This window comes from Amblyomma americanum, unplaced genomic scaffold (assembly GCF_052857255.1).
Source record: "Amblyomma americanum isolate KBUSLIRL-KWMA unplaced genomic scaffold, ASM5285725v1 scaffold_34, whole genome shotgun sequence".
In the NCBI taxonomy this organism is placed as follows: Eukaryota; Metazoa; Arthropoda; class Arachnida; order Ixodida; family Ixodidae; genus Amblyomma; species Amblyomma americanum.
Window position 1 is genome coordinate 326,925 of NW_027526506.1, and position 72,089 is coordinate 399,013.

The window sequence follows — 72,089 nt, forward strand, 5'->3', positions numbered from 1 at the left end:
TGCGGATCTGCGAAAGCTGTGTGCGGTCCACCACCTGCGCCATCTGATTTTCCAGTACCGTATAATGCTAGGGGGTTTTCAGTGAGTGCCGCATGATAGCTCTACGACTGCGCGCCAAGAATATAGGAAATTTACCGAAACGAATGAAATTTGGCACTAGCTTGATTGTGGCATCTGTAATTAATATGCTCATAATTAGTCATGTAGGCATCAGTACATATCTCAAATATACGTTTTTAAGAACTGTGCATTCAGTACGTTCCTTTATACAATTTCAAACGTAAAAGTGACGTGACGGAATGGCAGCTTCGCCGTCTCGCACGCCGGCGTCCCCGGTTCATTTCTCATCTAGACCCCAATTTTCTTTTCCTATTATTTTGATTACCATACAAGTTATGATCGACGGTTCGTTCCGACACTTTTGCGGACAGCCTTTGTCTACAATTTCTGCACACGCCAGTCATGAGCGAAGAAAGACTTTCGCCTTGAAGAATGTCGGTCGACTTGCCTATTTAGGCCATATGCGAATTTGGTGCGCTAAAACTTCGGTTTTCATTTCGGATCCAGTGTTCGGACCCATTGTTCGTGGATGGAAGTTATCCGGAAAATGAATATAAGTTAGTGCCCATAAATGAGAACTTGGTCATTCTCTACATTCATAAATCCCTGGGAGTCCTCATTCCACTCCTCGCGCAGCGGTCAAGTTACGCGCCACGGCTCTGCGATGACAGGTGCTGCCACCGGTGGGATCTTGTGACGCACAGGTTGCTGTCCCCCACTTGTCGCGAGCAACCATTAATTGAACTGCCACCTGCCATAGTTGGCAGTTTGCTCACAATCGGGTCGGCAAGTTGCCAAGTGTGTACGCCTCTCAACCAGGCCGGACCGAGGATCACACAAAAAGACCGACAACAGCTTTTCTGCGGAGTGGAAGCCTTGGTGATAGCGCGCTAGAAGTTCATTAATGAATTTTCGTTACTCAGGTTACGATGACAACTTTTCACACCGGGGCACGACACCACAGTGAACTTGGTCACGAAAATGCCCTTTCTGATGCAGGCTATCCTTTGGAGCATCGCTTTCGTCTGCCACGACAACGTCGGCTATTTCCTGCCGAACCACCACAACGGATCCGCCGGGAACCTACCGGCCAAGCATTATCTTGAAGAAGAAGCCATTGACCGGCCGCCGCTTCCAGCACTTTCCACATCGTTCGTCTGGCAACATCATTCAGCTATCTTCCTGGGAGGTGCTACCCGGTCACTACAAAAGCCACCGACGCCTTGGAACCAGTTGGGGCACGACACCACAGTGAACTTGGTCACGAAAATGCCCTTTCTGATGCAGGTCAGTTACTTACCGCACGCTACTTGCGTTTGCACTAGTGATCCGTTCGTTATAGCGGTGTCGTGCCCCCCCTGGCATACGCGACGCCTGTCGTAGGATGTTACGCTGCGCATGCATGTGTTCGCTCAACGCGTGTATTGTCTACTTACAGCTTATTATGTCAGGCGATGTCGAACTAAATCCCGGACCTGTCGACAGTCATGCAGATGTCCCACTTGAAACTATTGCCAACGCAATAGCACGATTAGAAGCCACCCAGAACTCCGTACTCGCAGAGCTTACACTCATCCGCACAGCTCAAACGAAATTTGACAAACTTGTAAACGACCTTTCTTTGCGCGTAGACGCACTGGAAAAAAGCGTTGAAAATCCCAAGTCAAGCAGGGCAGACTCAGATTCAATCGTGAAATTGACCACGCACATTAAACAGCTAAACGACAAATGTGATGACGCGGAAAATCGACTTCGCCGATCTAATCTAATATTCTTTGGGATTCCAGATGCCAGTGACGAAACATGGACACAGTCAGAACAGCATATAATATCAATCTGTTCACAGGAACTAGACATCAGTATCAGTGACACCGCGATTGAACGCGCTCACAGACTGGGCCGTTTCAAGCCTGGAAAGAACCGTCCAATTATTGCTAAGTTTTCTCATTTTAAAGATAAGACCAAAATTTTGTCAGCTATACCGCAGCTCAAAACATCAACCTATGCAATACGTGAAGACTACTCTGCCCGAGTCCGATTAGCCCGCCAGAAATTGTACGCTTTTGGCAAGGAATGTAACGGCAAGTTTAAGATGCGTTTCGACAAACTTATCATCGATGAAAAGCAATTTATCTACGATACCGAATCCGATTCTGTTTTAGAGGTCAAATCATAGCGCTCACTGCCGACGGCTACGCTTCCATTTTCCAGTCCCCCTCACCAACAGTCTAGCCGGAATAGAATACCTGCTCATAAGGTCATGTCAGTAATGTACACAAACATCTGCCGTTATTTATCCAAAAAAGAGGCCATTGAAACCCTCCTTCATGACAACGACACCGACATTGCCATTTTCACAGAATCGTGGCTGAATTCTGACGTTGATAACAGCGAGTTACTTGACGATGAAAACTTATTCACTATTCATAGGCTTGATAGGGTTGGGCGCAGAGGAGGCGGAGTGCTGGTTTTTGTAAAATCTAGTATACCTTCATTTCCAGTCAAGACTACTTGTAGCCACGAAATAACATGCGTCCGAATATCTCTACCTTCTAGCACTGTTATCCTCACAGCTTGCTACCGTGCGCCTGATTCCGATAGTACCTTTGTTGACGATCTTTGCAGTGTCCTTTCAAACTTGCATTTTCGCTTTCCAAATGCTGAACATGTGGTCTGTGGGGATTTCAACTTCCCAGACATTGACTGGAACAATCTGTATGCACCTTCTCGTCAGTCCAACGAATTTCTTGACATGGTACTCACATTTAACCTCATGCAAACAGTTAAAATAGCAACCCGGGGCACTAATATTCTTGACCTTATCCTGGTATCAAATCCAGATTTTATCCGGTCACTGTCATGTGTTGATTTCCTCAGTGATCATAAATTGCTGTTGTGTGATCTTTCTATTCCAATCCCCATGAAACAACCGTCAATAAAATACATCCGTAGTTACAAAAGAGCCGATTTCGCTAAGATTAATTCCGAGCTTAATAAGTATTTTCCGTACTTCCTAAATTCTTCTCCTGCTCGAACAATAGATCAAAACTGGCTACTCTATAAAAATAAAATTTTATCGCTTATTGATGCTTACGTTCCCCTCATACGTATTCGCGGTGATGCTAGGAAACCGTGGTATTCCAACACACTAAGAAGACTATCGAATAAAAAGAAACGCCTCTACCGTGAAGCGAAAAATTCTACTTTCGCTTCTAAATGGCAAAAATACCTGGCATGTCTTCACCAATATACACGGTTATTACGACACAGTAAAAAGAAATTCTTTCATCAGGACTTGAAGAACATTATTCGTAATAATCCAAAGAAATTTTGGTCCATACTGGCACCACACACTCACCGTTCACGAGACATCACCTTGTTTGACGAACGTGGTGCATCTGTTCCCACAGAACTCCGCTCAGATACAATGAATTCATATTTTTCATCGGTCTTCACCCATGAGCCCCCTCAAAATATACCACCAGTTCCCAATTCAAATTTTCCTCAAATGCCCCCCATTCACATTGCAGCGGAAGGCATTGTGAAAATAATTGATGGGCTTAAAACGTCGAAAGCACCAGGCCCTGACGGAATTCCTGCAAAATTTCTTAAGAGCACTAAGGAAAGTTCTAGCCTATTCCTTCAAGTTATTTTCGAGCAGTCATTGACTACGGGTTTGCTTCCGAAAGACTGGAAAATAAGCAAAGTTGTGCCGGTGTTTAAAGCAGGTAACAGATCAGATCCCTCAAATTATCGCCCAATATCTCTTACATGCATTGCCTGTAAGCTTCTAGAGCACGTCATATATTCACATGTTGCATCACACCTCGATCAGAACAATTTCTTTTTTACTAAGCAGCATGGTTTCCGTTCCGGTTTTTCGTGTGAAACTCAGCTATTTGAATTTACCACTGACCTCCACTTAAATATGGACTCTTCATTCCAAACTGACATTATCTTTTTAGATTTTTCTAAAGCCTTCGATCGCGTGCCCCATCTTCGCCTCATGTCTAAACTCTCCGGACTGTCCATTGATCCTCTCGTTTTATCATGGATACATTGCTTTTTAACAGGTCGCTCCCAATACACAGTAATCGACAATCATCCTTCAGGCACTACTAACGTTATCTCTGGCGTTCCCCAAGGTTCCGTTCTTGGCCCACTTCTTTTTCTAATCTTCATTAATGACCTTCCTTCCGGTGTTTCATCCACTATTCGGCTTTTTGCGGATGATTGCATCCTTTATCGTCGCATTGTCACTAACAGGGATCAACTATCGCTTCAGAACGACTTACACATAATAGAAAGGTGGTGTTCCGACTGGCTTATGCAGCTGAATGTCTCAAAGTGCCAATTCATGCAAGTATCGCGAAAACGTTTCAACATCAGATCTGCATATTCACTCCTGTCAAACACGGTAACCCAAGTCCAATCATATCGGTACCTTGGAATCACCATCTCCAGCAAATTAACCTGGTCGGAACACATCTTATATCTAGCATCTGGAGCATCAAAATCACTTGGCCTCATCCGAAGATCCCTGTACCTAGCCCCTCCTTCTGTTCGAAAATTAGCATACGAAACATTCACCCGTACCATACTTGATTATGCAGCGGCTATATGGAATCCTCACCAAGCATACTTAATTAACACCTTAGAAGCCGTTCAAAACAGAGCAGCCCGTTTTATATCCTCAAATTACAATAGACACAGCAGTATCACCAGTATTAAATCTTCACTTAACATCCCGCCACTAGAGCTCCGACGGAAAATCGCACGACTCTGCCGCTTTCATAAGTTATATTACAATTTTCCTGATCTTCGTGACACATTATTACTAGCTCCCATCAGAACATCGCGCCGCCTGTTTAACCTCCTCAGCATTCAACGTATACATGGATCGACCTTGGCATTTAATAAATCTTTTCTTCCAACTGCAATAGAAAATTGGAACCTGCTACCCGACTACATTGTTAACGAGCGCGACGCTACTAAATTTCGACAGGCATTAATTAATCACTGTACTTAATAAAAGACACTTCTCAAACTTCACCCAGTTAACTTATTATTTTTCTTGTTGTTGTTGTAGTTGTTACCGCCTAATTCAGCCTTGTGCCCTTCATTATTGACCAACGTTGTATTGTGATGTATCGTTTTTCATTTTATTGTATTGCATTATGTTTTGTTGTATTAACGTATTATTCTTAGTTGCATTTGCTTTGTCCCCCCCCCCCCTTATGTAATGCCTCAACAGAGGCCTTTAAGGGTATAATAAATGATGATAATAAATGATTATGATGGTAGTGTCCGCCTGGCCGTACAACCAATTTCGATCAGTAATTTTTGTATACTGCGCTTGTTATTTTAACGCAATAGCTTTACGGAGCTCGCGTCGCAGGAAATCCGGCGCTGTCGTCGGAAAATACGCGGAAAACACCCACAGGAGCAACCTAGGAGGCAGGTGGAACCCCTACGCCAAATAAGCTTGTGGCGTCATCACAACCTGATCACCCTATCGTGTGCAAACTGCGCGCCGTGGCAGGTGACAGTATATTTATGACTGGTCGCGAGAGGTTGCAGGCGTAGAAACCCTATAAGTGAGAACACGTGCCGATAAAGAGCCCGTACCACATCGCCGCTCCATTCATCCTACCCACGAGGAGGGTGATTCGTGTCTGCCAGAATGGTATGAATACCATGAAATGACGTCACCAAGTGACGAGCTCGCATGACCCATGTCACGCTCATGTGCACCGTGGGGGCGCGCGGCCTTGGTAGAAGGGTCAAGGAGCCTGGGATGCGAGTTGTCAGTGGACAAGCGGGAGGAGGCGTCCACAAAAGTTACCCTTCCCAATTAGCTTGCAGCCGCTTTCTTTCCTTTTGCAGATTTTTGTATTCTGATTAGTACGGCTTCCTAACCTGCTAAATTACCACTTTGGGACCGGAGTACCGTTAGAAAAACAGCTTTTTCTTTAAAAAAACTGTGCCCACGGAAAGTTCTGGCAACTTTTCGCCTGCAAAGAAGAATACGACTTCTGCTTGCGTCGCCAATAAAACAAGCGCTTACGTCAACCGCTCGCCTCCATATTTTCGCGTAGTGCGTTAGCGCAAGCAGGGCGTTAAATTTTGGTGGGCGTAGACTGCGCTGCACAAATTTTGCTTTCCTTGGCACTGTACACCACATCAAAGCACATATTCATTTCAGTTGCCCTCTTAGCCCACAGGGCATTATAGAGGCGAGTGATAGAGGACAAAAAAAAAAAAACAGTCGCTGGCTCTCAACTTCCTGGCTTCTGGAATGCAAAAGACTACGTTTGCATCGAGTGTTATCTATTAAAGTGCTGCTATGAATGATCCTCCTCTGTTATGCAATTCGTGATACAACTAGTAATATTATTACAACTATTTCTGTTGCAACAAAAAAAAAGGGCAGTACACCGGAAACAGGTTGGTTTAAAGGGACACTGAGGAGAACCCTATCAAAAAATTTTTCTTAGCAATATCTGATAGTTCGGCATTTCATGGCTTTGTTGACGCTTGTCCGGGAACTCTGACCGCATTGGCGGGGAGATTGGAGCATGTATCTATTTCGCGCCGAGTGCGCCAGCCGCCGCCGGCCCGGCCAGACTGATTTGGCTCCGCGGCGAGGTGCGCGTTATATTCAATAGCTGCGGCAGTTCGGCGGAGCTGTTCTTCTCGAGCTCGGCTATTTTAATCCATTCACAGTACATATCTGAAGGTACATGCAAACTGGCGAGAGAGCCAGATCCAGTGGACCCGTTGGATCTAGCGGAAGCCGTTGAAGCGTCGTGCGCCGGCTTTGGTTTCAAGCCGCCGACTTTAAACGCGACCGCCCTCGAGCACCCATTTGTTTTTTGCGGCAAAAAATAAATAAATAACTTCTCCCCTGCATCCGTGGGAGACCTCGACGCTGTCTGCTGCTCCTTGCAACCGCTCCGTTCAAGGAATCACAATCCGTTGGCCCCAAAGCCCCGGCCAGCCTCCGATGGGCGCAACGCACCCCTCGCGACTCCCCGCACTGAGGTTATGATATTTAGTTTGCAACGGCTGCTCTCTGAGGAAGGGGTAAACCACCCGCCGGCGCCTAACCTAACCGTGCTCCCTCAAAAGCATCGCACTCTCTGTGGGGCTGAGGTCGCTAAAAAGCAGGCCGGAGTTTTTGCGAGAACTACGTCGTAGGGCTCGGGAAAGGGATCCATCGTAACGCTGGCAAGACGCCGGTGCAAACGTAAACGAAGCGACGGTAGCGACCCCCGATAGATGCCTTCAACGTGCGGCGGCCGTAGCTTTCATCACGGAGTCACCGTTTACGTCACCTTTCACGTCACTCCGTTCTGTGGCGTCATAAGAGTTCTCCGTGTCGTCATAAGAGTTCTCGAGTTTGAATCGGAGCTGGGGGAAAAAAAAATTTTCAACTTCGAATCCAAATTTCTTTGAAATAAATGCATCTTTCGCTCCCGGAAAAGCGGCAACAAAGCCATGAAATGCCGAACTATCAGATATTGCTAGCAAAAAAATTTGATGGGGTTCTCCTCAGTGTCCCTTTAAATGACGCGGGGTTGAGTTCCCTACTTTAAGCTTTAAGTGTGCGCCCTCTGTCCCCTCGTCATAGTGGTCGATGTACAGTGAAAAACTCATCTATTTGCTGCTCTTTCTTTTTTTCCCTGTGTTCCCCTGCCCACGTGTAGGGTAGTCTACTGGGCAGCGCCTGGTTAGCCTCCCTGCCTTTCCGTTCTTCTGTTCCTCTCTCTCTCTGGAACATCACGTTTCCCTCAGTGCCCTGGAGGAACAAATTAGCGTCCCATACAAATAAAGCGTCATCGTCACCGTAGGCGCCACGAAAGCCATTAACGCTGAAGCCATCATCGAGGGGAACATGCAGTTGCTTCAAGACCGAGGAATCAGCATCGCAAGAAGAATCGCACGTTTTCGCAATGGCCAGGCGGAAGTACTGCTGACTAATTTCAGCGAAGAATACCGGCAGATTAACAGAGGAACGACGATGGCTTTCTTCGACGAAATATCCGACGTACGAGACTCCTTCACCCTCTCCGACCCCTCCAAAGAAAATTCCGCTCTCCAAGAGAACTCACCAACTTTCGACATCAACCAAGCCCTGCACCGGGACAGACAAGACCAGATCCGCAATCTGCTTCGAAGCTACAAAGAGTGTTTTTCGTCTTCGCCGAAGGGCCGACAAAGACCGATTCCCAAGCATCGCATTATAACCGCCCAGCACTCCTGACCTCTCCACTAGAGCCCTTGCCCGTGTGTCGCCGCGAAAACGACAAGCTATCAGGGACCATGTGGGAGAAATTCCTCGCGACGACGTCATCTAGCCTTCAAAGAGCCCATGGGCTGCCCCGGTTGTTCTAGTGAGGAAGAAAGACGGCGCACTTCAGATTCTGCGTTGATTACCGCCGCTTGAAAAACATAACAAAGAAGGACGTCTAGCCCGCACCAGCCCCTACTTCCACCCATGTTCAACGGTTCACCGGGCAAGGATCCTAAAGAATAACTTCGCAGCGAACAAAACAGCCTTCTTCTTTGTTGTACCTGCAAGTTTGCGCTGAAAAGTCCCACAGGCTTCACATGACGAGCCGGCAGCTGAACATCTCGTATTTACTCGCACCCTCCGCCGCATTCAGGACAAGTATTACTGGCCCTGACTGCCTCCCAATGTCGCACATTATGTTCATACCTGCCGAGATTGACGAAAAATCTCTCCCATATGACCAGCAGGATTTCTGAACCCTATTGAACCCTCCTCAAGGCCCGTTCAGTAGATTGGCTTAGACTTAATTGCTTCGTCCTTTCCCGATGTCAACGTCTGAAAATAAGCGGATTATTATAGCGACCGACAACCTGACCCGCTACGCCGAGGCAAGAGCCCTACCGAACGGAACAGCAGCAGAAGTCGCCAAATTTTTCGTGGAGTGCATTCTTCTGCGACACGCCACCCCCGATGTGCTCATCACTGACAGAACAGCATTCACGGCGGAATTAGCGCAAGCCATCCTGAGTTAAATCCAAACCAGCCGCCGGAGGACAACTACATACCATCCGCAGGCCAACGGACTTACTTAGTGCCTGAACAAAACGATCGCCATGTATGGCGATGCCAAACACATGACGTCATCCTACCTTACATCGTCTTCGCCTGCAACACCCCAGTACAGGACACCCCCCGATTACGACTTTTAGGCTCGCCCATGGCATGGAGGCCACGACCGCGCTAGACGTCATGCTGCCCATTACTTTCAACGCGCAGAAGCCCGAAGAGTTTACTATGGATCAGAGACCGGCAGCGCACCGACGCCAGACACTACTTCCTACGAAGATGCAGCGCGGAATACAAGCCAGGAGACCGAGTCTGGGTTTGGACGCCCAGTCGCCGCCGCGGGTTGAGTGAAAAACTTTTAGCCGCTATTTCGGCGCGTAGAAGGTTCTTCGTCGCTAGGTGAACTGGACCATGAAGTTGTACCTGACGAAATGACTACATCCCAGCGACGCCGTGGACGACCAGAAGTTGTTTAAATCGTCCTTCTAAAGCCCTATTATGCTCGCTAAAGGACGCTGTGTTTCCACTCGCGGTGTTTATTGTGCACATTCTGTTTTATTTACTTCTATTCATATATTTTCTATTTTAAAGCATCGGGTCGATGGCTCTTTGAGAGGGAAGTAATGCCACGAATCTTTATTTCTTCATTTCGCAAAGCTGGCGGCACAAGGTTTTATATAAACACTTTGTGGATGCAAGGCGCGGCCAGATTTACCTCGACTGATCCAATCCAGGCGAAGCCGATTGTACGTTAGTAACTGTGTGCGCTTTATCTCGAAAGTTCGCTATCAGCTTTAAATTGAGCACGGCCGACAGCGGCGGGCATTCTGTTCGACGTCCGCTGAGCACGCTTGTCGCTTCGCCGCCGCCGAGTCATTCAGTCCATTGTGGGCGCAAGTCATCCCAAGTAAAGGGTTTTGTTTAGACGCCATTTTCACTGGCATCTTGCTCTCCGGGCTGCAGTCACAACATGCACAACGTCTGGCAGCTCTATGACTTGCGGCCGACTGGGGAACGAGCAAAACGTACAGGGTATGTCAAAATTTTCAGTAAGAGATGGTCAGCTTTTGAGCAGTTTATGTCGGCACTTAGAGCGCCTACGAAGCTACCGATGTACACAGAAGTGAGAATGATTGCTCCCCCAACTCATAAAGAAATTTTAGGATCATCGGTGACGTGAATACTCCGCTGAACGGCTCAAAACCACACCCTGGAACCTGGGAAATTTCGACGCACACCTTACCGCTGTCTATGTTGTCGGATGAACCCGCAATCATGGATTAATGAGAGCTTGCAAAAGTGTTCGAGTTCCAGCTCGCGCAAGATGTCTGAAAATTTTTGGCTGCCCTGTTAATAATTTTTTTTTACAATGATCTGGACCCGGTATCTCCAGCGGTCCAAAAAGAAGCCGAAACCAGATGCACCATTGCTTAATGCACACTATATAAGCCAAAGCATGCGCAGTCATTTTTTTTTACATGTATCAGCTAAAAACTTCTGATGTTAAACAACTGTGGTGATGACCTCGGTTTTGAGGAAACATACAATAAGAGTTGCCGAAATATATTGCTATAGAAAATTATTCAGGGATGTGCGAACATATCGCGTATCGAATATGATTCTATTCGATTCGCTGCACGCATCAAATAATGCAGGTACAAAATTAGTCGAAACGAATCGGATCCATTTCCAAGTTCTCGAAAAGTTTTCAAAAAATTAGTACGAGGTGCGAGTAAGGCCCTTCGTAGTTTTTTTCCGCAACTATTTCAAAAACAGGGTCCCCTCCTGCGCAACACAGCACGCTGCCGTGGTTGGTAAGTACGCGGAGGAGGGTTCAGCGCCTCGACGCTGCATTCATACGAAGGTGTTCATGACGCTCATGCATAGCCTTCAAGATTGAGTGACGGGAGAGGGTTCAGCCAGTTTTAGCAAGCCTGTCTTCACTCCCTCCCTCAGAGGCCATGGCTTTAATATCGTCCCTCTCATCAACCGAGATTTGGCGCTACTTTGGCGCTGCTGTGTTCGCTGTCGTCAGTAGCATATGATAACTATTCCTACGCGTATGGCGACGGTCATAAAGTTAACATACTGACTACTTCTTGTAGCTGTCCCCTAGTAGAGATCTGAGTAGCGTCCTTCGACAGCTGCAACTTCTGTTGCATTACTTGTTACGTCGGTGCTATTGCTTCGTTGTTAAGAATCATCATTCCTTTTTCTCGAATATTGGCAGAAGTAGCGAATAATCACACCAATATACTCGATTTATTTGTATTCCATTTGCTTATTTCTCTATTCGAAGCATATCCTATTCATTTTAGAATTATTTCCTTATGGGGGTTTAATGTCTCAATGCGACTCACCTATGAGGGACGGCGTAGTGGAGGGCGCCCTCCAGAAACATTCGACCACCTGGGGTTCTTTAACGTGCACTGACTTCACACAGTAGACGGGCCTCTAGGAGTTCGCCTCCATCGAAAGTGGACCGCCGCGGCTGGGAATAACATAATAATATATGGTTTTGGGGGAAAGGAAATGGCGCAGTATCTGTCTCATGTATCGTTGGACACCTGAACCGCGCCGTAAGGGAAGGGATAAAGGAGGGATTGAAAGAAGAAAGGAAGAAGAGGTGCCGTAGTGGAGGACTCCGGAATAATTTCGACCACCTGGGGATCTTTAACGTGCACTGACATCGCACAGCACACGGGCGCCTTAGCGTTTTTGCGGCTGGGACCGAACCCGCGTATTTCGTGCCATTAGTTGAGCGCCCTAATCACTGCGGCTTGATGTATTCGGTTTAGAACAAGGCTATTCGTATTTCATTTGGGAACAAAGGTAGCTTATTCGTATCGATTCGGTTTCGAAAAAAGTGCTATCCATTCCCCTCTAAAATATACTCAGCTAGATATTTGATAGGATCCGTATATTTAGTATGCAATAATTTAAGTGTGTTTTTTAGTGCGCTAGTACCGAGTCTTCCACTCAGCCGACAGGCCGTTGTCTGTGAGTTTGTTGTGCGGACCCCGGTCTTGTGACAGGCTCCGCACCTGCCCACCGGGTCTTAAACATCCCCCCAGGTGTATAAATCCATATATACTGCCCACTATGGCAGTTCGAGTTCAATCAATGATTGATCGCGAGAGGTCACTCGGGAAGAGCAACCTGGACCTCACAAGCCTTCCTGATGGCAGCACCTGCACTCACAAGGCAGTGGCACATCGCTTAACCGCTGCACCATTGCGCCAGGAATGGTACGAGGACTCCCGGGGATTTGTCAATGTAGAGTAGAGAATGACCAATTTCGCACATCTGAGCCTTAACCTTTTATCGCTATCCGAACAACTTCCATCCGTAAACAATGGTTCGGCACACCGGAACCGAACTAAAAATCGAAGTGCTAGCATACCTAATTCGCATTTAGCCTTACTACGAAAATCAACCCTCGGTCTTTTTTTTAGGGAGGAGGAGGGGTGGGTGCGTTGCTGACGACAATTCAAATATCTGTAAACACATTGCACTGCACAAATGCTTCCCCAGTGATGTTCCGCATCGATCCCCCGTTGATCTACCCCTTATATATTCTATATTCTCCCTTTCCCCCCCTGAAGGCATCTACCCCATCGATCTCCAATTACGCCTACAATGCGTCGACCCCTGATGCCCTTTCTCTGAGAAATCGCTGTCGATCGAAAGCGCAGCGCGGTTGACCTTCAAACGTTGAATTAGACTCCCGGTTTCATTGAACTTTAGAGAGCACTAGAGTCTAATTTTAGCGCGGGCTGCTATCTGTAAGTGAAAAGCTGAATACTCTGAAAGCGCTTCTTCATGCAATCTTCAATCCATTGTCCGTCTCCGTACAAAGCTTAAAGGAGACCTCGAAAGTCTCTTACGGACGTCCATCTGGTCGGGTTTGTAACATAGAGGAGCCTTTGGCAAAGCTTCGGGACCAACTCAGCGCAGCTGCTCGCCAACGCGTACACGAATCAAACGAACGGTGAGGCCCTCTGTACTGCCCACCTTTGGTTGTGCAACGTGAAGTTAGTGGATAGAACGGAAACAAGCATAAATGATTATTTTTAGGTGTGTAGTCAATGACTAGATGTTTACGGCGAGATAAAAAGGGTAGAAGAAAAGAGAAATTCCCTCTTCCCGTCCCCGTAATTAATTGAATTTTTTCCCCTTTATTTGTTTCTTATAACAAGTCTAGGGGGGTGGGGGCGAATCTAAAGGCGTAACAACGCCTGACGGGGCCTCGGCCCCCCAATACAAATTCAGCGCAAGAATTTAATTACTCTAATTCGGGAAGCGGCATTGCACTTGTGAGCCAAACAAATATTGTCTCATCAGAAAAGGAAACTAAACAAACGAAATCACATGAAAAACACATGCAAATGCACTTCAGTTATTCGAGTATGTGGTACAAAATGAACATTTGCTTCTTGGTAGGAAACTACACGCACACGAAATCGCGCAATGTCTTCACAAAGCAAATAAGATACTGCCAGAGTTGCAATGCCGCCCCATCAGCCACCAGCAACACTGGGCGTTGAACGTCATGTGTTGACAACATCAGATAGCCTCCGTGACTACAACCCTTTGGTTTTGCATTGTGGTGTTAGCGGAAAGAATGCAAATGGACTTATAAAGCCTCGCTCTTTGCAGCTCGGTCGATAACGAGGTGGTTACTGTGAAATGAAAATCGATAAAGAAATAAATAGGCCTGACGAGTACTCGGGGCACCAGTCTTTTTGTTGAGTCAGGGAGCCGATCCGGCGAGCACGAGCACCCCTGCTGCTCGGCGCCGTCTACAGAGCGGGGACATGTCGCTGGGCGAATGAGAGAAACAGACGCGAGAAGAAAGTCTGCCGACCCCGTGTGACCTCCAAGGGCCCTACGCAGAGGCGACGCGGCAGCGCAGTTCCCTGAAGACGCAACGAAACTCCGCAATCGAAAACGCAGCCCTCCACCGGGCCGATCCCGGCCACCTCCTTTCCTGCCTGGTCTCCGGAGCGGCGGAGGAGAAGCGAATGGAGGCCGGCGGCCGAGGAGGAGGGAGGCCTTGCGTACGCAGCGACCGGCACGTCACGACCCCCCGAGTGACAGCCAGAGCCCGCTTAACGAGTGGCAAATTCATTTTCCCCTGCCGTTGCAGCATCCATTGCCACGACGGGCCGGGACTACAACCGACCCACGGAGCGGGCTCGACCTGTCCAGCACTTGCGAGTCCTACAGCCCTCCGCACGCACTGGTGTAAAGCGTTTGGTTGCGCATTGGCGACCTATGCCGCTGCCTCCTCGAGTTGACAGAGTATTGCCGAGTAGAAGGCCAGACGTTCCTCTTTCCGGCCGGCCTCTGGCTGTGCCCCTCCTTTCAGTAAACTCATTCATTCCTTCAAGTTTCATTGACCGAGTATCCACGATCCGCAAGAAATCTCACACGCGCCAGGTCATTGTTTCGAGCCGCAGGCCTCCCTTAAAGTAGTAGTAGTAAGTGTTCAATAAAAATTAATAATAAAAATGGAAGTTCAAAGATTTTTGCTAACCCCGGCATCTGCCATCACTGTGGCGGCGGCACCTGAGCTGAGGCAGCGGAAATAAAGGATAGAAGGCAGTTTGGAGAAGAGAAACGAAAGAGGGTGAGGAGACAGAAGAAAGGACACAGGGAGTGGTCATACATACACTATTTACAAAGGATAGTAATGCAATGGCCCAGGATGTGCGCGTGTGCAGTAAAGAAAGAAATATAAAAATAAAAAACACGCGCGCACAACACACTGCACACAACAGCTGGGGTGGGGCGCCCAGCTGTTATTCGTCCGAGGTAGTTCACGCGGCGCGTTCGGTCACTGCGCGTCACTACCTGGCGCAGAACATACGGGCCAGAGCAGAGCCCTCTTGTTCCGGCCTGAATAAGTGCATAGAGGAGGACTGCATCAGGAAAGACGTCTGCGTTTAACTGCCCCTGACGGCTGCACCGCGGTTGACAGTTAGGGTCTGGACCTCGCCTCGAATGTTCAGGAGCGATTGGTGCTTCACTGAACGAGTGGGCATGTAATATTTTTCCTGAAATATATTTGGTCTTTTCAGTCCATGTGATTTTTTTCTGCCGCACTACGTCTGTGTTACATTAGTTTTAAAATGTTGTTCTGTAACTTTTCATAACTACTCTCGTGCTGACATTACAACTAATAAAATCGGACAGTAATTCAGTGCATTTTCTGCAACTTATTTCTGTATTTCGCCGCATATTTTCTCTACATATGGTTTTAAAAGAGTTTCCCCGTTTACATTTACTTTGCGACCTTTTTGAGTTCCTTCAAGCAGTTCAGCATCAAACTTACATACCGATAAGCCTGAAAACAAAAACAGGCTGATACGCAAAAGATAAATGGCGTGGATTGCAGCATGCTTTAATGAGCGACGTACTACGTTAAACAAATCAGTGCACGTTCCCAGCGGTTCAAGACGCGCTTTTGATCTAGAAGCAACCTCACTGACATGAATAATTTGGGCGAATGAAAAAAAAAGGAAAGGAGAAGACATTTCCAGGCTCTTGGGAGGGGGGGGCACCTCATCACCCCTTTCTCCGCCATAAATTAACCCAGGAGCGACCTAAGTGATCATAGACTGCATATGATATTGAACGCTAACATCACAGTCCGCATGCTTTTATGGCTTAGGTCATTCCACGTAGGATTATTTTTAGGAAACAGGTCAATGGCAATGTTTTCATTAACACTACACTGGAGCTGTTCGCATAGGATAGATGTATCGTAGTAAAAAAAGATAGTCGCGCGTCCGGTCAAGTCACTAACTCTGGTTGCAGCAGAGGTTGCAGCAGATGCACATGCAGTGATGAAGCAGAGGTTGAGGAAAAGGTTACATTTTGTTTTTTCATCACTCACATTTTGCCTCCCCATCCTGGAGCACAAAATCGGCCGCGTGCGTAGGGGGTTGCGGGTGGCCGCGAAAAACGGGTTTATTTATTTCCAATAACGCTGACTCCGAAATTAGGAGCTCTAGCAGAGTGCGACTTATGGACTATCATCAGCAGAAGACCACAACCCAGACGACTGGTATGCTGCAGGCGGATGGAGAACATACGTCCCTTGCCGACCTGTGCCGAAAAAAAAATGTTCTTTTTTCCCACAGTCGTATTGCATAAATTGCTACTGCCGTCAGTACGTAGAAAAGAAGAAATCAAACTATAAAGAAATTAAGGGGGCGCCTAATTATCGTTGTGCGATAACTGTGGGTTAGCATAAGGTCTTTTCCTTGCTTTTGGCTGCATCTCTTCCACTTGTTATCGTCCCTTTATATTTTATTATGTACTTCGCCATGTATTTCTTTGCTCAGCAAATGTTAATTGCTCAACTTTGCTGTGCATTTTATTGAGCCATTCTTAGTTATTCAAGTTTTGCTAAGTCATTCGTAGTCGTTATTAGTCATTATCAATTATACAAAGTCATTTTAGGGGTTTTCCTCCCGTGACAGATACCTTCTGGCCTCTCTCTCTTTTCCCCGGCATGTAGAGAGGGGGATTTATTTTCCCCCTGTTTTCCACCTGCCAACCATGGCAGGTCGAAATTACACAACATTATGCCGCCGGACGCCGGACCATTGTTTTTCACGGTGTTTTTCACGGTGGGCTTCTAACGCTAACCTAATGAAAGTTAAAGCAAACTTTAATAGCTCAGACTTTAGCTTAGAAATGTGATTGAATTGGTCTACGTCACACCTAGAAAAACCATTGTACTGAGTGACTCACGAAACGAAGCTGTCTGCGTGAATAGAACAATATATCAGTGTGAAAGAGTGTAGGTATCGACAACGATGTTCACCTGCAGTTTACGCAACTTCAAAAGCAAAAGCATCTAGCTGTCGTTGTTCAAGTGGTGGACTTGCAAAGTCAATTTCAAAGTCAATTTCACTTTTTAAGCATGCAGACTCAAGAGGCAAAGTGAAGGGTCTCGGGTGCCTCGTGGGTTTGGTTCTTGAAGGATCCATACTGATGGAACAGCCTGCATTTTGTGTATAAGTTGCACAAAGCGTTATCTTAAACATTATGCAGGCCATGTTTATGTTTTGCAACAGTCAATCCCAATTACTAATTCAGTCACAGACAAAATGAGACGGTATGAGACTTAAAAATCTGTTTTACGGCATCGTTCACATTTGCGGATGAACTGCAGTGCTGAGTTTTCGGTGGGAGCGTCGATCGAACATGAATGCTGAGAAATTTGGATATCCGTCACTTCTGCACTAATTGTCAGCCCTTGCAAATCTTGTTCGAGGGCACTTCTCTGTTAAAATATAAACACACGCAAGAACATGTGACAAAAAGCTTTATCTATTGTTCCTTCCTGCATTTGTACTCAGTTCGGCGTTCTCGACTTTAATTTAGTATGCCTTTCACAAGAACAAAAGAGGAAACCGAAGTACTTTTCTGCATACTGCTTTGGAGGTCCATATCCCTTTAGCCGAAGCATGCGCACTCAGGTAGGGGTGGGCAATTATAGTTCAGTAAGCAGGTCCCCACAGACACAGTGTCTTCGTAAAAGGTCCGACACCCTTATTTCCTGGGCTAACATGTTACCGATCACCACGAAATGTGCCCCCGTGGATGTATCTCTTGGAAAAAAAAGAAATCTCTTTTTGACAAAGGCAAGAAAAGAAACTGCGCCCGCTGTCACCTTGGTCGCTGCACACGCATCGCGCAACTGCCGCTCCGCAAGCGCGTGTTGACTCTGCAACCGGCACTTGCGACCGGCTAGAGTAACCCCCGGGGCCGACGAGAGGAGGACAGGGCGCACCGCCGCTCCAATTGCAGGGCCGCTACCTCCTCCTCCAATTTCGCTGTTGCTCTTGCTTCCTTCCACCATCGCAAAAAACGTCATCCAGAAATGCAGACTCTGCGGCCGTTTATAAAAGCGCGGCGCATCAGGTGCTCTCGGCGCATTCGACACGCAGAGCTAGCGCAACCGGCCAACTTATCCGCGGAGTTGTTTCGCCCATCCTCCGCCGCACGTCACCACCGACGCATAATTTCTTTCCTTTCTTTTTCCTTCCGCACTTAACTTTTGTGATCCTTGCCGACCCCAGCACCTCCTGTTTCTTTTTCTTGGCCCTTCAGTATTTCCGCCACTGCTCGCCGCTGCTAGGAGAAGAGTCCCGGCGGCGCTTTATCGTGCAAGACGTCGTCGTCTTCTGCCGGTCGTCCGGTCCTTTTCCTTGCTTTAATCTTCCGTTCTGCGCGGCGTTGAGGAAGCAAAAAAGAAAGGCCAGGAAAGAAATCCCTCTGTAACGTGTCGTGTAACGAGCGGACCGTCGTCGTCGTCTGGGTCCCGGGGTGTCGCAGCGTGCTTTTCATCTTCGTGTTTCTTTCTGTTGTTCTTGCGTTTTCCCGCCGGCCGGCACCGGTGTCGTCTGCTATCCCGGCCGTCTGCTGCTACCGGTAGCGCTCAACAACAGCTGGTCTCCTCAGTGACCCTCGTGTCTACTTGTTGTTCCGCGGCTGTTGTCGTGCACAGTGCATCCGGATGTTTTCGCATCGCGCATTTAGTGACCGGACGCAGCGGTGCTCCTAAGTGTCTCCCAGGAAGAGTCGTCAAGCAGTCTTCTGTAATCTATAGAACTTCTTCCAGCTGTAGAAATAAGCTCGGACTCTGCGGTAAGAGAAAGATGCATCGCCACGAGAACCAACTCCCGTGCCACGGCACACTGTCTGAGTGCGTATTCTGCTGCGTGTTCCTCACGGCGTTCTCTTCGGCTGTGGTGCTGAATTCGCCGCCGGTTGCGTACAACGCGGTGGGAGGCAGTCGGCACCATCCGGCCACAGTGTACACGTCGTCTGCGTGTGACGACTGTGCCGCCCGCAAGCTCGCCGAACAGGGCAACAGCGAGGAGTATCGGTACGCACGGATCGAGCTTATCAAGCAGCAGATCCTGAAGAAGCTTCGGCTCAGGGAGCCGCCCAACGTGCGGATACCGAGGTCTGTGCTGCCTTCGGTTCTCGCCGACAAGGAGGTCCTTCTATCGCAGACCGGAGCTGACGACGGCGGCGAGAAAAACTCTCGGCGCCAGGACGACTTCTACGGGACCATGCAGACGGCGGTGATCTTTCCTCAGAACGGTGAGCGGTACTCTTTGTTTTAGCGCGTCTTGCGATAACGCTTCATTTACGGTCAATTAATTCCGCGGCAGCCATAACGCTCCTTGATTATTGCGAATAGACACCAGACGCCCAATTAAGGAACAATGAAATCACAAATCTATCACTAATGGATCAACGTCCGCCAGTCCGTGACAGCGAATAGGAGCGGGTCTTTCTGACTGTTTTGTGACTATTCTGAGATTGTGATCTTTCGGTAACTCGACCCCATCTAATTCGGCCAACACTATTGAAGCTACGAAACGCTTTCCAGCATTGTTGATTTGTGCCAGACAGTGTTTATCAATATTAGATTTAATATACCCAAAAAATCCAGATCTTTTGTTCATAGAAGTAGTTCCTCGGCACTTTTCTACCATGCTCAACGCTGGCTGTCAGCCATTATTTTATGGTGGCTCCCGAAATTTAGTGTAAGCGAATTACTCTAGATTTTTAGCACAGAACAAAAGGAGGAAAACTGAGCTCGCAGAAAAAAAATGAACTCTATTCCCAACACCTCGCTTTAGGAAGAGCTCAAATATTTATTTCTACCCGATGTTGCGGCTTCATGGCTATGGCGTTCGGCTGCTGAGCACAAGGTGGCGGGATGGAATCCCTGCCGCAGGAGCCGAATCTGAAGAGGTGTTGGTGCTGTACGATGTCGGGCGCTTTAAAAATTCTTAGAGATGAAAGTGATTTCTAGTCCTCCATTACGGTGTCTATCAAAGCCAACGTGCACCTTTGGGGCGTGAAATCCCACTTACCTACCAAAGATTCTTCCTTACATTGTAAACTATCGTCATCATCATCATCAGCCTGGCTACGCCCACTGCAGGGCAAAGGTCTCTCCAATTAACCCTGTCCTTCGGCAGCTGCATCCACCCTATATGCCTGCAAACTTGTTAGTCTCATCCGTTTACCTAACTTTCTGCCGTCCTTTGCTAAGCTTGACTTCTCTTGGAATCCACTCCGTTACCCTCAAGGACCAGCGGTCATCTTGCCTTCGCAATAGGAGTCCTACTATAACTATATTCAATTGCCTGCGTTGAATGCGCCTATACGGGAGTAGTAATAAGGGAGTAAGCCGTCCTCTAGCGCACTCTTTTTGTAAACGAGGCAGCGCGCCAGAGAGCATCTTACCCCCTGTTCACTCCTTCCGGTTTACGGTGTAATATCTCCCACGCACTAGTTGGCGGTAGTCTTGACAAGATTCGCTGTCATTTATTCGCCTGAGACTAGGCTAAAAATATGGGAATTTATGCTTTCTCTCCATCGATAAATTTCCCTCTGCTCTGTGACAACGGTGCCATAATGTACAAGGACAGCGACCGCCTGCGGCCACGAGAGTGCTACGCTAGCATGCACGTGAATAGATGGGGCATTCGCACTTGCTCCGTGACATGCGGTTACGTCATCATCGCGAAATATTACATCACCTGACGACAGCAAGCTGCCCACAAGCAGAAGGCGTGCACGCGGTGGAGTTTGCTGACGACTGAAACTTGATAAAAGCAAGTTCCGACTGAGAACAAGCGCATATTCTGGTGACAGTGCTTGGACAGCGTGTCGGCTTACAATCCGAAAGGAACTCAAGAGGATCAGGGAAAGAACTTTAATGACAGGAGATACGGTGAGGTCGGAAGGAAATGGAACTCGTGAGCTTGGGAAAACGGGAGGGAGAGGAAAGAAAGAGAGGAGGAAGGTGTTGACGTCAAAACAAAAGGAGTTGCATAGAGTATCCCAGACCATGAATCTAAAAAGAATAATAAAAAAAAAGCTGGGAACGCAAAAAAAAGAAAGATACGGCGCTATGGCGAAGCCCGAGGTCATGTTGGTATACGACCACTTTCCGCCGTCGCTGTGTGCACGTATTCGCGGAGCTGGAGCGAAGTACGAAGCCCGAGCTGGAGCGCTAAATGTGAAAACAAGCAGAAAGGAAAGACAACGTGCAAAGAACAAAACGACGCACTAGGCAGCTTCAGGTAGCTTTCAAAATGCATTGCTTCAGTCAACGTTGATGTGGCCTTTTTTGGGCAACAACCAAGGCGTTTTGGAGATGAGGGTACTCTGGTGTTAACACATGTACAGCGTGTGACCTCACCATGATGATGTGACTTGTTGGTCCGTCTGCTTGATACGTTGCTCCTTCCAGAGTTGTTGTTTACTCGTTTGTTTTCTCGCGCGGCACAACTTTAATCCACACGCCGGGCCTCCTTTTTTTTATTTTGTTCACGTCGAGCGAGAGCCGTCGTCCCTCTCTGCCTGATAAAAAGCAGTGGCGGCGATTAACAAAACGAAGGAAACAGCTTGCCGCTCAGACGACAGAGTTCAGCCGGAAACGTGCCGCATTTCGCCGCTTCTCCCCTGCAGCAGCAGCGTCGTCGTGCTTCTGCGAAAGACTCGCTATCGCGGTTGTTTGCGCTGCAGCGGCGCTGCGTGTTACCGAGCACGTATACTTATATAATCCTGTGGGCGACCAAGCAATCACCGTGGTCCTCTCGTCTTGCAGGTTCGGGAGAATTCTGGCAGGCTGCAGACCGCGGTATTTCCCTGATTACTGCAGTGTTTTTTTTTCTCCCCGAGTGCGTTGTTTGGGCTTCAAAGTCCACGTAGGCAGCGAGTTATTGGAAGTGCTGAGAGAATATATTTGTGGGCAAGTAATGGTCGCAGATTCAGAGAGAGAAATAATGCACTTCCCATAGAGCACTCCACCCAAGAGGAAAGTGTGCAACAGTTGTGCCTGGCCATTACTCGCCTGCTGGCGATTTTCACGAAATCGACGCGAATCTGCAGCGGCCTTGCGAAGCATGATCGGCGCGCGCTGAACCACGTTTTGCTCCGTGGCAATAAGCGGTTGGTCGGAACGTTCAAACATGGTTGTCTGAATTTTGCTGTAAAAATACATAATGCGAGAGATGTTACGTGACTGCTTCCGATACAACGAGACGGAAGAGTCGCTAAGTATTGTTGCTTGAGTTCTCTGGTGCTGGCAACGCACAGTGCAAACGGGAACAGCAACTTTCAAAGATGTCATGGAACATTTGCAGGGCCACACCGATGCAGTTTACGGCAAGCACCGAGCCTATATAAGTAAGAGGCTCTATTTCTTAACAAAAATCGCTCAACAGTCATGACTAATCTTTTCAGGAGGACACAGGGGCGCAACAAAAACACAAGGACATAGAAGTAGACAGGGACGAGCGCTCGTCCCTGTCTACTTCTATGTCCGTGTGTTTTTGTTGCGCCCCTGTGTCCTCCTGAAAAGATATGAACCAACACGCCCAAATACAAGTACTTCTGAGTCATGACTAAAGCGCATATTCCTAGGGCGAACAGATATGTTGGCGACTCTTCAGTTTTGCCCCATGCCCTCGCTACATCTTACTGGTAACAGACAGTCACACGAGCGGAAGGTAAGGATCGAATAGAATAACGCGAATAGAATTGTATTATGGCGTCGTTACACTTAATCCGCGCCTTTAATCCACCGAGTGCTCACCAACAAACTGAGAGCGCAAGGCGCGAAAATTTGCTACTTGATTAGAGCGCATCGGAAAAGGTGACCTCATTGGTCTCACTTTACACTTGTACACACTTTTGCAAACTTATATTAATATTTAATGTGGCACGCTTTGAATAAATTCGATGCTAAAAATGAAAGTCAGAAGAGCGCAGATTTATTCATTTTGTTACTTGTTTACTTATTGGACACAGCGCCATGTATGGTGTTGCGGTGAGGGGAGGAAGGGAGCAAGAAGTACAAGAGAATGCGTAGCCAACATACAATCCAAGCAAGAATGGCATCACAAATTTGCAACAAAGATTTCATTATCTGTAATATTAATTACACGCGAAGAGACATTTTTGCAGCCGTGCAGCTTTTAGAAATAATGAAGATTTGAGGACATGTCGAATTTACATTTGAAATCTCTCACTGTGTGTTCGTCGTCGGCATGCTCAGACATATAGAATGGCGGCAAAATAAAGTTTTCGCGTTGAATTCCATCTTGATTATGATGAATAATCTGAAACAGCTTCAGTCGACATTTATTTACGTCATGTCTCTGGAGACTTACATTTCATTACCTCTTTCACAGTCGTTAAAGCCACTTCTCACGTTCACTGAACAGATGGTATGCCGTAACTAAAAGCTCCAGCATTCGCCAGGGGACCCCACCAGGGACACATCAGCGCGGATTGTGGGGTATGTAGGCCGCTAAGAGAACATGTTCTAGAATGCTCCTGTCACGATGATGCCCAGCTGGACGGGGGATGGGGGATGGGGGGGGGGGGGGGTGATGCGCAGGGCCAGCCGGAAGACGTGGTGCGGCGCTGCAATCGGTGGCACTTTTTCGAAGCAGGGGAGGAGAATGGCTTCAGAGTTTCTAGAGTGTGAAAAAATTATGTACACCATTAACTTGATTGTCCACGCTCTTGAAGTCCCCGCCACGTATGAGTTCAAGAAATGGAGGAAGAGAGACTGTCAACCCTAATTTTTCCTGCTAACACACCAAGTGTGGCGCTGTAAATGGTACGCATAGCTATCTAGCTAAGTAAGTAAGCTGCTAGTGTGGACTACTTAAGCGGATGTGAAGAAAATCAGCGAGGTGCATGGACGCGAACCGTGTGTTTCTTGTGAAAGATCAGAGCGGCATACGGCATACACGCAAGGATACACAGAGAGGGAAGAAGATTACGCGCCGTTTGTGAAAAATCAAAGCCCTGTTCCCTGTTTAACATTGCAAACGGACAGCGCGGTGCCATCTGCGCCACCATCATCGGCTAGGATTGCGTAACACTTTAGCAACGACAGCTGTATAATCAGGTTCGCCGCAGCTGCACCACCGGCCGACCTCTCCGCCTTTCTTTCATTAAAATTCCCTCTCTACAATGCGCATGCAAATTTGCATGCCAGGCGTTAGACTGGTATGACCACAAGGCCTTGTGCCAGCCAGGATTGGACGGTTACGAGGAAATCTGTAAGGCCCATCTGATAAAGCCTGATACTGAATCCACTCCGGTCCATATCAGTAGCAGCAGTTATTTTGCCTGCCGTAGCCAAATACTGAACAGCATCGCCTCCCTGGGATCACATCAAGGCCACACCAACGCGAATGGACTATTGCCGTGTTGATGTGCTCGCCAATGTTGATGTGTCATGCCGCCGCTAGCGCGTGACCTAGTCGGTCCATCCCACTAGTCGAGTCGCGAAAGCCGACACAGTGGTCTAATGCCACTCGTTACATTGGTGGCGCTGTGCGGTAAAGCACATTTTCCGGAGACCGCTTTGTTCTAAGTCATACGTTGTTTAAATTGGAGCTGTAGTTGCTCCTTATGGATGCATAAATAACAAAACTCATTCTGCAAGCTAAATGCGGAAACATAAGTAGGGGCACAACAACTTTGGTTAATGCATGACATTACCTTGCACGAAACATTTGCAAAGAGCACATGCCTCGAGCCAACCGTACTCATTTCTTTCAACTTTATGCGCAGGATTTCTTTTAATAAGCATCGGCGGCAGAGGAGAAACTTTATTTGGTCAAACAGATGATGTCTTCGTCGACAGTAGCCCCCTCGGTACAGAACCGGCGATTGTGGGGTCGTCGTAGCAGCATCGGCGGTAGTACTGCCTTCCGCAACATGAACTCAGTAACAATACTACAAGGAGATAATATCATCCTCTCGCGCATGCTTACTTGGTTGCAAATGAGATGTGCGCTTTCTGTTGTGAGTAATCCTGCTGTTGTTAGTGAGGCTTGCGAATGGGTCCTTCAGGGTGTGAGGTCGGATTCATACAAAGATACGTAACTATGATATAAAGAGAGGCTTATTGGAGAAACCTCACTACACACACTGCAAGGATAGGGAAAAAATTTTGGGGGAACCTAAGCAACTCTTATGATGAGTAAATGCGAGAGCATTACTTGTCGCTGAGTGCACAGCGCACATCTCTCCGTCTGCACCGAAGCAGTCTCTGAGCTCTATACGGGTCCTAGTCCTCTCTTGGCGTATATGGCAATGCCGGCGACGACGTTGTCAACGCCAACGCCAATTAACCGTATGAACGCCGGCGGCGTATTGCTCCAGTGCCGCGTTTCTGCCACAACGTTTTAGATGTCAACGCCAATAGACAATTTTAGTTGGGCGTACGCAGTAAGTTTGCGTACGCATCGGTCATTGTGTTGCGTACGCTGTGAATAGTGTAAACACGACACTTTTAGTTGGCGGTGCCGTAGCGCCCCTCAGGGGCGCGCGTAAACAGTAGCGTCATCTAGCGACAAGATGCCAAAGCACGTCAACGCTCGGTTGAAGAAATTTTCACCCGTGATTACTAGTAACTAGGGTGAGTGCATTGCGAGCCTGTTTTGTTCCAAGAAGAAAAACTATGCAAACTGAAGAAAATGTAAGAGTTGACTAAAAGCTAGAAAACTGATTCGCCAGGTGTCGTTGCTACGAGGAAAACACACTGCATTTAGTTAGGCCTAAGAGCTTGAAAATCGCCAAATTATCTGAAAAATTGCAAGGGTTGTCAAACGGGCTAGTCGATAGTTCATATTTGGAAAGAAAAACAGCGCACGTTAAGACACGGACAGGGGAAGATATAACGACACAGCGCTGTGTGTTATACCTTCCTCTGTCCGTGTCTTAAAGTGCGTGGCCTTTTTCCAAAAATTGTCTGAAAAATAGGGGCTAGTTATCGCTTATACCGCTACGTGTGGGCGAAAGTGTGCCAAATAAAAGCGAACCGCTACCATTTGAGCGAGCTATTGCGTCGGGGAATCCAGCGGCGATATGTATTTCTTCCGAAGCGGGCGAGCAGGACGTCGCCTTCTTATCAACGCCTCCCATAACGTGCCCGTTGCGTGCGCACGGTACGTTTTGTAGCGTGCGCACGCCTGTAAGACGCTGCGAGATACGTAGTGTTCTGCGCATGCGCAGTCGTCGCCCGCAGAGACACTGCGGACGCCCAACTAAAAGTAATGAACGCAGTGAACGCCCGCGGCCTTTTGCTCCAGGAGAGTGATGACGTCATTCGCGTGCCGCGTTTCTGCCACGTGTGCCTGCCGCGGCCTTCCAATGGCGGCGAGATTTTCGCACAATGAGCCAAGTAATTCGAGCGACGCCCTCGCATTAAAAAGCAATGTACACTGAAAAGCATCGAAGCCAAGCCGCCCATGAGGCTATAAAACATCATGCGAAAACATTACACCCTCTGCATGATCTAAACATAGCACAGCATTACTGGTTCAACTTTCTAGAGAAAGGATATAGGACACAGCGCCAAATACTGGTTACTTGTTCGCCTCTACGGGTGACAGACTCTATGGACGACGTTCTTTTTCAGCGGTTTCAAAAGTACTGCATGACTTACGAATCCCGTTTTGAAGAGTTTTGCTAGTGCTTCAACGCAGTCTTTTCGGGACGAATACTGCGAGGTGTCAGAAAAAGCTTTGCATATTTTGAGAAAAGAGAAATGTGACAATAATAGCACGTCAGATCCCAGAGCCAGACTCTGAGGCACGTCGTATTCGCCTCCTGAGAAAAGTATACAGCCACGGCATTCCCGGACACCGGCGTATTCGTGTTCCCTTTTCGTCGAAATGAGGTGTCGTGGCCGGTTTTCGAAACCACGAAATATCGTTCATGAAAAAAGAGCCCTATATGCACGTAATGTATCGTGAATGGCTTAACGAATTCTCCAATGACAGAACAGTGCTTAGAGACCTTTGTGTCATAGTGGTACAACGATAATCAATTCAACTAATATAATGAGATAACTGTTTTTATTACTCCGACAAGTTTAAATGCATAACACTAATTTCATTCACATTTCCATTGATACATACAGCATACAGTTTCAGGTCGCTTTAAATTTGCTGAGACTGCTGCTGTTAAAGGGTACGTCGCGCTATTGATATTAGCCACATGTAGAGCAAGCACTTGCGCGAACGGTATTCCTGTTGGTTAAAACAAAACGTTGTGCTAGTTTTTGTACTCTCATATTTGGACAAACACCTCGACACAAGTTCACAGGAAGCAGCGCTATGAGCGTTTCTGTCGCGTGTCGTTACGTCGTGCTCGGCGCTAAGTATGCTCTTCCTGTTTTCGCGCCGAAACGAGCGGTGGATCCGGGCCAGCCCACGAAGTTCCTCATCGTTCTGCTCTCGGGGGCGTAATAATCAAAACAAGTAAACAACCCCACGTCCAGGTTCTGTCTTTGCTTTGCTCGGCCAGCTACGCTTGCATGCTGCTGCTGCTGCTACTACGCTACATGCGATAAGGCGGAGATAAGCAAGACGGGGGATCAACGCGGCCCCCCCATTCACCCCTCGTGAGGCTCGAAGAGGGCAGAAGCCGGGGCGGCTCATGTCGAAAGGGCAACCAAGGATTGCCCGCACCTCGCAGACGCGTCTCGCCCATCACGTAAACGAGATTGCGCTCCCTCGTAAGAAGCAAAGAAAAAGGCGATAGAGGTCAGGCGCGCGGTAAACAGCGTGACCGTGCTGTTTCCATCTGCACAAGTCGTTTGATTACTTCTAAAATGGGGGCGACGTCTAGCGCTTTGCACTTATTGAATGGGAAGCATACGCCGGGAATAGTGAGGACTTGTGCTGCTGCTGTCTCACTATTTGGCGACATATTCAGGAAGATCTTCGAGAACTGTAAAGTTCCATCCAGAACCGATTTAGTGCAGCTGATTTAGTGCCGCTATTCAAGGTCTTACCAATGATACCTGCGTCAAAGAACGTTATGGTCTGTTCGATATGAGGAGATTACGTGCTAGGCCACAATAAAAAAAAAAGAAAGAAGCAGTTCCTGGGGCCTGGCGCACGTGCCCGCAATCTCCGTAATACCATGCCCAGTAATTCTGGACACAAGCATTTTTCAACGGGAAATAGTTTATGAACACCACCTTTTGTTTCATATATTGTAAGATTTCACTAAACAACCATTATATCAGATCTCTCGCCAGCAGGCTTGCAATTTTTTGGTATTACCGTTTTTGGTACCGTAAAAAACGTTCCGTTTGGTTTCCTATGGCAGTGTTAACTAATTATTGCGAGCGCTGGAAAAACATTAAAGGGAAGATTTTGCTACGCATAGGAAGGATGGACCACTGCCTTCAGTATTTCCGTAACACTACCGTACATTATTCAGATATTCAAATTTTTTTCTGCACATGCCCCGCATTTTCGCTCACTATTTTAACGCACTCTTTCTCACACTTCGTAGTACCTCAGAATAAAAAGTAATCAGAACACTGACTCTTCCTGCCCCTTTTCGAAGTGAGGAAGTGACGACAGCAGCACATTCCTCTTCACGCCTCCAGCTGGCAATGGCTATAGCTAACATTCTGAGCAACGCAGCCATTTTCGTGGCATCCTGGGTGTCTCTAGTAGCAATGTCTTATTTTTAGGTGCTGAAATCTATGCGTAGTGGACATAGGCAACACCGACGGCATAGTGAAAACTCGGAAGAAGCCGGAAAGAAAATTTTCGCACCTCTTTTAAGCAGCACAATGCGCGCCTATGCAGGCCCTAGAGGACGGCGCAGAGCCTTTGGAAGGGCTGCGCGGTTGGGAAAATCCCTGCAAATGTTAATGCTCGCCGCTCTGGCAACACTGTACAGCGTATGCCTTCCATGTCTAGTGGTGCGAGGTGAACAAACGCGGTGCTCTGAGAGCATTTTAATGAACTCAGTTCTTGTGCGCCATACAAAACGGGCCCGAGCATTTAGAGAGGGCTGCATTTACGCAACCACTGTGCGTCAGTGTGCGCGCGGAGAGATTAAGCAGATCAAGAAGAATCAGCAGGACGCAAATTGAGCGCGATGCGGCCGAAGGCAATTTTCCGCCGCGGTTAGCTGAAAATTTCCGCCATCGTGGTTTGGCCAGCGGGCGCTCGCGGTTCCACGAATAGGGTCACGCGCGATACGGGTCGAATGCGCTAGTGTGCCGTCAGCCCCAGGTGGCCTTGGCTGGCGGCTCGAGACAAGTGGTCGCCATGGAATGATTCTCCCGTCATGCGGCGGGTAAATGGAGAGCCGCGATAATCACGTCTCGTGGTTGAAAGACATTAGCAGGACGCGGAAGCGGCCGTACGGTGGCTTGCTCAATGCAGGCAGAAAGGCGAGAAATTATAAGCACTAAAACTAAATGCCTCGTGTGTAGCAGTGCCAACGACTTCGCACAACTTTCGTACACACAGGCGATTCCTGGGGGTACAACCTTTGTAAGATATTTTCAATTCTGGTTCGTTTTTGGGCCACGCAACGGAGCTCGTTCTGCATCATCAGTCTTCGAGGTCTAAGATAGCAATCAATCATTTAGAGCTTACTCCCAAGGGAGCTATAAAGCCCCACTGTGCATTGCTTCGAAGCAAACCCGTTGGCCTATAGATAATTGGGACAAAAATGCTACGCATCATGTAATTCAAAAATTTTATGCCCCGAATTTACTGTGAATTGAGTGTGTGAAATAAGTGACTGTGAGGGAGACGACAGTGGATGCCTCCGGATTAATTCCTACCGTCGAAAGATATTATATAACGCAACGTTCGCGGATATATAATTGTTGACGTCTGTTAGGCACGCATTTGGCACGGGAGCCAATGATTGGCGCTGTTTGCTAACTGCCAACCTTGACGCCACAGGCTCCGTCACCTATCAGAAAAGGGCAGAAAATATTTAATTGAGGAAATAACACATGCAAAACATCGATTTTCTGGTTTTGGACACTCCCGGGTGTCAGCATACGAGCGCTTTTGCGTTTCAGCTGCTTTATGGTAGACGCCGCAATGAGAGTCGATCCCATGACTTCTGGCTCTAAAGTCAAACGCCACAGACAATAAGGCGCCGCAGCAGGAGCGGCCAGATTATAGCTGCTGAGAGAATTTCTTATATTTTTAACACCGCTAAAATGCAAATGCGCTAAGAACACAACGACAAAGCTGTTTTGTCAATTCGGATCAATATTTCAAACGTTTCGAGGAGCAAGTACTTACGGTTGATGCCCACGATTGTTTGCTTCGACGCAGCGATACGTTCCGAAGATTCCACGATTCAGAATTTTCGAAGCCTGTAATAGATTCATTTATTTAAGGCGTCAGAAAACATTTATTGAACGTTACGTGTTGAAAACATGGAGCTGCTATACGGGGTGAAGAAGAGAAGAATATAGTGGACGCATGCAGTCCAATTCAGTGTAGCAGTGTACTTGACACCGATATACGTGACGCTTTCCTGTGTCTGGACAACAGATTCAAATTTCAGTAGCTGCATACCATTTTTGCTTCTTCGTTTGTTTGTTTGTTTGTTTGTTTGTGTGTTTCTTTTTTTTGCGCTCACGATTACCTGCGACGCACGGGTTGCAGCCTTTGCTCACTTCTCAAGGCAGTGTGCGCCTGGAGGATTTGGAAAAACATATGAGCAAATCTTGAATGCGGGGAGCCAAAACTTTCAGCGTTTCTGACACTTTGGACTAGGAATTTTGTTGTTGCGCTTGCGGTTCACTTTAATTTATTTCCTTTCTGTCTTCCACCCTTAATGAACGCATCCGCGTCGAGCACACTGTGTCCTCAAAGTATGAAATTTTAGAGTAAAGTACGCAGAGAAAAATTCACATGAGGAGAACGGTGTGGGCACTTATTTTCTGCGCTTTACAGAAGACAGTTCTCCGCCATAGCCGGTGGGAACGAGCATCCGAAGACTTGTTCAGCGCCCCGTCGACAGGTTCGGTCGCGCTTGCAACGTTGCACTTTTGCCGCCGCCTCAATGAAGCGCCTTACCACTGCCGCACGTGCCGCGTTGTATCTCTTGGTCGTTTCCGCCGCATCGTGGAAGTTGTGAAAGAGCGGCCGCGTCTGTTCCCTGGCCAGGAAAGATTGCGCGGAGCACTCTTCCGCATGGCTGCTATGCGGCTCGTGGGGGAGCCTCATTTGATCATACATATCGCGCACTCGAATGGGCATTGCTCCGAGCCCCATGGCTTAGGCCGGATGATGGACATCCTTTTTGGATAAGGCGACGAGCGTGTGCTTGATTTGAGAGCGCGCGACTAACGATATGCGCACTGGTGCCGTCCGGACGCCACGTGCACCGCATGGGTTCAGGCATTCGACAAAGAGCCAGGAAAGGGACCCAATAGTGCCGTCTCACTTGACCAGACAAGAGCAGACGGCCTTGCAACCAAGCCCCGAAGAGTAATGCAGCTCCCGCCCTTTTGGCCTCCGCTTTGCCCCGCTCTTCTTGTTTTCTGTAGAGAAGAGTAAACATTCCGTGATTCCCCTGTGCAGTTTCGCCCTCCCTCATGCCATTGCGAAATTGGAGCAAGTGTGGCACAGTTAAGCAAGTTGGTTTACCGGAGTAATCCAGCTAATTTCCTTCGTACGATGAGAAAATCATGCTGCTAAAAAATAAGTTGACAAACTATAGACGTAGACACAGAAAGGAGCTTTGTTTCTCCATAATGTGCCGGTATAAAGGGACTCCTGAAACTTGCACAAAAATAAGCTCCTTCCATATGTTGACATTTGAGAATACCAGGGTCAACCAATAGTATCTGAAAGAAGATAAGTTGAAAATATATTCTGCAATCCATCATAAAAGAGAGAAAAATTGGATACTGACTAAAAAAAAGCGACAGAACAGTGTCAAAAGTAGTTTGTCATTTTGTCGTGCTGACACTTTTTTTTGTTGTTTTGTAGTATTTTTGTAGTACTGTTGTTTTTATTTTGTACTTTTCTACAGTTTGTAGTTCAATAGTGCTTTTCTGTAGTAACTACACAAATTTGAGTTCTTCATAGAAATATTTCTGTTGTTAGTACGAGTTCATGGGCAACAAAAATACGGAGAATCTGTTGTGACGACAGAAAATGTTCTGCTCTGTTTTTCGGCTCGGTATAATGCCAGGTATATTACACTGCTGCGCTTCCTACGGCAGCTGACTCAGTGCCGCCAAATCTGCAGACCTTGTGAGCGCAGTCCCGCCAGAGGAGGCCAGGGAGAACCGCGCCGCTATCAAAAAGGGGGCAGTGTCACTGGGCCATTCTCGCTTGCGGCATGACCCGAGCGCCCTTCCTGCGGATCGGAGAAGCGATAACCCCGCTAAGCAGCAGCGTGCGAATGCGCCGCACTCTTCCCTTCCCTCTCCTTTGAAAGCGATCTGTCGACCGAAGAGGCCGTCCTGCCGCTGTAGTCGCTAGGGGCACGACAAAGCGAACGCAACCTCGCCCTGGTCGTTGCTTGGCTAGGCTGACGGTTTCGGGGGCTGGGTTCCTGAGACGTACGCTTAGCAACACCGAACTCCTGCCCTCCGCGTCTCTCTAATCCCTGCTTGCAGCTTTTTGTTCGCCGAGGCCTCTTTCGGTGCGCTAATATTTATTTTTCGCTCTGCTTCTCTTGTGAACGTGATGACAGCGGCCGTCCGTCCCTGTCACAGCAGAAAGGGGTCTCTTGAGTTTGTGAGCTACACCGATGTCTTCTTGTTGTTTACCTTATTTTTATTCCCTTGCCATAGCACGCAGTTCGTAGCCAGCATGTGTGTCTGCTGATTTCGCTTCTCAAGAGCAAAGTCCTCGCCCAGGTTAAGCAGGAGCGAGAGAGGATAATCGCGGACGGGAAAAAGAAAGAAAAGAAGCCACAGATGAGGTTAGCGTGGTCTCAAAGCGGCCCATAGTGAGGTTCTCATGTGGCCGACAGAACTGCGCGGCGAAACGAGGATCACGAATTCTCATGTAACATACACCGTGGCCATTTACCCCGTAGAAGTGACGTCACAGTGAAGCCCGAGCGGCAGGTTTCACAGTTACATAAAATAAAGAAACCAGAAAGAAAAACGAGGAACGAACGCACTGGCGTACTCAAAGGAGAATAAGTGCGCCCCTGCTCAATAGCATTAAGGCCAAAGGGCTTGATTTTGAGCCGCTTTGTCCAACGCTTACGACCCCCCTGAAGGATAAAGGTCTTCCCTCCCCCCGAACGTTTACAACTCCACGTGTACCATAAATTCCCAGCTATACGTCTGAAAGCCAAACCATGTGTCCTCACGATTTTTAACCGATGCTGTGCGGGCACGTGTTTGCAAAACTCTAAACGACTTAAGAAAGGAGCCTGGCTTTTGTGCTTTCGTCATCGCGGTTAAGAGGGTGGTCACCGGACCCAACATAGCATGCATAAAGGAACGGTAGGCGGGGGGGGGGGGGGGGGGGGGGGACTACGTTTTATTTTTCTCCCACAGCACGAATTTTTCGTATGAAGAAAGCTGAATAAATGATTTCAAGCCCTGCTGCCGTAAAACCCGCCAATCATTCATCATTCATGATATCCCAGCAATCATCACCATTTCGTGTGGCAGATATAGCGAAAATAACGTGATGTAGAGCTGCGTTCGCAGTGTCGTTGCTTGTTTTTGAGAACAAGTTGAGACAAGTGCTGATGTTCTCAAATCGTGCTTCGTGCCTTCGTGACGTAACGATGCCGTTTTCTTTCGCCTAAATCCTAGGCGAGAGAGGAAACTGAGCATATTAGTGGTTTGTCGGACGAGGGCTAGTCGTCTAACTCTTTGGGCCTTGGATAGCCAGAGAAGCAAAAAAATTGACAGAGGAGGCGGAGGACGAAAAAAAATATTCGAGGTCTGCACGAAGGCCCAGTGAAGAAAAGCGCTTGCTCCTCCAAGGCCCGCTGATGAGCTGCCGAGCCCGAGTGAAGCCAAGCACTCCAGGAAGGAGGGAGACGGTAAGGGAAATAAGGAGAGCTAATGGCAGTGTTATGTGACGGACGATCATGCGAATCGATGCAGCGAAGCCGCGACAGCCGGGAGCTTCCGCGTCCCATATTGCCTCATTTTTACCCCGACGTCAGTTTTACATTCCGCTGGATAGTGGAGGCGTCTGGAGGGTGGAAATGGGTGGAATCTTTTTGAGGGTGGTGGTGGATAGAGAGTGTAAGTGGGTGGGTGGTAGACTCCTCTTATGAACTTCTGATGAATGCTGGCTTCTGATGGGTGAGCTGTGTATGGAGGCCTTCAGTAGGATGAAAATGGACGAGAGTGGAGTGTGTGTGGATGGATCCTCTTAAGGGCTTCCAGTGGGTGGAAGCTTGTGGAAGGAGGAGGGTGTTCGGGGTAGCGATTCTCGAGAGCGGAGAATTTCCTCGTTTACTCTTACACGCCGACGCCGCGACCGAAAGAAATTAGCGTATTACTGCTATCCTGATTTTATTACAAGTCATTTGGTAACCGTGGCATCATGCAATCATGGACGAGTCGCTCATGTACTGTTGGTGTTGCACTATTCAAACACGTCCCGTGCAGTTGTGAGTGGTTTAAATCGTAACAAGCATGTTATAATTATCTGTGCTAATATTGTGATCTCCTGCCGTAAGTGACTGATTGATGTGTTCGGCGCAGTTTCTCTTACTTTAGCTCCCAAAACTGAGACCTCTCTTGTGGTACTTTCCGTGTTCGCAGATTCGCACGAGTGTGCCTCCCGAGGCCCGCATCGGGGCAGCTGCTTCGTCTTCCACCTGAGCTCCGAGCTGACGAGCCGAAGCGTAGCCCACGCCGACCTGTGGGTTTTCAAGGACCTCGACCCAGCGGCGTCCTCTGCCGCAGTCAACCACACCTTCGTCGTGTCCGAACTTTCCGTGGCGGAGTCGCACCGGAGCAACCGCCACCACCAGCCGATGCTCCGCAAGCGAGTGGTCGCCTTCGAGAGCAGTTCCTCCGTGCCAGAGTGGCTCCGTTTCGACCTGACCAGCTTGGTCGCCCAGTGGGCAGGACGCCGGAGCAGGCCCAGGGGACTCGAGATTAGCTGCAAGACCTGCGGCAGCTTGAGGAACGTGGCACCTTCGCCGTCTTCGCCCGGGACGCCCATAGGGTCCACGGGAGACAAGCAGCCTTTCCTGGTGGTTCGCACGGACCCTAACGCCTCGGGCTCGTCCCGGTCCCGTAGGAGTGTCGACTGCAATGCGTCCATATCTCGCTGCTGCCGCGAGTCCTTCTACGTGTCCTTCAAGGAGATCGGCTGGGACAGCTGGATCATCCAGCCGTCAGGATACTCGGCCAATTTCTGCCGTGGCTCGTGCATACACGACATCAGCGTCAACAAGTACCACCACACTACGGTCCTTCAGAGGTTCCTGCACAGCTCGGCGGCCGCCGGGATCAACAACACGCTCAAACTGAGCCTGTGCTGCACACCTTCGCGTCTCACCCCCATATCGCTCATCTTCATCGACGACGACCAAGTGCTCAAGCAGAAGAGCCTTCCCAACATGGTGGTCGAGGCGTGCGAGTGTGCGTGACAGGTCCCTTCTCAAAGAGAGTGGTTTAGGTTAAACAATTCTCCCTTTCCCGACCAGAGACACCGGACTCAGTCGATCCTCTTCCATCAACTGTGCGTGGGAGACAAGGGACATGCGCTCGGCGGAATACCACGTAAAGAACAGTATTCCACAATTGTATGAACGTATGAAAGTGTATATTCTAAATGTCCTCAAATAGGCGGATAGTTTTGTCGAGCTGTATTGTGTTGAGGTTCTTGACAGCGTAGCCTCTTTTCGTCAACACCACCGAAGAACGTCAAGAAATCGTCACGTGAAATTCAGCACGTGCTTTTGGAAGATAGCGCACCTGTAGTCTCCATGGCCAGTTTCCTTGTTGAAATTCTCCGCCTTTGAGCAGAAGGTCAATATTATTTTCATGGCGTTGTACATTTACTTTTGGCAGTAATTCACTTTCATGTGCCTTTTCTCGAGTCTTCCAAAGCGAATTTACCTTGTTTAGAGATTAAACTTATTTTTTTTGCTGTAGTTATCATGCTCAGCTTATGCACGAGTTGGGAGGAAAGAAGAATCTATTTTCTAGGAGCATTAAAAAGTCTTCAGCATGACAATTAGGTTTGTAACAATCTGAGAACCAAAGAACTTGTCTGTTTATTCTGAAACAGCGTGCATTGGTTCCAAGGTTACACGAACTTTCATATTTAAAAAAAACAGCACTGTTCTGTAGTGTTTCGATCCTACAGCACGGTCAGTGACAAAGATGTCTTTCAACTTCCTCTCGCACTTGATATCTGCTTTTGAGGATTTCGCACAAGGCTCGTTGCCTGGGTCAAGAGTAGGGCAAGTCGCGACTGAAGCTAGGAACACAAAAAAATACTAAACAGGAAGGAGCACCACACGAAAGCGACACGGTTATTTGAGAGGCAACAGTGGGGAAAACACAGAAAACGCGATGCCGCATTTTCGGCGTGCCACAACCAAAAACTTGTTGCTTTCAATCACGATGACTGGGTCGTCAAGCCTGGCGAGGACACAGCCGCACGTAGACACACACTCAAGCACGCGACACACGCTCGTCCACGTGCACACACGTGTCGCATACGCGGGCATGCGACGAGCATACGACGAAGAGAACCGGGATTATCAGGATCTGGAAATGTGTTGTGCTCGCTCGTAACTAGATCTCTGGAATGAGACGGAGAGCAGAGAAAGACTGTATCTCGATCCCTCCTTCCACTTCCCTTTCCCGTTATTTTTGAGTCTATGAGATCTTGAGCTCATCTGTCCCTCTCAGCCATCCTGCAAAGACGTCCGTGCTTTTTTCCCTGATGGCATGTTTCCTCGCACGATGGAACCTTTCCGTCTGCCCCTTCTGTGGACGAGAGGACGTGCATGAGACTTCGCAATCGCCGCCATCTTTCCCTCTCGCTCGTGGCGGGATGCTGTGTCGGAGAAAGGACGAGTCCCCGACCGCCCAGCAACAAGATTTCGTTCGCCTTTAGAGCATGCCGAGACGCAGTGGCGGTGGACGAAGGTGTTAGAGAGTGACTTTATGCCTATTACCAGGAGAAGTTCAAACAATCATCCGAACCTCTCTTTCAGTCCGTTTGTTCGCTCTTCTTCGAGAGAATTTCACGCAAGCAGACCTTATTTCTCATACTCTAGTCTCTTAAATATTGTCATGTCCCACACATCATTTCTTTTTCTCACAATTCATCTTTTACCAACATCTTTTTAGGGCATCTTTTAAAACTTACTTTGCCTAAGAAGGCAAATTTCATCTAGTGCGCATATCTATTTTGAGATAAAACCTTTCAAATGATTAGGCAAACCTCTGTAGAGGTCTTATTTGAGAAGAGCTTGATACCGACTTAAACTAAGCACTAACGACATCACTAAGCTTCTCTTATTTTGGTTTGTGGACTCCAACCGACGTTCCAGTTTGCCGTTCCAAATAGCATGCTTTTCCGCTAAACTGCGTCTGTTCTCATTAACCAGTTTATTCTGTTCTCAAAAAATTTTGTGAGAAGCAAGTTTCTTCGTTTTCGTAGCCATAAGGAACACTCCCTCTATAGGTGCGCTCCCCATACTTCTTCTCGTAGAGAATATATATTTTTCCTTTTAGCATATTTTCGTCCCATTTTCTGTGCGATTGCTGAGAAAGCGCGAAATATTATTTATCTGGTGTGCGAAGAATGTATTTATACAGCGAATGACTTTTTTCTTCCGTTTGTCTTTCGTAGTTTCTGTATGACTGACAGAGAATATGCGCACGAAGAGTGCTTCCTCTGTATGTGCTCGCGTGTCTGCCTTTATAGGTTGTTCGTTCATCGCACCTCGAAAAACAGCAAAAATAAAAAATATATTACCTTCCGCCTTTAGACTTGTTCATGTGTAACCCTTGACCATGGCTGCCGACCAAGCGGTCTATTGCATTTTTAGTCGGTTTTATGGAATGGAAGTTCTCACCTATTCCACCCCTGACCTCATGTCAAAGGAATATGCAACTGAGTTACTGTTGTGAAATGGTGTCTCATTTACTAGCTGATTCTGCTATATTGAGCCTACTGCCATTTACTGCGTGTTTTTTTCTTTGTGAAAAATGTAAGGATTTCTGACTACCCTTACAAGATATAGTGAAGGCTGGTATTAACATGACACAGGCAAGACCAGTATTGAAGATACATACTAGTTGAACATCTTCGGTACTATCTTGCGATACATTTTGTGTATCGGTATTAAGTGTCGCTTGACCGAAATGAAAGTATTGGAGTATCAGTATGAAAAATTCATATTTAATGTATCTTATAATTGAACGCTAGTCGATGCTCAGAAAAAAGAAGTGTGCAGAGGTATTGAGGCTCATGTGAGTCAGGCTTTGGAGTGGCGGCGCACGCTGAATGGTAGAGCACTGAACAAGGGGAAGAATTAGGAAGAGACTCTGCCAATGCCGTCAGCCCGGTCAGTCACATTTTCCCTAAGTTCGCTGTTAGTCTCAGAGACGACATATATGTTGCGTTTTTCCACGCTCGGGGACAGAAGGTACGAAGAGACGTGCTCATAGTTATGGTGGAAACAACACCAACATTTCAAGTTGTGGTGGTTGCCAGCAGAAATGGAAGATTTTGATATTTAGGTCCTCACTTGTGAAATTCTACTAGATTAGTTTGCCGCACACGTCGATCTCGTTCGGTCTGCTCGTTTACTACGTGGTCTTCCTCGTGCTATCGTTGGGGCCTTGTAGAAGCCCTTACGCCTCAACTCAAGGGCTCTAAGAATGGGCATATGAGAGAGGTGGGAGCTTGAGGTGACACTTAATGTTCACAAGGTCATGCACAGCCTTAAGAGGGCTGCCGAAAATTGGGTGTTGAGTTCGTTTTCCTGCGCCCCGCAAGCCGTTCTGTTTGAGCTCATTAACGAAGAAAGATGGGCAGTGGAGGTTCGGCGTGGCACCAACCACAGTAACAATGTGCCTTGCAGACTAACCGCCACGTGTAAGATTCCATTCACCTGTGGCAAGGTGTGTGTAGACCGGGCGCGCTGCTGCATTAACACATGATTACTAGAGCATGGCAACACCTTAGATGCAGAAACATGTACAGCATCTGCTTAAACACTGCAAGTCGTACAGGCATGACTACGCAACCTGCACGCCGCCTTGGGACAAACAAAGATTATCTTTGGTGAGAGGCAAAGAAAGAAGCGCTAAATTCTTCAAGCCTTCCAAATAGCGAGATTTGGGCCTGGCAAACGCGAAAGGTAGGCTTCCATCCACTTGTACAGAAAGGAGACAGCGGGAATTTGTTGGCTTGAGAGGGTAATTGTGCGTTTGATGGAATTTTGTGTTTCGCGCGCATGTGCTTGGTTGAAGAAGAAAGGAGCGGCTGGCGCAATCAACTACTTGTTAGTCTTAGTTCGTACAGTGTGCTTGTTTCTCCCATTGTGCAGGGGATGTAACTGTTCGGCTTTCCCAAGCACACAGGGCTTGCGGCTTTCAACGCAAAGCAAAGGCAATAACACTTCTGTTGGGCCTAGTTGGTGCATGGTGATACAGATGAACGATGTGCGTAAAACATTCGATGGACCACATACACGAGAGAAACACAGTTAGTGTTGTTAGTGTCGCGCCAGTCCTTGTGTTTCTCACCGTCGAATGTTTTGCGCACATCGTTCATCTGTATCAGCAAAGCAAAAGCAAGCGGTAAATACTGTAGTAACAAATGAAGAGCATCAGAAGCCGTTTCAAGTTTATTCACATGTGGTTAAGTGCTCAGAGGCCAGTTTTCATGAAGAAAATTAGCATTGAAAAACAGTTCGCTCGACTGCTATGGAAATGATCGTTTCAACGTCACCAAGGCTTCCTTCCAATGCTAAAATTTTAACGAAGCCTCTTATGACCACAGTGGAGCTTAAAGGAATCCCTGAGGCTGGATGAAACCTTTAACATACAGTGCGCTATATCTTAGCTTAGGTAGTAATATCACCAGATATATTACCATCGCTGATTTCAGTGGTGTACAGAAGTATTGACGGTAAAGTATGTACAATAGGTATCGGAAATGAATTTTGGTTCGGTGTCTTTCATCGATATCGGGAATGCAAAATTTGAGAGCTTTGGATATCGGTATCGAGGATAGTTTCTTCAAGTATCGGGCCGCGCCCATCAGGGCACAAACAAAAAAAAATGCGTTTGTGGTTAATGGCAGCTGTATATGTATTTTTTAAGCAGCGCAGGTCGCAAAAATTATTACAAAATTTTGTCGCTGCACGTAATGACTAGAAAAGAACTCGGCGAGGGGCGTGACATCATACAGCCAGCCCTTGCAAACTAAGCCCCCTTGAAGTCGTCCGCTCCACTCTTTCTCTTTCTCGAGACTCCAAAGTCGGCCCCATATGACCGCCAAGTCTCAGCCCTGGCCCATAAATACTCCGTTTTTTTTTCTTTTTATGACAAGACTTGAAAAGTGTAACTACGTTCCCTGCAGAGGTTTTTCCCGCAATGGTGTGCATCCCCTTCCGCCTTATGCGCGGCGCTCCAACAGCTCGGGATCGTGAATATCAGAAAAACTAGTGCTCGCAGCGCTGCTTGCATCGCTAAGCGACTTTCAAGACGCCGCGATTAGCTTGCAGTAGCCATGATGTATGTATCCCTTCTGTCCATAACTTTCCCGCCGCAAGTTTGCAGCCGCGAGAAACTAAACAAGAAAGTGAGGACTTGCTGAACGGCTCCGACACGGCACCGAGTGCGATAAAAACAAAAGGGATGAGAAGGCTCACATTGTGCTTGTCGTCCAGTGCACGAGCTCTGACCTGTGCCAGCCTCCTCACCCTATGGGCTTTTTCAGCACGAGTGACACGTTGGAGCACGTTAAGCCTTCACTGCAGCCATCCAAAATACAGCCATTGCTTGTTGTACACAGACAGCGAATGTTTCGTTGAAATGTTGGCTCTCTATGCCCCCGTCTTTGTGGCTATCTCATTCCTCCTCAAAAGTAATGGCTAGTGTAAAGGTTTTAGTTCGAAAGCGCGCCTTTAGGGACCCGTTCGTGAATTCCGCGTACTAGTCGTCGCAGTTGTCATTGGCGGCGTAGTCAGCGCAACACGCCACCTGACAACCATGGCAGGTAGTAGCAAAGTCCCTTGATACTGAATGTGGCGACACTCTCCTCCAGTCCCGCGTTTTCCTCATCGATTATCCTCGCCCGCCGGCTGTGCGCGCTGCGCACGGCACGCTTCGCAGGCCATCGCGCGCTCGCCGGCCCGATGTGTTCGCTGGCATACGTGAGCGCGCCGAAGTGCGTGCTTTTTACACGCTCTATTATTAAACACAACCAATCAAAAGTGATGCGACATGCGTGACTCTTCCGCGAGCCACATTTATCACCTTCTTGTTCCAGCAATGAAAGCACTAAACGTGAGTGCTTGCGGCGGGAACAATCAAAGCGGACTCCGTCCTCCTCAATAGGTCAGGGATTTTATTAGCATAATATTTACGTTAATTTTGCACATTCCATATTTTTCAGCACATTGACGCTCCGCTAAATGTATATTTGACCTAGCACTACATTTTAGAGAAAATACTGTATATGAAGTTGTTCTTTTCCAATCTAGCGAGGTGAAGATTGCGGTGATTTAGGCGACGAAGTCGTTTCACGAGTGAGTGAGTGGCTGCGAAAATGCCTGAAAATTTTCTTTAATGCGCGTTATGCATTTTTTTGGCAGGTTTCAGACCGAAAGTTTTAAGCTTGGCTCGTCGGAGTGATGCACAGGCCACGGATTTATTGCCTTCATGACAAATTTCACGGCTGCTTGAAAGCGAAGAATTTTATTTTGTAGTTTTTTCGTTAACTTTATTAACTAGTGCAGAAGCCAGCCTGGCCAAGGGTTTGGCTTAAAATTTTGGAGCGATTGCTGGTGCCAACAGAAGAGCTAAGTAAGTGGCGGAAAGGTATACGATATTCTCTTGATGACTCATATACGCTAATCCCTCGAATCCATTCAATGAATGCTTCAGATACCCGTGCTGGTTCAGTATTCAGCGCTGCAAAGCGCGATCAGAAATGATGTATTCATTCAGTGACTAAGTGAGTCTCAGGGAAACGATTCGTAATATATCTTATAAACTACGGAGTTAAAGAATGTGACGTTATATGAAAGCACCATTCAATGCCGTTATCATAACAATTCCCCCAGCGACAAGTTAAAGCTCGCTCGAAAAGGCACCTTTTCTCTGACTCGCTCTTCTGGTGGCATTAGATTCCGGAATCGCGTTAGAGTTGCGTGCAGGGGCGACGGGGGAACGAGTGCCTTAATCGCTCTGAATATTAACATGCTTTATCATCCCTAGACAGAATACGGTGTAAGACCGTTAAAGCTGCCACGCAAGAGCTCAGGGGCACACGGGAGAGAGACTGCCGTACACGCTACGAAAATCAACACGTTTTCAATTTTGCAACAGGTCAAAAGCACGCGTATTTACTAGCAAAAAAAAAATAATAACCTCGACGATGCAAACGTTTTTCGCGGAAAAACACACGAATGGTGTCTTCGACTGGTCGCTCCCGTGATCCGGTTTTATGTGACAGAGTGGGAGCCGCTCTCGCTCTGGGCGCATAGCGAGACTAGTCAAGCCGAATGATGAGCGAGTTTTCAGAGCGGAAGCGCAGGGGGCAGTAGGGGGACGTAACTTCCGGAACCACGACGCGGCACCGCTGCTGGTGCCAACAGTAGCAGCACGTGGTCGCACACAGTCTGCATCGCGGTCGCCGCGTGGCCTGTATCGATCGCTACCCCGGCTCTACGTCCCGCGGGACGCTCATTTTTCGAACATCGCCTACTGGATAGCACGGTCGCCTGAGCTGCTGCTGGAATCGCTGTTGTCATGTGACAGCAACACAGACCGCGTTCCTAGCGTAGTCCTCCGGCGTCTCTTGGACATTTTGCCTCACACAGCGCGGCACCCGCAAAACACAACGCAGCAAGGACGCTACATTAACTGCCTGACTGCGTCAAAAGTCTACACTAGCTTCTGCGAAATGGCGGAAGTGGCTTTGTCACGTGAACTCATCTCGGAGCCGCTCCGATTTTTTTCTCGGAGCGCGTCAGAACGCTCTGAGCTGGTGGTGAGCGCTCAGAAAGAACCAGCCGAATGTAGTCAGAGCGGCCGGTTTCGACCAGCCGAATGTGCGGTCGCCTCTCAGAGCACTCTAGAGCGATTTAAATCGACCAGCCGAAGACATCATAAGACTTGGGAATTAAAATGGCTATAATAAGCGTGATCCTCACGCCAACAGACGCGAACAGAACACACAGTGCAGTGCCATCAAATGGAAAGATTAGCGTTTGAAACGACGCACAATGATCAGCGAATTAAGCAAGATTAACAACTTCCTGAGATCTCCTAAGAGGTGTTAAGTGTGCACACTAGTTTAGGTACCACGAAATGCGCAGTACTTCGCCGAGGACGGTGTGCTTTCTCGGAGCAAAGTCCTTAAGGGCGATGTTGTGGATCCGCTTCTATCTTCGGCTGATGTCATTTTTTCCTCGAGCAATCGCGAACAGCGCGACGCCATTTTCACTCCGGCTTGTGCACTGAAATGCACCGCAATCGGACATAACGCGGCATTAAAAGTAGAGTTCGAATTATCTGCCAGCGCGTAAGTCAACGGAGCTGGACCCGCAGCAGAGGCAGACGGCCTGCACATGGCGCCGGCGAAAGAAAACACAAGAAAACGCTCCTTTTCTGCGCGTTGCCTGGGCGACGGCCGGACGGGCCAATCATCGTTCAGAAAACCGCCGGGCAGAAAGTCGGGCGAGGAGGATGTGCGAGAGGACGCGGCGCGGCGTCAAAGTTCGCAGAAATGCGCTACTTTCAATATCAAGGAGTTCTAGGTAGTAGTAGGGTGCCTCGCCACCTGCCACGGCGAGAGCGGAGGAATGGACAAGCGGGAGGTGGCTGCCACCAAAATATCCCGGAGGGTGGATCCACCTGCCACCCTCCAAGCCACCTGCTAGCGGTAGTATATGGCGTTTGAAAAGCTGTGCTCAAATTTCGCTTTGTCGACTATCGTAATCGACTTTGAATTTTTTTCGACACCGATCTTCAGAATTGGTGTCACCTTTGTAGTGATTAGGATAAAGAAAACTCACGGTTCAGGAGGGCATACGCTGGAGCAGCACGCAGTTCCCGCATTAGTCAATGAATTTTCATCATCAGCAATGCCTTTGTACTGCCTTCCACAGAAGTCATACCCTCATATTATGATGTCTTGTGTTTAATGACGCAAGGGAAGCTTGGCTAATGAGCGCCGTGGTTAACGGGTTACACTTGTACAAGGACTCCTTTTCGCGACAATCTCACCCCATACAAGCCGAGTCCCGAGAAGTCGAGCCAGGAGAAAGTTTTAGACCACTGGAAAGCAGTGCGCAGGCAGTGGCTCTGGGCATCGAACCCCGTACCCCGACATACGAGGCGGACAGTGAGACCACTAAGTTATTGCTGCGGTAAACATTGCGATGACGTTGAGGGTTTGTGTGAGGTTGTAGAAGACGTATGTGGTGCGTCAAAAGCTCCTGGTTTTCAGGGCACGCTTTTCTAGAGTATCTAGGAATGCCGTGTTTACTCAGATAGGGGGCGTTCGCAGACTTTACGGCTATGGTGCCTCAATGAGCCCGCTCTCCTCCGCCGCCGTTCAGGGTGAAGACAACCGCGTAGTCTGCTACGGCGTCCAAAATCTTGTTGCTCATTCCGTAGGCAACTAACGGGTACCGCGCAGCTGGATATATCGTTCGTTTAAAAAAATGGAGGGGGGGGGGGTGCCATTGGCCGCCGCTGCTGCCCCTGCTCTCTGTACCAGGGGCCGCTGGGCCTCCAGGTCCGAGCTGGACAGGGCCGCCTCCCAGCCCTCCCTAGCTGGCTGACTTGTAACGGTTAAATATGTATTCTACTGGAAGGCCCACACCATGTGGTATAGGACAGCATACTGCCCGCAGAAATTGCACCTGTCCGTGAATGTAGGGTCCACGTGTTTTAGTATGGCGGGGTTTAAGAAAGACCCTGTTTGGAGCCGTCTAAGGTGGCATTACCGTCCTGCTGAGGCGTAGATGGTTTGTAATATTCGCGTAAGAGATTAGCGGGATTGCTATGATTGCAGCAGCAGAACCGGGGTATTGAGTGGAACCCGGGGGAAGGAACGCTCAGACAGCCTCGTGAGCGGCCTCGTTCCCTTCAACCCCCTGGTGACCGGGCACCCATACTATCTGTTTTTTACTAAACAGATAACATTTTTTGCTGTTTTTACTAAAGGAAGAAGGAAAAAACAAAGGAGTAGGAGACAGGAAAGTTGTGAGAAATAAGATAAGAAAGTAAAAGATGAAGGGGAGCACAGGATAAGGAGACTGCCGATTTGCCCCGGTCGGGTAAGGCCGGAGGTGCCCTCTGCAGGAAGCTGGGGCCAAAGTGCTGTGGTGCATCCGCTGAGGGGCCTTAAGGGTCCAGACGCTCGGCATCGGCTCAACCACCAGGACCCCCTTTTCCCCGGACACGGCGATGCCACGCACGGCTAAACATGGGTGATCGGGTCCGTGGTGGCGCACTGCTCGCCATCATCCCCCTGCGGGGATGTCCCTGCGGATGCTCGGGAGCCCGTGGTGTCGCAACTCACCAACGCCTGCACGCTACATCTGATGCCCCTTCCGGGGGGGGGGGGGGGGGTAAACAGCGGGGCGCGGCTTGTAAAGTTTGTACATTGCATGTAGTATAATTGTATTCACTTTAGCTACGTTTTCTGTGCTCGACCAGATATCTAGAAGGGGGCCCGTGGCGCCATCACTCGTGCTAGTCTGACGGACGAAGAGGAGGCAGCCAGCATGCGGAAGGCGGAGTGCCCCTATTAATGCCCCTGTTCATTGTACATTTAACCTAACATACGAAAAACACAAAACTGCAACAGGTAAAAACTCACAAGTTTCTTGGTGTCTGATTTAATGAACATTTATCATGGAACACACATATTTCAAAACTTCTCACTGACCTTAGTAAAACTGTTGGTTGTCTTTACCGGATCAGAGATATCTTGCCCATTTCCCTAAAGGTGTCCATATCACGACCGGCTTTATTACTTGGCGACCTGTCCACCGGCGCCGCCTCCGTAGCCCCCGATTTGTTAGTTCGCTAGACCGCCGCTGCTCTCCGTGGCGCCACAACTTACCCCCCCCCCCCCCCCCCCCCCCGCCGAGTGCGGGCTGGCGTAGCGGTAGCAGTCGCTGCTTCTTGGCTGTGTTTTTGTGCGCGTCTGCGCACTGTGTTTCCGGCTGTTCTGCTTGCTTCCAGCATACGTGCTAAGAATTTAATTATATCTGACAGCCTTTATCTTTCGTAGGCCGTGAAAATCATCGCCCGCGATGGTGTATTGCTGCGTTCCGCCCTGTAAATCAAGCGGGCGCACAGCAAGACTGCATTGCATGTGAAGGCTGTCTCATTAATTTGCGGGCACCAGCCTCTCAATCTACTAGGGTAGAGCGGGGTAAAATGAGACATGGGGCAAAATGAGGCATGTCTCGTCTAGCGACATCTAGCGTAAAACCTTTTAGATTAAGTAGGTTTCTTAACCCAAGTTTAAGTGTCCAATAAATGTGTGTTAAAAACGGCGGGAATCTTGAGTTGCCCACTTCCGGAAAAAATTTTGGAGCGACATTCGTGGAGTGGCTGTCCCGCCAAAAAGGTGCGAAATTCGGACGTCCCGTTTCTTTGGACATGAGCAGGAGCGTAGCCGTGAACTACAGCGACAAGGTACGTATGTGTGTTGTTACTGCATCTTTTTGGATAGCTGTGGAAACAATTACAGTTCTCTTATGTGGTAATCTTCATAAATATAAAATTGATTGAGTAGGAGCCTATGGAAGGGGCAAAACGCGACAGTTCGTCGCTCGCAGCAAGCAATTGCAGCCTCTGCTCGCGCAAAGTGCATTCTTTAGCTCGCATTTTTTATCTCGTTTTCTAGAATGGTCCGCACGTACAAATGAAAGACGACGAGGGCTGCATGGAGCGAGGCGAGAAACTACAGTTTCCCACGTCGTGGTTATGACAGACTCTCTGTCCATTTGCTCCTCATTATCCTCACTCACTGAGTCTCGGGCATTACGCCTCTTTAAGTTCCTGATTCCGCTCCATCTAAATTTGGTAAGGTTGCTTTGGGTACCAGGTCACATGGGCTTTCACTTAAATGAGGTTGCAGATTCCTTAGCAAGAGTCTTTCTCTGCGGCCCAATTGTTGCTGTCCTGCCAACGTGTGCATATACAGCTGCGGTGAGATTTCGCAGCTACACAATATTTCAGGAATTTGCTGCTCGGCTCTTACATCATCTCCCAAATATCAGGATCTTCTGCATCCTTGGAGTAGCAAAGACTGGCTCTCACGCAGACTAGAGGTCTCTTTCACGCGCTTGCGTTGCCGGGTTCCCCTTCTAAATTTCTACCTTCACAGATCTGGCCTGCCGGCTTCCCCACTGTGCCCTTTTTGTGCCGAACCTGATACAATAGATCACTTCCTGCTGTTCTGCCGCCGCTTCTCTCATTTGAGGAAGCGTCTTTTGCTAATTCCGTTTCATCAACGGGGCTTGCCTGTGTCCTCCGCGGTTGTTCTTTCCATTGGCGCTTCATTTCTTGGACGAAGCAAAAGAAGTGTGCGCTCTGCTGTGCACAATTTTCTTCAAGAAACGCAGCGACTCCCATTCTAATTTCTTTTTCCCGCTCTCAGTCAGTGCGACATTGAGGCATTACAGGCATTGTATACTATTCTGCACATTAAGCCATTGTCCCGTTTTCGATCTCCAAGTTAACAGGATCCTTGTCCTTGCGTCTTCCAATCTATCAGCTTACATACTATTATCACTCATTTTCGCGTCCAAACTTTCGTGTATCCAGCAATTAAACGCCTGTGTCTTGGCCACTCCCTCGTAATGCGTATGTGCCAGCAACGTTTGAGGCCTTCCTTCCAATATTAAGAAGCTCTAGAAAGCGTGCGCCAGCGAAAACATTCTATTCGCGCTGCACCGAAAGCCTTCTCTGTGACTAAGAATGCCATTCAACGGCGAGCAGAACGACCGGAGACGCATGGTCGATACGTGCTTGGATCAAACACACAAGCTACAGCCACTTGACGTAAGCTTTTTCAAAGCCTTCAAAGCTGCCTACAACAACGCATGTCGGGAGTGGCTGCTGAGCAACATTGGGAGTCGCATCACGATGGAGAATGTAGATGAGCTGGTAAGCAAAGCCAGAGTCCTTCTTGAAGGACTCTGGAAAAGCCTTTGAACGATCCGGAAACATCAGTAATATAACCAATGGATTTCGGAAGTGTGGTGTTTGGCCATTTTCTCGTGCGCCGCTGGATGATCCTGTGTTCGATGAAGCGCCAATGGCAAGCACAGCGGAACATCAAACTTGCGGTCAACGCCAAGAATCCTGCGCTAACTGCTCCTCGCCTACTTCTACCGATGACAATGATGAGCCCGCTCATAGTGACACGACCTTTCGAGTTCTCTCTCCTGTTCCTGCTATAGAAAAAGCAAAAAGAGGGAAGTCGGAGACAAGCATAGGTTTGACCTCATCGCCATACAAGGCGAAGATAGTTGCAGCAAAACCTCCCAAGGAGTCAGGTATGGCCTCAAGAAAACGAAGCGGGAAATCGAACGAAAGGGCTGTTGGTGGCAGTGTTCAATCGCAGGATATCGCACTGAAAGGAAAACGTTCTGCGAAGCGATTAACAAGCAACAAATGTGTCTGGGAGTGTCTCGTGTGCAAAGAATTATGCAGCAACACGGCGCCTCGTTCTTTGTGCATCCAATGCGTGATGTGTCACGAGTGGGCTCACGAAGAATGCGCAGGGCCCCATGGATTGTACTTCAAGTGCTCCGAGTGCAAGAACTGATTTTGTTTGGTTTCGACAAAGTGTCTCGTTTTGCCCCACCTTCTGTCTCGTTTTGCCCCGTGGGTCGGGGCAAAATGAGACAAATGGGACTTTTTTTTTTATAATTGATGAATATTCATAGTTGTGATGTTGCAAGCTTTCTGAGTTTTGCTGATGACCACTTAGATAAGATGCCAAGGAAGGCTCCTGTACAATTCTTCTGGTTTTTGAAATAAAAGTGTAAAAACAGTATGTTTGCAAATTATTGTCTCGTTTTACCCCGCCCAACCCTACTATCATAGCAGGCATGGACCGGGGAGGGCTGTCGTGCCCTACCTTGGCTTTCGTAGAGTTCGTCAGCCGCCTGGAAGGTGCGGCATCAAGTGTGGATCCTGTGCTTGTTAAGGGGACAAGGCTGCTTAAGAAGTTTGCAGACCTAGTGCTGCCATCACTTGCAAAAAATCCGCTGTTTGTGTGCTCGAAGGACACCACAGAGCCTCACAGAAGGGCCTTGCTAAAGGAGATTGTCCGCAAGTTTATGAAGCCATTTTTGTCCAACTTTGCGTCTGATCTCACAGAAAAGCATGACAAACGAAAAATGATAAATGCCAAACCAAAATCACGTGATTTTGGTTTGGCATTCATCATTTTTCGTTTCGAAGGTCCTGAAAGTTTAAGGATCTGGCTGGCGTCAAATAAAGGTCTGGCCACGACCGGCTATTGTGTCTGGCAAACGAGCTTTTCGAGTCTCGTTTTATTTATTTTTCATGTAGAGTGCGTCTTGAAATGATTAACAATCAGGTTAACGCTCCTGAAAACAAGTGAGTGAGAAGTGTCCGTGGCGCGCTTTTTATCATAAATTGGCGGAAAGTAGCGCGACTTCGCCCTGGAGTGCTGCTAGGTACAGAGCAGAAGCAATCGTGTTGAAATTGTGCAGCTGCGCGTGCAAGAAGAAAAAAAAAAACGCCGCTCGAGTATCACCAGAGCCGCGCTCGCCAGTACAACCGCTCTTTGAGCTTCTTTTAACTGCAAAACTGCTGCTTTGAGAAGAAAAAAATATTATCACTAGCAGCCTCTAGTCGGGTACAGCTTTTTGTGGCTATGCAGGGGAAGCTACGAGCGCGAGACGCCGGCTTCTGCGCTGTTCTCGCGCGCTCATGAGCCAAAGACGCAGGCCTGTTTGCTGACAGCTCGCGCTCGTAACAACCACTGCATACAGAAAGCTGTCCGCGATTATTGCATCTGATGAATATTAACACGTCTTTGCGGTGCGTGCTTAAAAAACGATGCGGTTTAACTCGGCCTACCGGCTACATTCCAGCGCAAGCATACTGAAGCTAGCAGAAGCGTACGGCGGGCGCTGCCGATATGAGGGTAACTTGTGGCGCCACCTGTTGCGGCGCGCTGTCCCTCCTGAAGAGTCACGTGATATTTACCCGGACACGCGCCGCCGTAGGAGCCGGCGTAGTGAGCAGGTCGCTAAGTAATAAAGCCGGTCGTGGTCCATATACTACGCAGTATTTTTTTCCAAATTGTCCTATTGTGCACTGGTGTGAAACACTACAAAGATAAGTAATTTTCATAAGTTTTTGCTTTTGCAAAAGAAGGCATTGCGGGCTATAGAGGGTTACCATGGTAGGCCGGAAAACCTACCAATATCACCACTCTACCATAAGCATAATTTACTTAAAGAAAACCATGTTTACATATTTCGCCTGTTACAGTATATCTATCGTGATCGTTTGCATTCCATTGTTCCAAGCCGCCCTCTTTCTAAACACCCCCTTCGGCAACACAGAAACTTGGTCCCTAAAACAAGGACAAATTACGGCAAACAAAAGCTCTATCGCCAAATTGCAGTCGTTCTCAATAACCCATCTTTAAGTGTCGTGTTTTATCTCCCTAAGAACGCATTTAAAAAAGAGATCAAAAGGTTACTAATCAGCACTGACTCAATATAATTTCAGTTCTTAGTTAGCGTAATATCTCTTATTTTCGTGTCATGTTGTTTGTGTGTGTGTTTTCTTTAGCGACCTCATGCCATGTTTATACACTGCCTTTGATTTGATTTATGGTGCACTGTCTTTGTATCAAAAGTATTTTTTTTTTTTTACGGGGATACTGTCGTTTGATGCAATGTATTTTGTTCACCATCATGCTATGTTAATATGTGTTATTTCTGCGTTGCTCACTGCTGTATAAACCGTTTTCAGGAACTGTGACCTCGTCAGGCTTTACCGCATTTTGTCGCAGTTTCATCTCATTTTTGAAGGAAAATAAACCTCAACCTCAACATCATCAGGCCCCAGACTGAGTACTCGCAAAAGGGTGAGTACTCGGCCTTTCAAGCGCCTGCCTGACGAGCATCAAGGAATGTGGTCTCTGGCGGCTCAAATACCTAGCAAAAATAACAACCAATCAGTACTATAGCCTTTCATCGGAAGCAATCGTACGATTGGGCTCTTATAACAAGTAATACTAAGGAGATTACAGCGTGTTGCGCTCGAGGCAGAATATTTATTTTCATTGTGCGGGGACACTTTAGATGATATTCTTGTTGCACACAGGCTCATGCATGCGGGCACTTTCGGTGAATGAAGAGGTTAGCAATACTTGGACCGTTCTCGGTACCGCGATCGTTGATGCTTCTTAATGAGCACGCATTTGGCGACGTTCGCCTTATCGTGGGGTTGTCGAACGCGATCTTCACTCGCGTTGACGATCTTGATGCCCGGAGAGTGCGCATGAAAGGCGTTGTCTAGGATGTGGAAACCATAGTCCCGCAGACACAACAACCGCAGGAAGGCGATTTTTTTCATAGCCACACTGTAGTTGGTCCCCGGACCGAATACTGCTGTGGAGGTTGGTCCCTGCCATCGGCAACACAGAACCGGCACGTGTTTTAGGAACTCAATGGTCGCCTGAGTAGTGAGGGTCACGCTCTCGCTAGACGGCACCGATCGATCGGATATCACAAAATCCTATTGGATAATCAACTTGCTCTGTTGCTTTTTCAAACAATTTTTCAGCACTCCAGGCCTGCTTCTTCGGGTGACGCCTGTTTGAAGGGCGGGAATCGGGGCAGGCCACGAATGAAGCGTCTTCTTGTTCTGATACGGATGCTGCTCTAAATTCACCTCGTCCTTGGCAGCCTGTGGTGGCGGGGCCGATGATAGATTGTTTCTAATCATTTGCAACCAGATGGCAGCAGGGAGAGCGCTGCCGATGAAGGTAAATCTGTACACGACCGGCAGTAAACACTACTTTGAGGTCCCCATCGATGTACTATGAAAGTACCGGCACTGTTTCCTGAGTGAAATTTTAAAACAATAATCACCAAAATAATCTTCCGCTCAAAGCTGCAATCCTTAAAGAGGTAACGCTATTGTCCGATGAAGAAACCAAAATTTCACGCTTTGAGGAAAGCAGCCTGTGGCAGGGTCTTCGAGCCGGAGCAGGCTAACGTCGTGACGCCGCCTTTCTCTCGCAGCTCGGGACACCAGCTCCTGCGCTAAAAAATATGAAATGCCCGGAAATATATGAACCGAGTGATATCAGAATGGACAAATTTGCGATGGGAGAGGTGCCTAACTTTTTAGTATGGCCCCAGGCAGCATGTATAACAAAATTCGCGCAGAAATGAAGTCCTCTGTGTCTCGCTCTTGTTTTCACCGTAGATCACAAGGCGTACACCCTTCGTGCATTTCTTGGGCGCACTCAAAATTTAAGATAGCATTCGCCACTAACACAACAAAAGATGCCCGCGTCTGTCCTGACGTTGATGGCATCACCTTTAAGATAGAACTAGACACTGGGGCAGCCATGTCATCTAATCGCGAAAATTTCAGAAGTTACGCACACAAAAAATAGCTTCATTCATTCATTCACTGGGCGTATGTGTACCCGACGCCTGCTGCAGCCAGAGGGTCTGGCAACAATCATCGTGCATTCAAACGATGAGAGGTTCTTCTTTACTTCATTGAGAACAAGGCACCAGGGCTTCTAAGCAGAGACTGGTTACAAGGAATTTGGCTACACACGCTGGACAAATGTCGAGGGACCATGTCCAACACTCTTGGCCAAAAATTTTGAATATTGAAATATTGTATGTTATCTCTATGAATATATTCAAGTTAATGGTCCATTCTTCCGATGTGTAGCAAAATCTTTCAGAGTGATTTCATCACTCGCATCAAGCAGTTAAAACAGCCATACAAAACCAATGGGGGACGTGTTTGACGACAGCAAAAACGGCAATATAAAAAAATTCAAGCCTGCCGACGGGAGACTTGAGGATGCATTGTTTGTTGTTGCATCAGAATAACGGCCTGAGGGGCGAGATGGTGCATGATCAAATGAACGGCTGCGAAAATCAGGACACAGACAAGAAATTTGCGCGCATGTGGTGTCTCTTTCTTCTCTGTGTCCTGATTTGCCCAGCCGTTCATTTCATTGTTGTTGAAGTTGAATATCACAAAACAATAAAAAATAGTGTACATAATCTACTTAAATGCTTTTGTCCAGAATTGCTGGAGAACGAGGTGAATTTGTATGCTAAGTCAACGCAAGTTTCCTGAGTATAGATGTGTTATTTGTTTATTTGTTTATTTATTTATACATACTGCAGCTAATTTACGGGGCAATTGCAGGAGTGGGTTAAACAAACCTATAGCAAACTTGATAGAAGGCAATAAATAATGAAAAGCAAAATTCACAAGAAATAAGGCAGAACACTAAAATAGTAACACAGAATGACGTAATAGAAATATGATGATGCAGTACTAAAAAGTAAATGCAGCAATACCCTGCAACACAAACAGGGGAAACAAAATGAGATGTAATTAATTTTTAACAGGAAAGAGGATTCCGCTCCCTTCGGAGTAGCAGGAGCAGCCAAATCAGAGATTAAAAATTGGCTTTGGTTTAGCTCCGGTTAAACCTGGTTTGATTGCGAAAGCTTGCTTAGCTTTCGCCTTAAAATTTAACTGTTCCGAAGCAGTAGAGCAACTAGATTCAGATATAGACTCTTCGTCGGTAACTTCCATGGCGAGACTGATCAACCAACGCGTAGCGCACCGCTATATATCGAAGTGAAGCCGCCACGGGGCGAGCGCAAGGCGAGGAGGTCGTCATATCAACGGAGAGACACCTGCTAGGCGCGGCGCCGGCTCGGGGGCGACGGCTACACGCGACGAGCGGCTCCCTTCTAGCTGCGGCGGGGAGCAAGCTGACGTGACGCGTCGTCATAGCAACGGAGAGAGCTGACGTCGCACCGCCTGCTAAGCGCAGCGCCGGCTCTGAGGGGAGCACGGCATAGGGACCCCAACCTAAACTTTTTCGCACGACGACAGCGCCGTGCTCCTCCCGTAGCGGCGGAATTCTGAAGCGTCGATAGGGCACGACGGCGCCGGGGCGCTCTGACTGGCCGTGTTCGCGTGCTGCGCGCGCTCTCTCCCTCCGCGTGCTCCTCGTGCCCGTCTCCTCGCGGGCGCGGCGGATGCGAGCACAGCCTGACGAATGCTCAGTGCGTCGTTTATGTCCATCGCTGGGCAGTTTTTACGCGGTGATCGAAGTGGCACCGTGGTTGCATAACGGTGGGGAAGCGTCTTGCTTGACTTGTGGGCTTCTATGGAATGACGCATTTGCTTACTGACGTGTGTGCTGCCAACAGAAATTACCCAGGTGGCAGGAATCGTTCAGTGCGAGGTACCGGTGCATTATCGCGCGCTGCAGTATTGATAAAAATAATACTACTTATCCATCACCGGCGGCAACAGGAGAGAACGCTGGAGGGCACCTAATATATGTGCACTTATTCGGCCGACACCATGTAAAGTGGCAGCGCGTACACCTGCGAAGGCGAAGATGGCAGACACGATTCCACATGTGAACTAACCTTGTGTCTCTGTCGTACACACGAGTAGCAGTGTGGCTCTGCAAATTACACTGTAGCTAGACCATTGTGGTCCGTAACGCGTTACAAGTAACGGCGTTACCGGTAACGCATTACTTTTTTCGGTAAATTAGTAACTTAGTCGTTACCAATTCGGAACTGTAACGGGTAACGTACTTATGTTAACATTTTTCGGTAACGGAAGGTGCCACGTTACTAGTTACTTTTTGTTCCAGTTGTGACCCACTCCGTCCCATTTATTAGAAAAAAAAGCGCAGAGCACCTAAAGGGATGTAAATAAACAAAATGCACAGGTGCTCCCGACAACCCGTGTTGGGGTTCGCATGCATGCCAGAAAACAGCTGCCCTTGACAACGCACCCTAGTAAAAAAAGACGGAATAGCTCTAAAGCACAAAACACCTTCACGAACACGAATTCACACACTTGCCTTCACCTACCTCCCCTTCCCAAACCACTCACACACACACAACTTTCTACAGAGTGGAAGCATGCCGATCATTTTAGAAGATCACATTTTTCAGAATTACTCTAAATTTGTTGACAGTTCAGCGATGTTTTCTTTGTGAAGTTAGAATTGATTATGGAGTGTCAGTTTGTGTTTAATGCCACATTCATAAGATGGCTTCATCATGTAATACACAGTTAGAATCGAACACATGTAACTCTACAGGTATCTTTAGGCTACTATAACATTGCTAAGCTCCTGCACATTTGTGCAAATTATTCTCGTTAAATCAGGATATCGCGTAAAACCGTTGTATAGGCTAGTTGTTATTTGGGAAATGTGAGCTTTATAAAATTGCTATCGTAAGTTGTTAAGGTGACGAAAACTTAACATTTATGACCATGAAGTAACGGCAAAGTAACGTACGGTACTTTTTTTCGGTAACGGTAAAGATTACGCGCTACCTTTTTTTTGCAGGTAACGTAGTGCGGTAACGCGCTCCTTTTTTTAACGTAACCAGTAAGGTATTTAGTTACTTTTTTTCGGTAACGCCAACAACACTGAGCTCGACCTCGGGCGGCCGCGCAATAGTGTTACGTGCCCCGTCGAACCGCATCAAAACTGAGTTGTGCCAGCGGTTTGAGTTTAACGTCCTAATTCTGTACGTAGATTGTGCGCAAAGCCGTTTCTGAAGGGCTCCGTAATAACAGGTATTATTTTTAGATACCCGTATGGTAAATACGCCATATGCTGTAAATACGACCATATGGCAGGAGCGGCTAAGCAAGCGCGACACCGGTAGGAACGGCAATGCGTTACCATATTGGTCGCATCAGCCGCACGCCCATGCTAAAACTCTCAGAGCTCCACAGAATGGGATTCATTAATGCGCACCTATATTGCGAAATACGCTTTCGTATTTCGCACAAATCTAAACGCTGCGCGATTTGACCTGTGACACTGGGGTGAGCAGCATAGCGCCAAATCCATTAAAACACCGCGCAAAGGGAAATGAAAAAGGTAGCAGAAACATGTCACCAGCACGCACGGCGGAAGCAAGCAGATCGAGCCGAGCTAGCACTATCTGAAGACACGAAGAAGAAAAAACGCGAAACGCATTCGTGCCACAGCTTCGTTGGAAGGTAGGCTAAATTTCAGTTTTCACTTCGTAGACCACGTGGTTATGCGCTCTGGGCACAAAACTAAGGCGTGACGAAAGCAGCGCCCTTTTGGACTGTTTGACGCCGCGCACACGAGCTGCTCCCTCTCTAAACCACGAAAGCGCGCGCAAAATTTTCGTAGCAGTGTCAAAGCGTGCGGAAAACCCTCGAGCGGGCACGCTCTTCTCTCATACGGCGTCCTTGCACGAGCGGAGAGAGCATAGCGCGCGCGAAGCAAGCTCCTCTCTCAACGGCGCCGAAGCGCGAGCCAGAAAGAACAAGTGCGCGCGCGCGAAACTCGTTTCTTCACGTGCGGGCCAGGCAACGCACACAAGTCAGTGGCGAAGCTCGTAGTCCTGCCCGATCAATTAGGAAGAATCGCTCTGAGAGGGCGCTGTTCACTGGCGTCCGCAGCGCCCTCTGGCCCAGGTTGTGTCCCCTATACGCGACGAGCAGTTAGACCTGGCGTAGTATTGCTTTCGCAATAAAAATGAAAAAGATCGAGATCATTACGCGCCTGGCTGCCAGGGAAACAACGCACGTCATACCTCTCGTGAAAAATAATGGCAGCATTCCCCTCTGCGAAAACTACAAAACTATTTTAGCCGTTTATTGACATCACTTTCATTAACCCCTGTTTGGATAAGGCATAATTATCTCATTACATCACACAAACAGAAACTAGACGTGAAGGTTACTAATACTTCAGACGGAGTTATTGTAGCTTAGACGAAACTTGTGGCTCTCGCCAGGACCTGGTTATATCTTATTTATTTATTTATTTATGTACATACTGCAGACCATGGTTAGGTCCAAGCAGGAAGGGCAGGTGCACAAAAAGCAAAAGTATAGCAACAAAAATACAACAATACAGCAAAGATAATGTAGTAAAACAACAATACAGCGATGCAAGACAAAGCAGGAAAAAATACATAATACGCAATATCAAAGATGGCTGAGGAATGCGTCTGTTTTTCAGGGTTGATTTGGTACGGTTAATGAGTAAAGAACTGAACGACTAGCCAGATAACATTATTCATTGAAAGCATGAATGTCCGACCTTGAAGGTAAGTCTCACAAAGATCACCTCATAATTTGCGGCAGGCCTGATGAGAGCACCGAAACATGGGCAAAGTCAGGAGAAAACATGCAAGGAAAAAAAGGAGACTGTAGTCCTGATATCACCCGCTACCACCGATTCAGTATTGCGAACCCTACCACAGCGTGTCCAATTAATGTAAAATTTTCGATGACACAAATTGAACAGGGTTAAACCCACAGTGTAAACTTGGACGTTCATCATGTTAATTTATTTATTAATTATTTATTTATTTAATACAACCTCAACGGCCCCATTAAAGGGACATTACATGACGGAGTGGAATTCAGGGAACATGGTTGATTCGATGGATTTTTTGAATGATGATGGGTCGGAGTGAAGTACGACGGTGCTGGGCAAGTCATTCCAGCCCTTTGCAGTACGGACAAAAAATGGTGACAGGTGAGCACTACTCCAGGCAGGGGGAGGGTAAACGGCCTTCTGGTGGTTCGTGCGGCTGGAGATGCGGCGGGCAGGGCTGATAATAGACTTGGTCATGGGGTGATAGTAAAATTTATGAAAAAAGGCATAGTCTTGCAATAGTACTGCGGTCTGCCAAGTTTGTAAGATAAGCATTACGCTTTAGTTCAGTGACACTTACATGATAGGAATAGGCCTAGTGGATGAATCTTGCTGCGCGGTTTTGTGTTGCTTCCAGTGAGTTAGAAAGGTTAATTTGATAGGGGTCCCAAACCGCGCATGCGTATTAAAGTTTGGGACGAATGAATGTTAAATAAGCTGACAACTTTACTGATGGAGGAGCTGGCGAAGGGTTCGGCGAAAATAACCGAGAACACGATTAGCATCGTTCATAATCTGCGTTACGTGATGTGACCAATTGAGATCGCGGGTTAAATGAACACCCAAATATTTATACTCCATTACAGCAGAGATTTCGGAATTGGAGATTGAGTAGCTTGAAGTAGGTTGAGAGCGGCGTCGATGAAAGTATAGGACAGATGTTTTCTTCGCGTTTAAAGACAGCCATTCGTTACACCAGGTTATTTATTACACAGTCGATGTCGGATTGTAGGAGTGGATGTCACTACTGTTGGTTATTGGGCCTTAAATAACGCAATCGTCTGCAAACATGCGCACGTTAGAACACAAGTTAGCTGGTAAGTCATTAATATAAATAAGGAAGAGAAGGGGCCCCAGGACGGTGCCTTGTGGCACCCCAGACAGAACAGAAGCATAAGATGTACGCTTATTAGCTAAAACAGACTGCTGTCGGTTAGTAAGGAAGTTCCGAATCCATTTCAAAACAAAGCAATTAAGATTTAGGCGTGAGAGTTTTAGAAAGAGCCGCTTATGAGGAACTTTGTCGTGGGCCTTTTCAGAATGAAGGAACACAGCGTTAACTGGAATGTTAAGGTCGATGTTTGAACTGAAGTCGTAAACAAACAATGCTAGTTGAGTGTCGCACGATAAACCTTTTTAGAAAACCGTGTTGAGCAGGCTGAAAAAAATAATTGAAACTAGGAATTTCATAATATGCGAGTATATTACATGCTTCATTAACTTTGAAGGAATGCTAGTGACAGATATCGGTCGGTAATTATGACGAGACGACGATGGACCCTTTTTTGGGACTGGAATGACTTTGCCCACTTTCCAGTCATCTGGTATGACACCTGATGAAAGAGACTGGCGAGAAATATGGGACAGTATGACGCTACTAGTATGCTTTGTGTTCTTGAGTAGTTTTTCGTTAATGCCGTCGATACCTGCAGAAGACGTTAGTTTCAAAGAGTCTATAAGTTTTACAATACCATTAGGGTCAAAAGTAATATCAGGCATGGACGGTAAATCAAAGGAAGGGAAATCAGGAAGGTCACCATCCGGTTCGCGAGTGAAAACAGAGCTAAATGTTAAATTTGAGATTTCTGCAACTTCTTGCTCCGCGATTGGATTATTATCATGGTCGCAAAGGGTTATCGTATCGCTCGACTTAGGATTGATGTACTTCCACAATTGACGGGGGTTGGTGAGTAGCATATTGAGCAGTGTAGACGAAATAAATGAATGCTTGGCTTTGAGAACTTCTGAGGTATAAGATTTTTCAGCTTCATAATATTTATTCCATGTATTCGGGTTCTTAGAACGTGTAGCGGATTGAAAAAGCCTTCTTTCCTTGTTGTTAAGGCGCTTTAGTGAATTATTAAACCAAGGTGATGTAAGGCGCTCAGTTACGGTAATTGTAGGAATGTATCTTTTAATGAGGCTGTGTATTTTGCTTTTAAAGAGTGTCCAGTCAGTCTCAGGAGTGCCTTGTTTGACGTGGATTAGGAACCAACTACAGAAAGCTTCGAGTTCTTGGTTAATGCTAGTGTAATCGCCTTTACCGTAAAGTGTGATTATTTTTATTTTCTTTGGTTTGGGCAGGTGACTGAAAAATGTGGCATTTATTATTGAATGATCACTAAGTCCTGGCAAATAAGAAAGTGACGATAGGGTTTCTGGGTTCGACGTTAGAATTAGATAAAATATGCTAGATGATTGAACAGTTTCCCTTGTTTGAGAGGATATCAGCTGGGTTAAAGCGAGGGTTTGACACGTGTTGATGAAATCGCACTCAGGGGAATTTGATGACGTCTCAGACGGGTTAGACCAATCTATTTCGGGGAAGTTAAAGTCACCCAGTACGAAAATATTAGCATGTGGAAGCTTCGTGGTTACCGTGTGAAGGGCGCTGTGAAATAGAGGGATGAAGGAAGCGTCGCTATCGGGGGGACGGTAACAAGCACAGATTACGGTGGGAGTGAATGAGTCGCTAGAGCAGATGAATAATATTTCTAAAGGTGACTCTACTTTTAAGCTGTAGCATTGAAGGTTGCGATGAGTGGCTATCAAGACGCCGCCCCTCGTTTGCCTATGCGGTCACGGCGAAAAACATCGTAGTTAGGAAATATGGCCTGTATTTCATTGTTATATATGGATTCATTTAGCCAGGTTTCAGTAAGTATGACTGTGTTGCATTCAGTTGTGTCAATGATACTAGCCAATGCATCGTGTTTTGGTAGGAGGCTTCTGATGTTAGTGTACAGAAATGAAATTGGGTTGGAAATCTCTTTATGTTGGTGACAAGCCGGCAGCTACGGGGCACGTGGTACTATCTGCTGTGACGCGTGATCAGAAGAATATATGGCATTTCCAACGGCCATCTTTTTGTGACGGAGTGTGAATTTTTCTTTCTGGCTCTTTGCAAATTGGATGAGGTTCTTACGGGCCATACGAGTGTTGGGAGAATAGTCTTCAGAGATGCTGTAGTTGGTCTCTTTTAATTTCTTTGCGTTAGTGATGACTTGCTCTTTACTTTCAAATGAGCGAATTTTACTATTATGGGTCTGTTCTTATTTTCGTCAAAACGGCCGAGGCAGTGTGCCCGTTCGACGTCCATTGATTGAATTCAAATCTTGAGGTTAGTACCGCAGAATTCGGTGATTAATGTTTCTCATTCCGCCCACGTTTCCTGGCAGGTGTCTTTGAGCCCAAAGAATAACAAATTACAACGACGAGCACGGTCTTCCGAGTCATCCAGTCGTTGGACTATATCAGCAACCTGACTCGCATTGTTTTCGGCAAGGCACTGCACGTTTTCAAAATCTGCTTTAAGGGAGCCTAATAAAGCACAGTCTTCTTCAATTTTCGCTAGTCGTATTTTAATTTCGTCAAAGGTTCTTTCCTGATGCGCCAATTTGGTACGAATTGTTTTCATTTCGCTTAGAAGGGATGCCTGCCCAGCTTTGATACCGTTCAGTGCCAGCAGTATTTCACTACTGCTATCACTGATATTATCGGCGACGCCAGTGCGGGTGGAAGGCCCAGGATTTATCTCGACATCACCACACAGCAGTAATAGATTTAGCAAAACATGTGTGCAGTCAGCAACAAGAGCAGCAAGGCACCGTGGACTCGGAAGGAGCACAATCAGACCAACGTAACGTGTTCGCTTGGCGAAATGAGCGTAAGAATTTTTTTTTTTACCTGCATGAGGCAAAGGTGAGGCATATTAGTGAACCTGGCCGTCGCAGTGCCGCCGAGTCCACTGAAGTGGGTGCTGATATCGGGGACCCTTACATGTGGTGACGTCGGTGATGCAAGGTGCGTAGGTAGTTCCGGTAGACAGTTTGGCGGTTCCCGTGGCGGTGCTGCAGGGCATGAATTCGGATCAGATGCGGTTGATTCCTGGGTCGATGGTGGGCGGCGCAGCTGCCACTGCTCTTCCACAATGGTGGTTGGTTTCTGTGACCACGAAGTCGCAGCGGTACGGGCCGCAGCACAACTGGGGATGGATGCGGATGGCCAGGAGCATGTCAGGATAAGCAGCTGCACGAGGCAAAGGTGAGGCATATTAGCGAACCTGGCCGTCGCAGTGCCGCCGAGTCCACTCATGTTATACACCTGAATATTTCAGCCCACCTGCAAACATGGTACAATAAAAACTCGGCGGAATTTGCAAAACAAATAATTGGTGTTGGTTTAGCTGTGGTTAAACCTGGAGTGACGCGATAGCTACAGCTGGCCGCGTGGAACTTGGTCACGTGAACAACCACATGACGATCCACGTGATCAGCCACGGCGCCGCGCCGCCAGTAGCTGCTACGCACCACGTGCCCAGACACGTGACAGCGTGGTGGTGCAGCCACAGGGTGGCGCCTCGCCACTCTGAAGGCTCAAAATGCTACTGTAATGTAGCTATCGCTACAAAAGTGCCAAACATGTTTATTGTGATGCATGCAAGAATATTCTTCAATAAGGAGTGTTGCACTTCCTATGCTGCAAATCATACTCCTTTCGAACAAACCTGTGCGATGGATACTACTTTGTGTGTTGATTCTAATGCAGCTAACGGTCCTGGGGTTTCAAGCCAGACGGATATAGAAGCGTACGCGAGCAACAGCCGATATATGACACTTTTGTGCCATTAAGAAATATAAGCACTGTTGTGCGCATAGTATAACCAACCCCTATGTATAGCCTTTATAGATTCAGCATTTGACTCAGTGGAAACTTCAGCACATGCAAACATTGAGGAATCAGGCTGTAGAAGAGCTTCATGTAAAAATACTGCAAGATATATAGGTATATATAGGTCGCCGCGGTGGCTGAGTGGTTATGGTGCTCGGCTGCTGGCCCGAAAGATGCGGGCTCGATCCCGGCCGTGGCGGTCGAATTTCGATGGAGGCGAAATTCTTGAGGCCTGTGTGCTGTGCGATGTCAGCGCACGTTAAAGAACCCCAGGTGGTCGAAATTTCCGGAGCCCTTCACTACGGCGTCTCTCATAGCCTGAGTCGCTTTGGGACTTTAAACCCCCCTAAACCAAGCCATAGGTATATATAGCGGGGGTACACAGCTATCATATTGCCGCGAATCTTTGCAGTGTTTGTTCATTATTCAAATCTGCCACCACGCCGCCTTATCGCTTTGTTTGCGATGCAAGACGCGACCAGATTTATCTCGATTGATCACATCCAGGCGGTCTGATTCTACGCTGTTCCAGAGTGTTCTAGTAATTTTGCACGCTTTATCTCGAAAGTTCGCTATCAGCTTTAAATTGAGCGCGGCCGACAGCGGCGGACATTCTGTTCGACGACCGCCGAGCACGCTTGCTACGCCGCCGCCGAGTGATTTAGTCTATTGTGGGGGCAAGTCAGACCAAATAAAGAGTTTTGTTTATACACCTTTTCGCAGCCTCTCTGCTCTCTGGACTCCAGTCACCACTTAGTGACATCTAGTGGAGGTACTGGGTGCCCTTCCGTGTTCCGGACGCCCCCTTCAAGTCGAGACACCAGCCCTCTGCGCTCCGCACCGGAGGACGAGTCAGCAGACGTCTTCGGGGAGAGAAGCCTGAGTTCGGGACCCTGCTGGACCGCACCCGACAACGAAAAGACGATGCTACGAGCGCCACAACCTCACCAAAGATGTCGACACGATCATACTGCAACAGCCGCGGGTGCCGCCAACTTTTAGTGGATACCTAGGCGAAGACTCCGAAGGTTGGTTGGACCCATTTGGGCGCATGGCATCATTCAACAAGTGGGATGATGCGGCAAAAATTGGATGCGTATTTTCTCACTGGAGGGCTCAGCACGTACGTGGTACGAAAACCACGAGTCTTTCCTAACGACATGGGAACTATTCAAGAAGTAACTTTTGAAGGTATTCACCAGTGTCGTGAGGAAAGAAAGAGCTGAACGACTCCTCGAGTCCAGAATCGAGCTTCCGAAAGAGCCCGTCCGCGGTAACGTTGAAGAGAAGGGGCGCCTCTTTCGCCGCGCCGACCCCGAGGTAACCGAAGAAAAGAAAGTTCAGTTTTTAACGTGCGGTGTAAAGGAACAACTCTTTTGCGAACTCGTCTGCCAGCCGCCAAGAAACAGTTGACGAATTCATGCAAGAAGCCAGCACGATCGAGAAGACCCTCTACGCCCGGGCCTGGCAGTACAACCGCTCTTCTTATGTCTGTGCAATCCGTCCGGACACGACGACCACCACCAGCGACAACTTGCGGGAAGTTATTCACGAAATCGTCCGCGAGGAGCTACCCGTTCAGTGCCATCCTCTCCACAGCCACTAGCAACAACTTTTATGGATGTGGTACAGGAAGAAGTACAGCAGGCACTTGGCACCCCGACGGCCACAGAACCCCAAGCCACGAACTACGCCGTTGCAGTACGCACTCCTTAGCCCCAACGACAACCCCTACGTCCTCTCTGACATGAACACCTTGTTCCCGAAAGCCGCCTCGCTGCCCCCGCCGCCCAGCCTATCAGCGACGCTCAAGCCGCAGGAAATGCGACGCCTGGAGGACTTCCGACAACCGACCGTTGTGTTTCCATTGAGGTGAGGCCGGCCATATTCTTCGTCACTACGCGTACCGACGTATCGATCTTCGAGGATTTGCTGTTTACGCCATACGACCACGCTTCGGCCAACTTCAGCAGGAAATCGACGAGTACCTGCGTCGAGAGGAGTACACGCCGAACCGCAATTCGCGCTCTCCACCGCCGTCAGCATGGCGCTTTGCGTCGCCACGCCGCAGCTACGCAGCCGCGGTACGAGGAAGGTTTCCCGGTCCCCATAGGGGAAACTAAAGACAGCAACCTCTACAGGTGAGGTTGCTCTTGGCGAAACACCGAAGGTCCTCCAACGACCATGCCGCACGAAGACGCCGACCGCGACACGCCGATGCCGCATTCAATGACCTCTACTACGACGCAAACCACCTTGAAAACGACGCCGCAACCCAGAAAAGCTTCGACGACACGCCGAAGTCGTGACCCGACGCCGAGAGCGACATGCAATGCAAGAGCCAGGACATCCGAGTTACAAGTGACTATCGACGGCCGGAAAGTTACCGCTCTAGTCGACACAGGAGCCGATTACCTGGTGATGAATGGAACATTCGCTGCGCATCTGAGAAAAGTCACAACGGCTTGGGACGGCCCACAAATTTGCCCCGCAGGAGGCCACCTCATTACGCCATGAGGACGATGCACAGCGTGAGTGACTGTCAAAGGACACACCTATCCTGCGACCTTTGTTGTGCTACGGCAATGTTCCCGCGAAGTGATCTTGGGCATGGGTTTCCTCAATGAGCATCAGGCGATCATCGACCTGCGATCCAAGCTGATCACGCTTTCGACGGAGGAGGCCATTCATTCGATGAGAACTCTGGAAAATCACGTTGGCCTGCTGTCCTGGAGGAAGAAGTCAGCGTCCCACCCCGTTCAAGCGTTATCGTTACCGTAGGCACCACGAAAGCATTAACGCTGAAGCCATCATCGAGGGAAACATGCAGTTGCTTCTAGACCGAGGAATTGGTATCGCAAGAGGCATCGCACATTTTCGCAATGTCCAGACCGAAGTAGTGCTGACTAACTTCAGGGAAGAATACCGGCCCATTAACACACGAACGACGATTGCTTTCTTCGACGAAATATCCGACGTACGGGACTCCTTCGCCCTCTCCGACCCCTCCGCAGAAGATTCGCCTGTCCAAGAGAACTCGCCCACTTTCGATATCAGCCCAGCCCTTCCCTGAAAAAGACAAGACCATATCTGCATTCTGCTTCGAAGCTACAGTGAGTGCTTTTCGTCATCGCCGAAGGTCCGACAAACACCGATTGCCAAGCATCGCATTATAACTGACCAGCACGCCCGACCTCTCGGACAAAGCCCCTACCATGTGTTGCCGCGAAAACGACAAGCCATCAGGGACCAAGTGGAAGAAATGCTTCGCGACGACGTCATCCAGCCTTCGAACAGCCCATGGGCGGACCGGTTGTTCTAGTGAGAAATACTGCGCACTTCGATTCTGCGTTGATTACCACCGCTTGAACAACATAACAAAGAAGGACGTCTACCCCGTCCCCCGCATCGACGACACACTGGACCGGCTCTGCAACGCCAAGTATTTTTCATCGATGGACCTCAAGAGTGGCTGATGGCAAATTGAGGTCGATGAAAGAGATCGCGAGAAGACGGCATTCATCACTCCGGATGGGATCTTTGAGTTCAAGTTGATGCCATTTGGTCTCTGTTCCGCGCCAGCGACGTTTCAGCGAGTAATGGATACAATGCTGGCAGGCCTAAAGTGGCAAATTTGCCTGGTATATTTAGATGACGTCGTTGTCCTCGCCTCAAACTTTGAAGACCATCTAAACAGACTTAGAACAGTACTACACGCCATCAAGTCGTCTGGCCTAACCTTGAAAGAGAGAAGTGCCACTTTTCCTATGAGGAGTTCCTGTTTCTAGGCCACATCGTGGAAAGGAAGGAGTACGCCCAGACAGGCAGAAAACAGCTGCTATTGAACAGTTTTCACCGCCGGCCGATAAAAAAGCAGTGCGCAGATTCCTCGGACTGCGCACATATTACCGATGATTTGTGAAAACCTTTTCGCTCATCGCAGAGCCCCTGACAAAACTGAGGAAGGCAGACGTGCCATTTAAATGGGAAGCACCCCAAGCAGAAGCCTTCAAAGAACTTCAGCTTCGTTTACAGTCCCCACCGATTCTTGCGCATTTTGATGAAAACGCCGATACTGAAGTTCATACCGACGCAAGCAGCGTGTACCTAGCGCAGTCCTCGTTCAAAAAAGCGACGGGCTGGAGAAAGTCATCGCATACCCTAGCCGTTCATTTTCCAAAGCCGAGGCTAACTATTCTACAACTGAGAAAAAGTGCCTTGCGATGATCTGGGTTACGTCGAAATTCCGCCCCTACCTGTGCGGACGACCATTCAAGGTGGTCAGCGATGACCACGCGCTGTGCTGGCTTGACAATTTGAAGGACCCCTCTAGCCGCCTCGCTCGATGGAATCTACGAATCCAGGAGTTTGACGCGTCATTTACAAGTCCAGACGCAAGCACTCTGACTCCGATTGCCTCTCACGATCCCCTTTACATGCGCCGCCGCCGGACGACGTGAGGACGCCTTCCTGGGACCCATCAGCCCCAACTCTTTTACCCAGCAGCAACGCTCGGACCCCGACAAAAAACGCCTCAGCGAGTACTTGGAAGGCAATTTTCTTTCACCCCCCTCCACATTCAAGCGAGGACTATCTTCCTTCTATGTACCGAATGATGCCCTCATGAAAAAAAACTTCGCAGCGAACAGAACAGCCTACCTCCTTGTTGTACCTGCTTGCCTCCGCGAAGAAGTTCTACGGGCTTCACACGACCAGCCGACGGCTGGACATCTCGGGTTTTCTCGCACCCTCCGCCACATTCAAGACAAGTATTACTGACCCCGACTACCTGCCGATGTCGCACATAATGTGAAAACCTGCCGAGATTGTCAGCGACGAAAGACCCCTTTCACCCGACCAGCAGGATTTCTGAAACCCGGAACTGTCAGCGAATGGAACCGACTCGCAGAGAAAATTGCTGAATGTCAAAGTGAAACATTGTTTCGGGCTTTGTTGGGAGATGTGTAGCTGTTTGCTTGGTGCCTTCGTTTAATTTGCTCGTTCATTCCTTTCAATTATTTTCTTGTTTGTTATTGTGGCGCCATTCTGTTCTTTTCTCGTATTTTTTTTCTTTCTCACACAACGGCCTCTCGCAAACAATATCTATTTCCCCCCTACATTCGGGTGCTGCAGGTATTTTAAATAAAAATAAATAAATTGACCCCCACCTCAAGGTCATTTCAGCAGATCGTCAAGGACTTGCTTGGCCCTTTCCCAAAATCAAAGTCTGGAAATAAGTGGATCATCACAGCGACCGACTACGTGACCCGCTACGCCGAGGCAAACGCCCTACCGAACGGAACAGCAGCAGAAGTCGCCAAAGTTTTCGTGGAGTGTATTCTTATCCGGCACGGCGCCCCCGATGTGCTCATCACGGACAGAGGAACTGCATTAACTGCGGAACTAACTCAAGCCATCCATTGTTACAGCCAAACCAGCCACCGGAGGACAACTGCATACCATCCGCAGACCAACGGACTTACCGAGTGTCTGAACAAAACCATCGCCGATATGCTCGCCGTGTATGTCGATGCCGAACACAAATCCTGGGATGCCATCCTGCCTTACGTCGTCTTCGCCTACAACACTGCAGTGCAGGAGACCACTCAGATGACGCCTTTTAGGCTCGTCCATGGCAGGGAGGCCACGACTACGCTTGACGCCATGCTGACCAACGTTACAGAAGGAAAGAACGTCAACGTCGCCGCCTACGTTCAGCGCGCAGAAGAACTCGAAGGCTTGTCCGATTACGGATGAAAGACGCCAGGCGCTACAACCTTCGAAGACGCAATGCGGAATACAGGCCAGGGGACCAAGTCTGGGTTTTGACGCCCATTTGCCGCCGTGGATTGAGTGAAAAGCTTTTGCGCCGCTATTTCGGCCCGTACAAGGTTCTTCGTCGGCTAGGTGAACTGGATTATGAAGTCATCCCTGACGCACTGACTGCATCCCAGCGACGCCGCGTACGACCAGAAGTTGTCCATGTCGTCTGTCTGAAGCCCTATTATGCGCGCTAAAGGACGCTGCATTTCCACGCTCAGTGTTTATTTTCGCACGACCCGTTTTATTTGTTGCTTCTGGCATTATTTGTTTTAATGCATCGGGTCGATGCTTCTTTGAGAGGGGAGTAATGCCGCGAATCTTTGCAGTGTTATGTCATTCTTCAAATCTGCCACCACGCCGCTTTCTCGCTTTGTTTGCGATGCAAGACGCGACCACATTTATCTCGATTGATCGCATCCAGGCGGAGCTGCAGATTCTACGTTTTTCCAGAATGTCCTAATAAGTTTGCACGCTTTATTTCTAAAGTTCGCTATCAGCTTTCAATTGAGCACGGCCGACAGCGCCGAGCACGCTTTTGCTACGCCGCCGCCGAGTGATTCAGTCCATTGTGGGCGCAAGTCAGCCCAAATAAAGAGTTTTGTTTAGACCCCACTTTCGCAGCCTTTCTGCTCTCCGGACTGCAGTCACCACTTCATGACCGTGACAATATGAAGTGAGCAATAAAATTCCAATAATAAGCAGTGTCAGGCAGAGAAACACGATCGTGCCATTCCTACTAACCGCCAGTTCCTAGAAGGTATTCAGAGTACTCTATTGGGAACAACTAGGGCTTAGAGTTAATGAAGTGTACCTGAGTAATATGCGATTCGCTAATCACATTGTCTTGCTAAGTTACTCAGGAGATAAGCTGCAAAGCATGAACAATGAGTTAGACACGCAGAAAAGATCGGTGGGTCTAAAAATTAACACGCAGAAAACCAAAGAAATGTTCCAGAGTCTCAGAAGAGAACAGCAGTTCACGATTGGTAGCGAGGTGCTGGAAGTGGTAAAGGTACTTAGGGCAGGTAGTGACCGTTGATCCGGATTATGAGAGGGAAATAACAAGGAGAATAAGAATGGGATGGAGCGCATACGGCAGGTTCTCTCACATCATGAATGTCAGTTAACCAGCCAGTATCCCTTAAGAACAATGTATACAACAGCTGGAGAAGAGAAAGAAGTTGTTCTATTTCAGAACGCTGCCTTCACGTCCGTGCAGTTTTTTAATATTTTGTGCCATAATTAGGAAGGCGTCGCTCCCTTTGTGTCAAGGAGATGGAAGTGGAGGCTGCTGCAAATTCTGTGGAATACGGTGGGTCGGCAGCGGCCACCCAGAGACAGCGCCTATACACCCTGATTGACTGAAGCGGCCAGAACGCTGTTGTGCACTCGGCACCAAGTGATGACTCATCGACCGACGATGGAATCGTACACGTTGTTAGTAAGAAGGCCAAGCGCTGACTGCGCAGACAAGCTGAGTCGACGTCACCGACGTCCTCAAGCAAGGACACGATCATTACGGCGCGAATTGCCGAGGCACATACAGCCTTGTTCGTGCCATTGGAACCAACGGACAACTTGAACCGCCTGAACAGGCAAGCCATCTTCGTGTATCTTGAAAGCCTCGTACCAGGAGAGATTAAAGAACTTATAGAAGCACCCAAAAAAACATCGTTGCCATTGATGCCATGTAGCGAAGCGCACAAGGCAGTTTGGCCGCAATCACCAAAACTCGGAAATATCAGTGCACGCCCTCTTATTCTCCAAGATAGCGGAACCACGGCTGGCGTAATTTACAACGGTGACGTCGCCATCTCTGATGCCGACTTGCCCATCTTAATCAAGCCGGCAACCAACAGCATTCCCATAATACAAGCTCAGCACCTTTGAAGGTCTACATACATTAAGCGCTGACCATTGATAGGATATAGGATTCACTTTATTGCTCTAACAAGGTCTCTCGGCCAGACAGAGGTCTTCATCTTCAAGCAGATGTCTCCCTCCATCTTGCAGAGGTCGGCGCCCCTATTCCAGGGTACCGCTGAGTTTGGCCGCTCCCTGGGCATGTATGACCAATCCTCTTTGGAGCATGCATTTGTAAATATGTAGATTTAAGATGTTCAGTTATGACGCAGTGTTTCTTCAATATTTTTCGTTTTGTTTAGTGTTTGGCGGGATAGTATATGTACGCATGTGCGTAACAAATCACCAGTTTAAAGTCGGCGCTCGTGTCGTCGTGTTTGTTCCGTCCTCGTGTTTTTCCGCGATGTTTTACCACGGGTAGTAGTAACCAACTTGCCCAGCTTTCCGGATTTATAAATTAAGCTGACCTTGAAGGGGGACTGCATGCCATCATACGTGAAGGTGGGGCACTTTCGATACCCAGTTCGTCCAATCGTACCTAAGCCGCTACAGTGCAGGAAATGCATGAGGACTGGCCATGGGAGCGGCGTCTGTCACAACTTCATCCTGTGCCCAAGATGCTCCGAGCCACACAGCGGTGACAGTTGCGGCGCGACTGCCTTGAACTGCGGCAACTGTCATGACCCTCCCGACTCTTCCTCGAAGGACTGTCCTCGCCTGAAGACTGAGAGGACGGTGCTGATGCAAATGGTGCCAGAACATTCCACCCACAGTGGAACCGCTGCAAAGATGCGACGACGTCGTTCGCGCCGCCGAAGTTTGTTAAAGGAAGCAATCACCTCTCAAAAGTAGACACCAAGCGGCACTGCACTTTGTACGCCTCCAACAACAACCGCACTAAATCAGGAAAGCCCGGCGTCTGGTGACACACGACCTGCTGCCTCAGATACAACCTGACAACCACTACCAAAGCCTAGAGCGCACACTGCGTCAGGTACGTTGTCGCACCCAATTCCTGCAACACCTACGACTGATCCGTGCAAAATGCACGATTTGAACCATGGCCAAAATATAAAAGTGATTGCAATGCTTACGTCGTTGATGAATGTCATGCATGCTATGCTTTCCACCGTACGCACGCCAGCATCACCCAGCGCATTGCAAGTACTGGACGTGCTACATGCAGTTCTTGCAGCTGTACAGTACAAGAAACCATGGCTCCCCCGGAACTATCTTTTCCAAAGAAAGTCAGGCAAGCTTTTATTTTTCAATGGAATGCCCGTGGACTCCAGTCCCCGATTTCACATATTCGGCGCTATGTTTATGAAAACGGTTTCCCCACTCTTGTTATCTGTGAACCGAATCTACCCAACACTTCGCGATTATCTGATTACGAAGCATTTGCTTCCCCCATGCGCATCAGAACCAGCAAAGTCATCGTCGTCATTCGACGTGTAATTACAAATGTGCTTCATTCGGTTCCCCTACACAACGACAACCAGTACGTTTGCCTCACAGTGAATAGCCGTGACATCACGTTTACGCTTGTGGTTGTGTGCATGACTCCGTCCAGCCGCTTAGACGACAAAAGATTGAGTGATTTGATGCGAGCCACCTGCGGTCCATGGGTAATTATAGGTGACTTCAATGCTCACAACACCATGTGGGGAGGCGTTAGGGTAAAAGAAACTCAAGTCCTTCGCCTCTGACCATGGCCTCCATTGCCTTAGTGACGGAACCCCGACGTATATTCGAGGGGTGACCTATAGCAGCTGTTTCGATTTCACTTTCGTTTCGCAATTCCTTACCAACAACTTCCTATGGTCTTCGCG

General features: G+C 48.2%; 1 protein-coding gene across 1 annotated transcript; it reads left to right on the forward strand.

The window, feature by feature from the left end:
- Positions 1-18,090: 18,090 nt before the first annotated feature.
- LOC144112047 (growth/differentiation factor 8-like) lies at positions 18,091-37,947 on the forward strand. Its single transcript, XM_077645120.1, has 2 exons — positions 18,091-19,270; positions 34,758-37,947. The coding sequence occupies exons 1-2, from the start codon at positions 18,820-18,822 to the stop codon at positions 35,591-35,593; spliced, it is 1,287 nt and encodes a 428-aa protein (XP_077501246.1). The 5' UTR covers positions 18,091-18,819; the 3' UTR covers positions 35,594-37,947.
- Positions 37,948-72,089: the final 34,142 nt, after the last annotated feature.

What these genes read in the sequence shown, in the direction of transcription:
- LOC144112047 (XM_077645120.1), top strand. Translation starts at nt 18,820, where the DNA reads ATGCATCGCCACGAGAACCAACTCCCGTGCCACGGCACACTGTCTGAG. An exon ending in GGTGATCTTTCCTCAGAACG is followed by an intron (nt 19,271 to 34,757) that starts GTGAGCGGTACT and finishes CCGTGTTCGCAG; the next exon opens with ATTCGCACGAGTGTGCCTCC.